Below are 72089 nucleotides of genomic sequence, written 5' to 3'. Positions count from 1 at the left end.
GGCAATATGAACTAGGGTTTAGGGAGAAAAAGTCAACCGAGGCGATTTGGATCTGAGATCTGCACGTGGATCGAGGTTTGTCGCCGAAGTCGCCGGAGCTGGCCGGAGTTGGAGGAGAGGTGGCCGGCGAGGCGGGGGTCGCCGGATCTGGCCGGGGCGACGCGGGTCGCCGGCGGGGGCGCGGACTCCGACGCGGCGGAGCTGCCAGAATGGCGAGGTGGCCGGGCGGTTGGTGGCGACGCGGGTCGCCGGAGTAGGTGGCGGCAATGGCGTGTGGCGGTCGGTGCGGTGGCGGCGGGCGGCGGAGACGAGGCGCTGGCGGCGGGGTCGGGCGCGGGGCGCCTGGGAGGCAACTGGCCTCGGGGGCCCATCCTGGGCTTCCCGGGCCGGCGGTGGAGAGAGTGGCGGCGTGCCACGTGGCGCCACACGATTGGCGCGGAGGCAGCGGCGCGAAGTGTCCGGCGCGAACCGGACGTGTTTCGGGGAAGGAGATCTGGATTTCGGGGGGTCTATTTATAGGCATAGGGAGAGCTAGGAGAGTCCAAATGAGGTGCGGTTTTCGGCCACGCGATCGAGATCGAACGCTCTAGACGATGGAGAGGGTTTTGGTGGGTTTGGGGCCAAAATGGAGGGGTGTTTGGCTGCAACACACGAGGCCTTTTCGGTTCCTCGGTTAACCGTTGGAGTATCAAACGAAGTCCAAATGATACGAAACTTGACAGGCGGTCTACCGGTAGTAAACCAAGGCCGCTTGGCAAGTCTCGGTCCAATCCGGAAATGTTTAATCCCCACACACGAAAGAAAGGTAGAGATGACCGCCGGAGGAGAACGAAGCACCGGAATGCAAAACGGACAACGGGGAAAATGCTCAAATGCATGAGATGAACTCGTATGCAAATGCAATGCACATGATGACATGATATGAGTTGCATGACAACGACAACAACACACGGAGACAAAAACCCCAACCCAAGAAAATAAAATAACTTAAGGCCAGAAACGGCAAGAGTTGGAATACATATTGGGAAAGTCATTTCCGGGGTGTTACAAGCGAATCTCAAATTCTTACCAGTTCTTACCAAGCAGCAGGTGGTCATCTGCAACCATTGTAGTCAAAACTCTCAAAGCTTGGATAGAGCAATTACCAGGGAGAGTCAAATGCACAATGTAGATGTATGTGGAGCTGGGAAGGCTTATAATATGGTAGCAAAAAGGGTCAGCAATAATCAATTCAGAGATGCCAAGTTGAATAAACGCTCAACGAAGATACTGTGTTGGTCCTAGGCTAGACCGTACTAGAGACACGAGCCTAGAACACTAACAAAAACACGGTGTTGCACGTAAACAAGGGAGGAGCACACTCTATTTTTTTCACTTCTTTCTCTTTTTTTTGCTCCACAACAATTTTTTTCGAAAAAGTCTACAAATGTCCTAAAAACTGCCTAGCCAGAATTTTCCAGGCTTAGTTTTTTTTGAGTTTGGAACTAATTTACTTCTACGGATGGCTCAAAAGTTGGGGAGTCCTACCCTGTCATGACTCGAAGTATCACGTGATCTGGAAATCAGAAACAAAGCAACAATTACTAGACTCAGACTAGGACTGGTGGCGGAGATGAATCTGGTGGAAACTCGGACTGGTGGCGGAGATGAATCTGATGGAACTCAGACTGGTGGCGTATATATGTTGCAGGTGTACTCGGATTGGCGTGAATATGTGGTGGTGATATATGGCAGCAATGATGAAGTTGGTGTGGTGGTGGTATATGGCAGCAACGATGATGATGATGTGGTGGTGATATATGGCAGCGACGACATGACAACCTGTGAACAGAACTCGAAACTCTAAAAGACTAGACGCTAAGACCAGCAACTTGACACGACGATGCAACCGCAAATTCAACAAAGCCAATACAGAAAATATTATGCAAAGTCTCAGATTGGTTCGGATAGGATGAACTAACCTTAATTTGTTTGGCTTTTTCGTGGACTATAGGTATGAAGAACAGACTCGATCTAAACTACGAAAAATTGTAATATCTCACCAAGCAACCTGGAAATCTAATACCACTTGATAAGGGCAAAGGTGTCCCCATGTTTCGATGAGACGTATGTCGTTTTCTGTGGAAGTCGACTTTGACGATCCGACTACGAACGTGCAAAGATGTCGTGCCTTAGCAATCGCTAAACCGACTTCCGAGGGTTATTGACCATGCTGGAGCACGATCAACCTGACCACGAGGGTCTATTTCCTGCGAGCAAACGAAGAACAAGCAAGAAACTGAGATTGCAATCTGGATATTGCGAATAAAAGAGAAAAGCTTTATTAAGGAAGGTGGGGTTCTGTGACGTCTTGGTCTGGTCGTTGGACACAAATGAAGTACTCGAAGTTGCAGCTATGGCGAACTTTTAATCTAAACAAAACCCAAAGTCTAAACGATGCCCTAAGGGCTGTATATATGGAGGAAGAGGGGTAATTTCGTGGCCCCTGGAGGAGGGGTCCGAAACCAACCATAAATCTTGTTTCCCCACACATATGGACTCTAAAAACAGCTTATACTTAAGTATTTCGAAAATACATGGGACTGGCCCAATAATAAGGTGACGCAGCACCTAGAATAGCCTTTGGACGAAATTTATGAAATGGCATCTTGTATATTTTGTCCAAGGCTTCATGCACTCCTTATGGTGGCTTCAAAGTCCTGAAATCATCACTTGTAACTCCGTTTTTGATCCCCTTGCACATGCCATCATCTCCATGCTTGGTCTTGCTCCAGTGCTCATCCCTCTTATCCATGCCAGGCCCTACATTTGTAAGCAAAACAAATGTATCCAATTTAGGCAGCATCATATTCTCATGAACATTAGAATCATTACCAAGAAACGAAAGTACTTGGTAATTTAATTGGCGTGCGCGATCTCTAGTAATTGGTCCAGTATGTATAGCAGCAGGGGCTGTGGGTATAACAATGGTATTGATGTCCTCATAACCCCTTGACAGGAAGAACCTCAAGACCTCCTTTCAGAGAAGACCGGCTACCATTGTACCGTCCATTGTTGACTTTGGATCTTGTATCTCCTATCGTGTTTCGAGGATCTAGCACTTGTGTGATCATTCTTGTTGGTTTGAGTGTCTCTCTTGTGTTTCCCCCGTGTTTACCCTCATTTCCCTCCTTGTGTTCTTCGTGTTCATCGCGGGATCTGCTCCTTCCATGAAAGATCGGTCGGTTAGGGTTCCTACCCTACATCACCTTCTAGCTAGGGTTAGCAAAGGATTAGCTTATATTTCGTGTGAGAGCTTTGCTCATCCACTTGGTTACCTTCTCCTTGGAGATAGCGCCTCCTCGGAGAAGATCCCCCAAGCGGATTCAAGACCCCTTTATGGGAAGAACCTCAAGACCTCCTCTCGGAGAAGACCGGCTACCTTTGTATCGTCCCTAGTAGATCGTGTACCGTGTGAACACTTATGTACTCGAGGATCTAGCACATGTGTGACTTTTTCTTGTTGGTTTAGTGTTTCTCTTGTATCCCCCCGTGTTTTCCCTCATTTCCCTCCTCGTGTTCTTCGTGTTCTTCATGGGATCTGCCCCTTTCGTGAAAGATCGACCAATTAGGGTTCCTACCCTACATCATCTTGGTATCTAGAGCCACGTCGATCATGATTTCGGAGCCTCCCCGTTGTGTTGCTAGCCTAGTTTTTGTTGATTTTGTCCCTAATTCGAAATTTCCCCACAAAAATAGCCCCAATTTTTTTTGTGATTTGTTGGTGTGTTGAAATTTTGTTGGATTTGATCCGTGGTTTTGCTTTGCCTTGAGTGGATCTACCTTTCCCCCTTGTCTCCACCCTTTCCATCCACGAAATCGCACGGATTCGACGATTTTCTCCCCATCCACCCCGCCCACGTGACGTTAATCCCGTGCCCGAATTTCGCCCAGGCGCCAGACGTCCGACTCCTATCGGACGTCCGACGATCAGACGACCGGCCCAGCCCGGACGTCCGACGAACCCTGATGAAAATGTTTTTTAGTTTAGTCACCACCACCGCCCCACAATTCCGCCTACGCACTCCTACCACCTATACACCATCACCACTTCCGCATACTACCACCATTGCTAACTCGTTTCGCACTGCGACATGTGTTGCCACTTCAAGCTTTGAGAATTTGAGTTGCGGTTCTGATGCAGGGTGGAACCCTAGATGGCCGATCTTTCACGAAAGGGGCGGATCCGGCGACGAACACGAAGAACACGAGGAGGGAAATGAGGGGAACACAATAGAACACTCAAACCAACAAGAATGATCACACATGCGCTGGATCCATGAACACAAAGGGAGATACAAGATCCAAAGTTACGGCACGATGAACAGGGCAATATGAACTAGGGTTTCGGGAGAAAAAGGCAACCGAGGCGATTTGGATCTGAGATCTGCACGCGGATCGAGGTTCGTCGCCGAAGTCGCCGGAGCTCACCGGAGTTGGAGGAGAGGTGGCCGGCGAGCCGGGGGTCGCCGGATCTGTCCGGGGCGACGCGGGTCACCGACGGGGGCGTGGCCTCTGGCGCGGCAGAGCCGCCGGAACGGCGAGGTGGCCGGGCAGTTGGTGGCGACGCGGGTCGCCGGAGTAGGTGGCGGCAATGGTGCGCGGCGGCCAGTGCGGTGGCGGCGGGTGGCGGAGACGACGCGCTGGCGGCGGGATTGGGCGCGGGGCGCCGCGGGAGGCAACGGGCCTCGGGGGCCCCTCCTGGGCTTCCCGGGCCGGCGGTGGAGAGAGTGGCGGCGCACCACGTGGCGCCACACGATTGGCGCGGAGGGCGCGCCACGTGGCGCCACACAATTGGCGCGGAGGCAGCGGCGCGAAGTGTCCGGCATGGACCGGACGTGTCCGGCGCGCGGATGGAGCAGGGCTAGGGTTTCCGGGAAGAAGGAGATCCGGATTTCGGGGGGGTTTATTTATAGGCATAGGGGGAGCTAGGATAGTCCAAATGAGGTGCGGTTTTTGGCCACGCGATCGTGATCGAACGCTCTAGACTATGGAGAGGGTTCTGGTGGGTTTTGGGCCAAAATGGAGGGGTGTTGGGCTGCAACACACACGAGGCCTTTTCAGTTCCTCGGTTAACCGTTGGAGTATCAAACGAAGTCCAAATGATACGAAACTTGACAGGCGGTCTACCGGTAGTAAACCAAGGCCGCTTGGCAAGTCTCGGTCCAATCCAGAAATGTTAAATCCCCACACACGAAAGAAAGGTAGAGATGACCACCGGAGGAGAACGAAGCGCCGGAATGCAAAACGGACAACGGGGAAAATGCTCGAATGCATGAGATGAACACGTATGGAAATGCAATGCACATGATGACATGATATTAGATGCATGACAACCACAACAACACATGGAGACAAAAACCCGAACCCGAGAAAATAAAATAACTTAAGGCCAGAAATGGCAAGAGTTGGAATACATATTGGGAAAGTCATATCCGGGGTGTTACAACACTCCACCACTACGAAAGGATCTCGTCCCGAGATCTAGGACTGAAAGAACGACGGGTACTCAGAACAGAGGTGATCCTCGCGTTCCCAGGTAGCCTCACGGTCGGAATGGTGTGACCACTTGACTTTGAGGAATTTGATTGACTTGTTGCGATTCTTGCATTCAGTCTCTTCAAGAATAGCAAGTGGGTGCTCACAATAGGAGAGATCTTCTTGGAGCTCAATGTCCTCGAAGTTGACGGTGCGGTCAGGAGTCTTGAAGCACTTTCGGAGCTGAGAGACATGGAACACGTCATGAACATTTGCAAAGTTTGAAGGAAGCTTGAGTTGATAGGCGAGATCGCCTCTCTTGCTGACAATCTTGAAAGGTCCCACGTATCTAGGGGCAAGCTTCCCTTTGATACTGAAGCGACGAGTACCTTTCATTGGAGAGATGCGGAGGTAAACATGATCTCCGATCTCGAAAGCCAAATCACGGTGCTTACTATCACAGTAGCTCTTCTGGCGGGATTGGGCTGCTTTGAGGTTATCTCGAATGACTTTGCACATCTCCTCTGCCTCTGTGATTAAGTCATTACCCAAAAGCTGACGTTCACCGGTTTCGGACCAGTTGAGAGGGGTACGGCACTTCCTGCCATACAGAATTTCAAATGGGGCCTTGCCCGAACTTGCTTGAAAACTGTTGTTGTAGGAGAATTCAGCATAAGGAAGACAATCCTCCCACTTCATGCCGAAGGAGATCACACAAACCCTGAGCATATCTTCAAGAATCTGGTTGACACGCTTGACTTGACCGCTAGTTTGAGGATGGAAAGTTGTGCTGAAGCGGATGTTGGTGCCCATGGCCTTCTGAAAAGAATCCCAAAACTTGGAGGTAAAGATGCTGCCACGGTCTGAAGAGATCACTTGTGGAATACCGTGCAGAGAGACAATTCGAGAGGTATAGAGTTCCGCCAATTGAGCTGCAGTGATTGACTCTTTGATAGGCAGAAAGTGAGCCACTTTAGTGAGTTTTTCGATGACAACGATTATAGCATCATTGCCACGCTTGGACTTTGGAAACCTAGTCATGAAGTCCATCTCAATGTGGTCAAACTTCCATTCTGGAATGGCAAGAGGTTGGAGGAGACCTGCTGGCCTTTGGTGTTCTGCCTTCACTCTTCTGCAGACATCACACTCATTCACGAATTGAGCAATCTCACGCTTCATTCGAGTCCACCAATAAGCCTGCTTGAGGTCCTGATACATCTTCATGCTCCCGGGGTGGATGGAGAGGAGAGAATCGTGAGCCTCGTTCATGATCACTTTACGAAGTTCACCTTTGGGTACAACAATACGGTCCTCGAAGAAGAGAGTGTCCTTGTCATCAAGGCCGTAGCACTTGTACTTGGGTTGCCTCTTGGCAATCCCAATCTTCACCTTTTTCACCATAGCATCAAGAAGCTGGGCTTGGCGAATCTGGTCTTCCAAGGTAGGAGAGACTTGAAGGTTGGTGAGGAAACCTTGAGGAACAACTTGCAGATTAAGTTTGCGGAAAGCTTCACAAAGCACGGGTTGATAAGGCTTGAGAATAAGACTGTTGCAATAAGTCTTCCTGCTCAATGCGTCAGTAATCACATTGGCCTTGCCTGGAGTATACTCGATACTCGGATTATACTCTTGAATCATTTAGACCCATCGAGTTTGCCTGAGGTTGAGATTAGGCTGAGTGAAGATGTACTTGAGACTCTTGTGATCAGTGAAAATGTCCACTTTTCTTCCCAATAAGAGATGTCTCCAAGTTAAAAGAGCATGCACAACTGCCGCCAACTCGAGATCATGAGTGGGGTAGTTCTTCTCATTAGGCTTCAACTGGCGAGAGGTATAAGCAACAACTTTCTTCTCTTGCATCAACACTGCGCCAAGACCTTGGAGAGAGGCATCACAAAAGACCTCGTACGGCTTGGATTCATCAGGCGGAGTCAGAACTGGAGCAGTGATCAATTTCTCTTTCAAAGTGTTGAAAGCAATGTCACACTCCGGAGACCAAACGTACTTGACGTGCTTCTGAAGAAGATTTGAGAGAGGCTTCGCGATCTTAGAAAAGTTTTCAATGAATCTTCGACAATAGCTTGCGAGACCGAGGAAGCTACGGAGTTGCTTCATGTTCTGAGGAGGTTCCCAATTCACAATTGCAGACACCTTCTCAGGATTCATGGCAATGCCCTTGCCAGAGATGATATGACCAAGATAAAGAACCTCATCGAGACAAAATTCACACTTGGAGAACTTGGCGTAGAACTGGTGTTCCCTCAGCTTATCGAGTACCAAACGCAAGTGCTTGGCATGATCTTCCTTGTTCTTCGAGAAAACCAGAATGTCGTCGAGATAGACCAAAACAAAGTCATTGGTGTAGGCGTTGAAGATGAAGTTCATCATGCGAGAGAAAGTCGGAGGAGCATTGACGAGGCCAAAAGACATGACAGTGTATTCATATGAACCATAGCTTGTCCTGAAGGCCGTCTTGGGAATATCTTGCTCACGGATTCGAATCTGATGATAACCCATATGGAGATCAAGCTTGGAGAATACTTGGGCACCTTTGAGTTGTTTGAACAGCTCATTGATGTTGGGAAGTGGGTATTTGTTCTTGATGGTCTTCTTGTTCAATGGATGGTAATCAACACAAAGTCAGTCCATTCCATCCTTCTTCTTCACAAAAAGAACACCACAACCCCACGGAGAAGAACTAGGCCGGATGAGACCCATTCTCTCTTGAATATCGAGTTGCTTCTTCAGCTCCTTCAACTCTTCTGGTCTGAGCTTGTAAGGACGCTTGCACACTGGTTCCGTACCAAGCTCAAGATCAATAACGAATTCAACTGGCCGGTGCAGGCGGAGGCATTCCTGGAAGCTCTTTTGGAAAGACGTCTTGATATTCGCAAACGACTGGAATTTGCGAGATAGCATCCAGTTCACCCTTCTCATTGAGAGAAAATAGATGGATGGTATCATCACGAGCGGTAAAGACAATTACATCCTCGGACGAATGAGTCAATTGAATCTGCCTAGCTGCACAATCAAGCTGAGCCTTGTGCTTAGAAAGCCAATCCATTCTGAGAATAAGATCAATATCCGAGTCACCAAGAACCGTAGGAGAAGATAGAAACTTGTAGTCTCCCAAAGTGATAGTAACATCCAGAGCAATGGAGTTAGCATGCATGCGCCTACCGGGAGAGACAACTGCTAATGGACTAGGCAAAATTTGCAAAGCCAAACCATGCTTAGATCAAAACGGTCTCGAGATGAAACAATGCGATGCACCCGTGTCAAAAAGAACTTTTGCAGGAATATCGTTAACTGGAAGGTTACCCATGATGACATCTGACGAGTCCTCTGCCCGAGCTGCATTCATCAAGTTGACCTTGGCGTGCTTGGGGTTTAGTGACCACAGCTGTACTTGCCGATCTCACAGGAGGAGGAGGAGGAAGACGCCTCTGGTTGAAGCATTTGTTGGCATAGTGACCCTTCTGTTGGCACTTGTTACACGTGACCTCTGAAAGCGGACGGTGATACGGAGCACTCGATCTTGGAGCTTCAGACGAAGTCTTGTTCTGAAAGTCAGGGTTGGGTGGGTGGGAAGATCCACTGCCACCTTTGCTCTTCTTCTGATATGGCTGACGGAACGGAGGAGGAGGAAGCCAATACTTCTGCTACTTGGCCACTTGAGTAGAGGAAGAAGGAGTAGCATCTCTGACTCGCTTCTTAGAAGCATCACACCTCAGTTGAGCGGCCTCTTTCTTCAATGCCATGTTGTAGAACTCATCGTACCTCAAGGGCTCAAAGAGAACAAGAGCTAGCTGAATTTCTTCTCTAAGACCACCCCTGAACTGGTATATCATGCTCTTCTCATCAGGTACGTCCTGCTTGGCAAAGCGGGCGAGCTTCTAGAACAACTTGTTGTAGTCATAGACATACAAAGAGCCTTGCTTCAGGTTGCGGAATTCCTCACGCTTGCTTTCAACCACGCTCTGAGGGTTATGATGAGCTTTGAAGTCTTGACAGAATTCATCCAAGGTAATAACACGACCACCTCTGGAATCCTTGTACTGCTGGCACCATTCTGCAGCTTGATCTTTGAGTTGGAAGGAAGCGAACTTGACGAAGTCCTCAGGCCTGACGTTACTGCACTCGAAATGCTTGCACAGATCCACGATCCAATCGTCAGCATCGGTTGCCTCAACACAATTGCTGAAAGTTTTTGGCCCGTTAGCAAGGAACTGGTTGAGTGTAGCAAAGTGATTCTGATTGTTGCCTTGGTTCCCTTGGTTGCCTTGATTGCGCTCTTGAAGAATGTGCATGATCAACTGTGTGTTTGCATTGGTTGCGGCCATCACAGCTTGCCATGCCTCCGGAGGAGGTGGAGGTGGTGGCGGATCTTGATTCTGATTCTGATTGGTGCTCTTAGCGGGAGCCATCCTGAAGATGTTGACCACCGTTAGCACATAGACAGATAAAAGAAGCTGAATCCAACGGAATGAAAATTGCAACATAAGTCTTCACATCCGAACAAAATGAACGAATGCATTCCTCTTGAAATGGTCACATATCCATAAATTGAGAAGCCACTTAGAATTTAGGTAGAGAAATAAATCAACAAGGTACGGATCAAGAACGAATACTCGGTAAGAAATCCCAATCTCAAACCAAATATCCGTGGAAGAAGAACTAGAGCTACGAGAATTCACATCTATGAAACTCCCGAACCTTTCCGGTTATGCAATCAGGTGTTGGGGATACAGGGGAAGCATAATATCTCACCCAAATCTAGCAAATCCTACATCCAGCTATATCCATCCTTCAACACATAACCGAGAAAAACTTCGGAAACCATCTACCTCAACCTTCGAAAAGCATCCGTTATACAAGTTATGGCGATACTCCCAAACTCCCGCCACAGTACTGGGTGACGTCGAGGTTATCTCACCAACGAACTGCATAAAAGAGATTTTCGATGTTGGCGTACTAGACTCAGGTATTCTAGAACTGCAACGATAAAATTATGACGATAACACCTCAGAGCTCAACTCCCCGGGACACTTCCACAAAACCCCTGACAGGAGGCACCAAGACAATGTTCTCGTCATAAAACCATCGGAACGATTCCAAGATACCCGCGTGATCCTAAAAAAAATTTAGTGAAATTTGAGAAGAGAATAGTCAAAACTCTATGTCAGGATGCCTTACCAGAGCGATGAGGAGACTGGGAAGTAAAAAGAATTCCTAAACTCTCCGATATATAATTCCTAAATGACTCAAAACATTTTTCTAGACACAACTCGGCCACTAAAAATGATCAAGCAATGGGGCTCCTAAGGTCGGGGAAGGCTCTGATTACCAACTTGTAACACCCTCGATATGACTATATCACCCACGTGTCGAGGCACGACTTAGAGGCATAATCGGATTGAAGGCATATGTCGCAACTTAGGCAATCTTCACAACATCCCATGTAATATAAATAATAAAGGGGAGATACATAGTTGGCTTACACTCGCCACGTCAATCAAGTACATAAATAACATTACATCATTCAAACACTCATGGCCCAACTACGGCGCCAAAATAAAAGATAACCTAACATGCGACACGGTCCCGATCACCCCCAACTGGACACCACTACTGATCATCAGGAAAGGAAACATAGTAACGTTGAGAGTCCTCGTCGAACTCCCACTTGAGCTCAAGCGCGTCACCTGGAGTGGAATCATCAGGCCCTGCATCTGGTGTAATAGTAATCTATGAGCCACAGGGACTCAGCAATCTCTAACCCTCATGATCAAGACTATTTAAGCTTATAGGTAAGGCAAGGTAAATATGGTGGAGCTGCAGCAAGCGACTTGCATATATGGTGGCTATCCTGTTCGCAAAAGAGGGAGAGAAGAGGAGGCAAAGCACGAGCGAGAAACTAGAGGGCAACCTGCGCAAGCATTACTCCAACACCGTGTCCACTTCCCGGACTCCGCCGAGAAGAGGCCATCACGGTAACACACTCAGTTGATTCATTTTAATTAAGTTAAGGTTCAAGTTATCTACAACCGGACATTAACAAATTCCCATCTGCCCATAACCACGGGCACGGCTTTCGAAAGTTCAAATCCCTGTAGGGGAGTCCCAACTTAGCCCATGACAAGCTCTCACGGTCAACGAAGGAATAGACCTCCTCCCGAGACGTTCCGATCAGACTCAGTACCTCGGTTCTTCATGACACTTCAACAGGTTAAAACAAGACCGGCAACACCGCCCGAATGTGCCGACAAATCCCGATAGGAGCTGCACATATCTTGTTCTCAGGGCACACTCAGATTGTCTTAGGTATGGGTAGGCCAGCCCAGAGTTGCCCCTGGTAGCCACCGGCAGCTGACAGGTGGACCAACACTCAGAGGAGCACTGGCCCGGGGGGGTTTAAAATAAGATGACCCTTGGGCTCCGGAAACCAACGGGAAAAAGAGGCTAGGTGGCAAATGGTAAAACCAAGGTTGGGCATTGCTGGAAAAGCTTTAATTAAGGCGAACTATCAAGGGGTTCCCATTATAACCCAACCGCGTCAGGAACGCAAAATCCGGGAACATAACACCGATATGACGGAAACTAGGGCGGCAAGAGTGGAACAAAACAGTAGGCGAGAGGCCGAGCCTTCCACCCTTTACCAAGTATATAGATGCATTAAGATAACATGGCAATATAATGATATCCCAACAAGCAAATAATGTTCCAACAAGGAACGGTCTCCAATCTTCACCTGCAACTAGCAACGCTATAGGAGGAGCTGAGCAAAGCGGTAACATAGCCAATCAACGGTTTGCTAGGACATGGTGGGTTAGAGGCTGAACATGGCAATTTGGGAGGCTTGAAAGCAAGTGGTAGGCATTGTAGCATTGGCATAGCAAAAGAGCGAGCATCTAGCAAAGCAAAGATAGTAGTGATTTCGAGGGTATGATCATCTTGTCTGCAAAGTTGTCAGAGTTGACTGGATCCTCGAAAGCAAACTCAAGGGGCTCCTCGCTAGTGAACTCATCTCCCGGCTCTACCCAAACAAGACAAACAAGCAATAAGGACAACAATCAACCACATGCAAGGATCAAACAATATGATGCAAGGATGGTATTCTATGCGGGATGCGATGCGGGATGCATATGCAAGATTTGACAAGGGATGCAAGAATCTGGCCTCGACTTGTAAATCCAAGTGTGCCACTGGAAAGATGAGATGAAATCGCTTGAAAACGATATAAAGAACGCCGGAATTGGAGTTACGGTTTGGAAATGGCAAGCAATTCAAATATGATCATGTTCTACGATTTACAGTAAGTAGCCATCTAAATGCAATGAGATGAACATGCTACAGCATTCAAACATGGCATCAAAATACATGGCAGGGATGCATTCATGATGCTTAACAAAAGTCCAGCACTGAGCTACGGCCAATTCATCCATTAACAGGTTCAAACAAGCATGGCAAAAATGCATATGGTAAACAGATCTCAAACTTGGTGAAATTAACACTTGTCTGGAATTTCAGATCAGGTAGCACACTTCGGAGCAACAAAACTATATGCTACAGGACGAGAACATGGCAAACGAAAGCATGGCATGGAGCTACTCAAAGAGTTTAACAAAAGTCCCTTAGTGATCTTGAGCCAAAAGGGATCAGAAAATACAATTGCAAGCATGTGAACATAGCAAAAGCATAATCGGTTTTCAGACTTTGTGAAAACTGACACATGCTGAAAACAGATATCAAGTAGGCATGTTTACGAGCTCGATGCACTCACTACAGAGCAAGTCATGACAATATAAGCATACACCCAACAACAATACACAAAATGCAAGCTAGACATGGCAAGAACAATAGCATAGCATGCACGGATCAACTACAACATCCTTGACAAAATCGCTAACAAGTAGACAATCTGCCCAGATTCACGAAGTAGCAAAAGTAGAGCTCGATTGCCTCAAGCTAGGGTGCTCCATAATTGCAAACAAAGACATGGATGGATAGAGCACTTCAAAATTAACAAAACATGCTTACTGATCATCCTCAAAAGAGGCATGGATCACTAGGAAACAACATGAACATATGGCCATATGAGATAAACAGATCAAGGACTGTGGAAATGCTAAGTCCCTGAAATCAGCATTACCAAGTGCCTCACTTTGCAAGCTTGTGCTAGTCACCACACACATCACAAAAATACACGGGTTGCACCTCTGGAAAGATGGAAAAACCCTTAACAAAACATATGTAGAGCTCATGGGCATATCATGCACAAAATAATCATGGAAAAAATGACAAATAACTAAATGGAGCAGCACATCTGACAATTATCTCAAGTAGCCCTCTTCTAACAGCATTTCGGGCATCAAGATGAACTCAAATGAAAATGATGCAATGAGATGAAATGATGTGCTCTCTGAGACGAACATTTTGATATGCTAGAAGCCCAAAACGGAGCTACAGATGCAAAGTTACGGCATGATGAACAGGGCAATATGAACTAGGGTTTCGGGAGAAAAAGTCAACCGAGGCGATTTGGATCTGAGATCTGCACGCGGATCGGGGTTCGTCGCCGAAGTCGCCGGAGCTCGCCGGAGTTGGAGGAGAGGTGGCCGGCGAGGCGGGGGTCGCCGGATCTGGCCGGGGCGACGCGGGTCGCCGGCAGGGGCGCGGACTCCGGCGCGGCGGAGCCGCCGGAATGGCGAGGTGGCCGGGCGATTGGTGGCGACGCGGGTCGCCAGAGTAGGTGGCAGCAATGGTGCGCGGCAGCCGGTGCGGTGGCGGCGGGCGGCGGGGACGAGGCGCTGGCAGCGGGGTCGGGCGCGGGGCACCGCGGGAGGCAACGGGCCTCGGGGGCCCATCCTGGGCTTCTCGGGCCGGCGGTGGAGAGAGTGGCGGCGCGCCACGTGGCGCCGCGCCACGTGGCGCCACACGATTGGCGCGGAGTCGGCGGCGCGAAGTGTCCGGCGCGCGCATGGAGCAGGGCTAGGGTTTCGGGGAAGAAGGAGATCCGGATTTTCGGGGGGTCTATTTATAGGGTTAGGGGGAGCTAGGAGAGTCCAAATGAGGTGCGGTTTTCGGCCATGCGATCATGATCGAACGCCCTAGATGATGGAGAGGGTTTTGGTAGGTGTTGTGCCAAAATGGAGGGGTGTTGGGACGCAACACACAAGAGGCCTTTTCGGTTCCTCGGTTAACCGTTGGAGTATCAAACGAAGTCCAAATGATACGAAACTTGACAGGCGGTCTACCGGTAGTAAACCAAGGCCGCTTGGCAAGTCTCGGTCCAATCCGGAAATGTTTAATCCCCACACACGAAAGAAAGGTAGAGATGACCACCGGAGGAGAACGAAGCGCCGGAATGCAAAACGGACAACGGGGAAAATGCTCGAATGCATGAGATGAACACGTATGCAAATGCAATGCACATGATGACATGATATGAGATGCATGACAACGACAACAACACACGGAGACAAAAAACCGAACCTGAGAAAATAAAAGAACTTAAGGCCAGAAACGGCAAGAGTTGGAATACATATTGGGAAAGTCATATCCGGGGTGTTACAAGCGAATCTCAAATTCTTACAAGTTCTTACCAAGCAGCAGGTGGTCATCTACAACCGTTGTAGTCAAAACTCTCAAAGCTTGGATAGAGCGATTACCAGGGAGAGTCAAACGCACAATGTAGATGTATGTGGAGCTGGGAAGGCTTATAATATGGTAGCAAAAAGGGTCAGCAATAATCAATTCAGAGATGCAAAGTTGAATAAACGCTCAACGAAGATACTGTGTTGGTCCTAGGCTAGACCGTACTAGAGACGCGAGCCTGGAACACTAACAATAACACGGCGCTGCACGTAAGCAAGGGAGGAGCACACTCTATTTTTTCACTTTTTTCTGTTTTTTTTGCTCCACAACAAATTTTTTCGAAAAAGTCTACAAATGTCCTAAAAACTGCCTAGCCAGAATTTTCCAGGCTTAGTTTTTTTGAGTTTGGAACTAATTTACTTCTACGGATGGCTCAAAAGTTGGGGAGTCCTACCCTGTCATGACTCGGAGTATCACGTGATCTAGAAATCAAAAACAAAGCAACAATTACTAGACTCAGACTAGGACTGGTGGCGGAGATGAATCTGGTCGAAACTCGGACTGGTGGCAGAGATGAATCTGGTGGAACTCATACTGGTGGCGGATATATGTTGCAGGTGGACTGGGATTGGCGTGAATATGTGGTGGTGATATATGGCAGCAGTGATGAAGTTGGTGCAGTGGTGGTATATGGCAGCAACGATGATGATGATGTGGTGGTGATATATGGCAGCGACGACATGACAACCTGTGAATAGAACTCGAAACTCTAAAAGACTAGGTGCTAAGACCAGCAACTTGACACGACGGTGCAACCGCAAATTCAACAAAGCCAATACAGAAAATATTATGCAAAGTCTCAGATTGGTTCGGATAGGATGAACTAACCTTAATTTTGTTTGGCTTTTTCGTGGACTATAGGTATGAAGAACAGACTCGATCTAAACTACGAAAAACTGTAATATCTCACTGAGCAACCTAGAAATCTGATACCACTTGATAATGGCAAAGGTGTCCTGATGTTTCGATGAGATAGATATCGTTTTCTGTGGAAGTCGACTTTGACGATCCGACTACGAACGTGCGAAGACGTCGTGCCTTAGCAATCGCTAAACCAACTTCCGAGGGTTATTGACCATGCTGGAGCACGATCAACCTGACCACGAGGGTCTATTTCTTGCGAGCAAACAAAGAACAAGCAAGAAACTGAGATTGCAATCTGGATATTGCGAATAAAAGAGAAAAGCTTTATTAATGAAGGTGGGGTTCTGTGATGTCTTGGTCTGGTCGTTGGACACAAACGAAGTACTCGAAGTTGCAGCTATGGCGAACTTTTAATCTAAACAAAACCCAAAGTCTAAACGATGCCCTAAGGGCTGTATATATGGAGGAAGAGGGGTAATTTCGTGGCCCCTGGAGGAGGGGTCCGAAACCAACTATAACTCTTGTTTCCCCACACATATGGACTCTAAAAACAGCTTATACTTAAGTATTTCGAAAATACATGGGACTGGCCCAATAATAAGGTGACGCAGTACCTAGAATAGCCTTTGGACGAAATTTATGAAGTGGCATCTTGTATATTTTGTCCAAGGCTTCATGCACTCCTTATGGTGGCTTCAAAGTCCTGAAATCATCACTTGTAACTCCTTTTTTGATCCCCTTGCACATGCCATCATCTCCATGCTTGGTCTTGCTCCAGTGCTCATCCCTCTTATCCATGCCAGGCCCTACATTTCTAAGCAAAACAAATGTATCCAATTTAGGAAGCATCATATTCTCATGAACAATAGAATCATTACCAAGAAACGAAAGTACTTGGTAATTTAATTGGCGTGCGCGAGCTCTAGTAATTGGTCCAGTATGTATAGCAGTAGGGGCTGTGGGTATAACAATGATATTGATGTCCTCATCACCCCTTTACGGGAAGAACCTCAAGACCTCCTTTCAGAGAAGACCGGCTACCGTTGTACCGTCCATTGTTGACTTTGGATCTTGTATCTCCTATCGTGTTTCGAGGATCTAGCACTTGTGTGATCATTCTTGTTGGTTTGAGTGTCTCTCTTGTGTTTCCCCCGTGTTTACCCTCATTTCCCTCCTCGTGTTCTTTGTGTTCATCGCGGGATCCGCTCCTTCCATGAAAGATCGGCCGGTTAGGGTTCCTACCCTACATCACCTTCTAGCTAGTGTTAGCAAAGGATTAGCTTATATTTCGTGTGAGAGCTTTGCTCATCCACTTGGTTACCTTCTCCTTGGAGATAGCGCCTCCTCGGAGAAGATCCCCCAAGCGGATTCAAGACCCCTTTATGGGAAGAACCTCAAGACCTCCTCTCGGAGAAGACCAGCTACCTTTGTATCGTCCCTAGTAGATCGTGTACCGTGTGAACACTTATGTACTCGAGGATCTAGCACATGTGTGACTATTTCTTGTTGGTTTAGTGTTTCTCTTGTATCTCCCTATGTTTTCCCTATCTTGGTATCTAGAGCCATGTCGATCATGATTTCGGAGCCTCCCCGTTGTGTTGCTAGCCTAGTTTTTGTTGATTTTGTCCCTAATTCAAAATTTCCTCACAAAAATAGCCCCAATTTTTTTTTGTGATTTGTTGGTGTGTTGAAATTTTGTTGGATTTGATCCGTGGATTTGCTTTTCCTTGAGTGGATCTACCTTTCCCCCTTGTCTCCACCCTTTCCATCCACGAAATCGCCCGGATTCGACGATTTTCTCCCCATCCACCCCGCCCACGTGACGTTCATCCTGTTCCCGAATTTCGCCCAGGCGCCGGACGTCCGACGACCAGACGACCGGCCCAGCCCGGACGTCCGACGAACCCTAACGAAAATGTTTTTTTAGTTTAGTCACCACCACCGCCCCACAATTCCGCCTACACACTCCTACCACCTATACACCATCACCACTTCCGCATACTACCACCATTGCTGACTCGTTTCCCACTCCGACATGTGTTGCCACTTCAAGCTTTGAGAATTTGAGTTGCGGTTCTGATGCAGGGTGGAACCCTAGATGGCCGATCTTTCACGAAAGGGGCGGATCCCGCGATGAACACGAAGAACACGAGGAGGGAAACGAGGGGAACACAATAGAACACTCAAACCAACTAGAATGATCACACATGCGATGGATCCATGAACACAAGGGGAGATACAAGATCCAAAGTCAACAACGGACGATACAAGAGGTAACTGGTCTTCTCCGTGAGGAGGTCTTGAAGTTCTTCTCCGCAAGGAGGTCTTGAATCCAAAGGGATCTTCTCCGTAGAGGCCGCGGTCTCTCTCGTGGAGTAGATCCGATGTGGATGAGCAATGCTCTTTCTCTAAATATTAGCTAAACCAATGCTAACCCTAACTAGGAGGAGGGGGAGTAGTATATATAGTCTAAGCCACAAAGGGGTAAGTGGGAAAGGGGATACAAGGGCCTCAGGCCCTGTCCATGTGCGCAGGTAGGCGCCGGATGTCCGGGCTGGGGCCCAGATGTCCGGCCATTCGCGGGGCGCCGGATGTCCGGGGCACTCGCCGGATGTCCGGCCTGGCGGTGGCCGAGACTGTTTCTCTCTGGATTGCTGCTACCCGGATTTCCGGGGTTGGGCGCCGGATGTCCGGCCGCTGATGCTGTTGGCTGTCTGTTGGGGCAGCTCCTGCACGGCTGCCCAGGCGCTGGATGTCCGGCCTCTGGCCCGGATGTCCGGCCGTTGTAGCGTCAGCGGCTCCGCCTTCTTCCATCGTTGCTTCCAGGCTTCCCTCGCGGATGGTGTAGTTGTTCCTTGATGCTTGCACTCCTCCTCGTCGTCCGTAGTGTTCCGACAATACCTATGCATGCACACGAGTGGAGTGTCAAGTAGTATACCATCCTCGAAAGGGTCAAGTGGGCACGTGTAAAGGAGATGATTCACCTTTGTGTATGTGAAGTAGATGTCGCACGTGTCACTCGGCGAACGGACTCTTGACATGGTGACGTTCATAGGATGCTCCGCATCAGGTTCCGTATCCTTTTGTGTTTCGGCTATCTAGGTACGGTTCGACATCAACATCACCGCCACTCATCTTCGCCATGGACACGTCATCAACAGCGACCACCTCGACTACATCTTGGTATTCGTGCCACCATCTTGACACCATACGGTAAGTAAGAACGGTAACCTCGTCTTGGTATTGGACATATCACTCTTGTCATTACATTGATAGCCATCATAGCCTTACTCCTTTGCATCGCTTACCCTTCGAAACTAGCCTTTGAGTATTGCTGGCAACGAGGCTTGTGCACATTATGATCATACTTCCCATAGCATACATACATCATTGTTGCATATCTTGGTATCATCTCTTGTGTCACAAGGTTGTCATCGCATACACAATTGCTATCTTGGTTCGTGAAGCATTGCATGAGAAAAGAGTTCAAACATCAAAGAGCCAAACAAGCTTTTAAGCAAAAGGGAAAGATAAGAAAAGAGCTTTTAAGCAAGAACCATAGCATCATACAACATTAATATTGTCATATTAGCTCATCTTGGATCATATCATAGAAACACCTTGCATAGAGCATACTTGGGATAGAAGTCGTTGCATTTTTGCTTAGTAGGTTGTGCACAAGTCTTGGTATCCGCCTATTGTGCAATCGTGCTAGCATCTCTCTAGTGTTGTGAAACAAGAGCATTTTTGTGGATTCCACATTTTGGCTCGCCCTTGGTTGCACGACCCCACTTATCTTTTTGCGTGTGTGTTTCCGTGTACATTCTATTGCTTGGTCTACTTGTTGCATTGCAATCTTGCGAATCTTTTCCAACATTATTGAAGCTCACTTACAATTGCATCAAATTTTGTGCCACCATCCTAACCAAGCTCCACCATAAGCTTTTACTTGTGTAGGTGTGAGAAACCAACAAGAATTGGTACCAATTGTGCTATTTCATTGTCCACATTGGAGTGATCATTGATCCACTTTCAACTTCGGTCAAGGTACATTTGGTATTCGTTCTTCTCTTTCTACCACTCACATTTTTCTCTTGGAATGATGGATAGGCCAAGTACTTCTACCAACCCACTCTTCATTGAGCACGACGACGACATGAACTCCTACGTCACCAAGAGCCACCTCTTTGGTGCACAACATGCTTTGCATCAAGAGCAACAAGCAATGAGTGAACGCATCAACAACCTCGCCACCGACTTGCGACTCTCCGAGAAACATACAAGGGACTACTTTTACCACAAGCTCGATGATCACAAGCAAGAGAATGACGCAAGGATGGACGAGATTCACGGTTTGTTGCTCAACCGCTCTTCTTCCACTTCGTCTTCATCAAAAAGGAGCCGCTCAAGTCAACACTCCGACTTCACCCTCTCCGGCTCAAGTACACCGACATCGGACACTCTTTGACATGCCGCGTGCAACGATCATCAAGCAAGCCTCAATCATCTACGTGACACCAACTCTCAAGAGCACCAACAACATCAAACCCAAGAGGCTTTTGCGCTAGCACGAGAACGGCAACGACAACGCCAACATGCAGAGGAAGAGCGCGCGCGTCTACACCAAGATGCACAAGATGCCGAGGCACAACGCCAAGAACAACTACCTCGTGAAGCTTGAGCACTTGCGGTGCAATGTGCCATTCAAGATTCAAGTCATGCCGTCGCCACACGTAACCGCCATCGGCGTGAACAAGAGGAAGCACTTCACGAAGAAGTTCAAGAGAGGATTTACCAATCACGTGTACATCGTCAAGTTCCTCAAGTTCATCCTCGAGCTCGACAAGCCCCTTCACAAGCTCCTCAAGAACCCCAAGGAAATCAAGTTCACCAAGAGCATGAAGACATTGGGAATCCTCCACGACAAGACCAACATGAGGTCAACAACCCTCCTGGCCAAGAGCAACATGAGTTGGACAATCATCAACAACATGGGCGTCATCATCCCCGAACCCAACACAATGAAGAGCAACGCTACGGCAAGCTCAAGTTCACCATGCCCAAGTTCAACGGACTGTAGGATCGGTGGGCCTCGAGCCGTCGAATAAATGGGTCTACATGGGCCGTAAACGGGCGTAATTGGTATCGACCCAGCACAGTAACGGGCGGTTAACAGGCCGGAGGACAGCAAAGGCTTAATTCTATCACAACATAATGGGTCGTCGATGGGCCAGAATATAGGACAGGCTGGAAACGACGCAACAGGTTAACAGGCCACAAACGGGCCGACTCTGGCCACGGGCTGAATTTGGCCCATTAGGGGAACATGCCAGTCATAGGCCGAAAGTAATCGAGGGTCAGAAAGGAGCCCAAGAACGTATGGGCCATCGGTAGGCCGAAAGCTAATACTGGCTGGAAATAGCCCGTGTGAATCATGGGCCATTAATGGGTATAAAGAAATTTACTGTTCATTATGGGCTAAGAGTCACCGCGGGCCTTTAAAGGGCCTAAAGATACGAAAAGCCTCATATGGGCCGAAAGATGTCATCGGCCATACGTGGGATGAAAGTGAAATGGGCTTGTGTTATATTCGATGGCCCACATGACATTGTTGGGCCAGTTTCGGGTAGGCCCTAACGGGCCGTGAGTTACCGGGTCGTAAAATAGGCTATTTGCGAAGAGACCGTTGACAGGCTTTTCATGGGCTAGCCCGCGAACTTTTGACCAAGTCAAACGGGTTGGCCTTTATAAGCTAAATGGGCCAGTGGTGGGCCGTCACACGTGTCGACATATCATAGGCGCCTATCTGACCCACTAACGAGCTGACACGTGTTTCCTCCGGCCAATCATAATTTTACACGTGGAAAATTCCCATTGGTTCGGGCTGTTAACGGGTTATCGGATCCAAAACCGGACCCGATAGCTTAATGGCGACCCGTTACGGTGGATGCCACGTGTCGGTCACCCTTGATGAAAGCACTTCTATGACGCATGGTTTATCGTCATGGAAGTGGACACTTCCGTGATGATAATTTTGGTAATGTCATGGAACACTTCTACAACTGCACAGGTATGACTATCTTGATTCTGTCATAAAATCGTCATGGATGTACATGCATGATAGAAAACGTGACCTACTGTGACAAACACGTATCATCATGGAAGTGTATTTTTTTGTAGTGATAGTCAAGGAACTTGCTATAACTCAGAAGATTGTTGAGCTGAAAACAAAATTGACTATGAGAAGGCCCAGTTCAAGAAGAATATGGCTAAGCTTAGTATCGTTGATGTTCAAAACTTCAAGCAAATGATGATTGACCTCAAGGCTGAGTTCTAGAAGAAATGTGATGAAGCTAAAGGCTCACATGAGCGCATGAAGTACTATGCCAAGAAATGCGTCCAGGCTCAAAATGAGGCTGTGAAGAGAAAGGCTCTTGGGAGTCCAGGCATTGACCCCAAGCTGGCTGCCAAGAAGAAGAAGAAGCCTGCTGATGCTGAACCCGAAGCCCCACGGCAGGAAAGACCAAGCATTGTCTTCCCTACCAGCATGACTGCCGAAGCCAAAGGTCGCCTCAGCAACTTCTGAGCAGAAGAAGACTAAGCTGGCTGAGGCTGAAGCCAAGAAGAGGAAGCATCAAGACACTTCTGATGCTGCTCCATCCCAGAAGAAGCTGAAGACAAAGTCTTCAAAGTCTTCTCGCAGAGAACGTGCTGCTCCCCAAGAACCATTGCTCGTTGAGCCTATTTTTGTTGCATTGCCTGCTTCCACCAACCGTGAACATCGCCTCATCGTGCATGATCCTGCTACCACAGAGGCTCATGAGATTGAAGACATTCCAGCTGCTGACTCCATCGCAGCTGGAGACATTGGTCATGATGACAATGTTGAAGATGATGTAGTCCTTCCTTAGCTCATGCCCAATCTGGTATCATCGCCTGCTCCTCCGAGCAGTGAACAGATCAACATTGGCGGTCCCACGATGCCAATCACACAATATGAGTTCTGGGAAGAGCACCACCCCAACTCCCCATTACATGAAGTCATTCATCACACTCTACCTGCTCATGTCACCACTCTGGTGCTTGATACCCCGCAAGAGACTCTAGAAGACATGGAGAAGACCACTTGTTCACCAAAGGTGTCGCCCTCTTTTCGAAGGCTTCGCAGAGGCCCTAGGCCCACGGTCTCCATGTCCAGCATACCTAAAGAGGATGTGCACACCACAAGCTCAGTTGCACGCCAAGTGTTTCCTAAAGCCATCCCTTTAGTTACTGCTCATGAGTCTGAAGCCAAAGAGGCTGAAGATATTCTAGATGCATCAGCCGATGACAATGAAGAAGAAGATTGTGAAGTTATTCCCCCTACCGCTGATCCAGTTGTTCAAGAAGAAGTGATTGTGCCTGACCCGCTAATTGTTTAGACCACTGAAGCTCCTGAGCCTGATGATGCTAATGATGCTGCCACTGAAGCCAATGACATTGTCATGGCTAAAGATAATGTGCAGCCTGAAGCCAATGATGTTGCTGAAGACACTATGCAACCATCCACCTCGGATGTTGCTAATGCTCCACCTGTCCCACACATGATGGCAACGGCCTTCAACCATGAGGGCGAGATAGTCAGCATCAAATGGCCAATTATGACGCCTCCAGTTGCTAATGGTCCCCAATATGATTACCATGTTGAGCAAAGGCCTCAGACCCAGAAGCCGAAGCCAAGACTACCAAGGCTTCCAAGTGCTGTTACAAATCAGGGTGCCTTCAGTGTCTTGAGCTTCAGAGAGCACAATACCTTCTTCGACTCTGCCAAGAATCCATACAAGAAGCCAAAGATCTCCTCTATAGGTTCTGGAGCCACCAGCAAAGGAGCTACTATTCATGCGTTCTGTACAATCAAGACAGAATCTTTCCCCACAAGCATCTCAACGGTGATGCCTTTGCTGGGTTTCCATGCCTTGAAGAGGCTCTTGACTACTTCCGCGAAGTTGGTCTGCTCCCGTTTGTCGTTGACAAGGAGCACTGGAATGAAGAGCTACTATTGCAATTCTTTGCCACTCTCCACATATCAGTCTACAACACGGATCTGAAGACATGGGTCCTTGAGTGGATGACAGGGGATGTCCATCATGAAGCTAAAGCTCAAGATATCATCGAGCTCACTTCCTTGCCCACTCTCGGTGATCTGTATGAGCCAGGTTGTCAGCTGCATGAGCAAGAACTGCAGAGTGTCTTCTAGAAGCCTGAGCCCAATATGAGTCAAATGCTCAGCATGATGAAGCCTTTGCCAATTGATGCTGAATACCCTAAGGAATTCAATGTCCAAGACCTCGAGTACCTGCCTCGTACTTGTTGGAAATATGCTCTAGAGGAAATAATAAATTAGTTATTATTATTATATTTCATTGTTCATGATAATCGTTTATTGTCCACGCTATAATTGTATTGATAGGAAACTCAAATACATGTGTGGATACATAGACAACACCATGTCCCTAGTAAGCCTCTAGTTGACTAGCTCATTGATCAATAGATGGTTACGGTTTCCTGGCCATGGACATTGGATGTCACTGATAACGGGATCACATCACTAGGAGAATGATGTGATGGATAAGACCCAATCCTAAGCCTAGCACAAGATCGTGTAGTTCATTTGCTAAAGCTTTTCTAATGTCAAGTGTCATTTCCTTAGACCATGAGATTGTGCAACTCCCGGATACCGTAGGAGTGCTTTGGGTGTGCCAAACGTCACAACGTAACTGGGTGGCTATAAAGGTACACTACAGGTATCTACGAAAGTATCTGTTGGGTTGGCATGAATCGAGACTGGGATTTGTCACTCCGTGTAAACGGAGAGGTATCTCTGGGCCCAGTCGGTAGGACATCATCATAATGTGCACAATGTGACCAAGGAGTTGATCACGGGATGATGTGTTACGGAACGAGTAAAGAGACTTGCCGGTAAGGAGATTGAACAAGGTATCGGGATACCGATGATCGAATCTCGGGCAAGTATCGTACCGATAGACAAAGGGAATTGAATGCGGGATTGATTGAATCCTTGACATCGTGGTTCATCCGATGAGATCATCGTGGAGCATGTGGGAGCCAACATGGGTATCCAGATCCCGCTGTTGGTTATTGACCGGAGAGTTGTCTCGGTCATGTCTGCATGACTCCCGAACCCGTAGGGTCTACACACTTAAGGTTCGATGATGCTAGGGTTATAGGGAAAGTATGTATGCGGTTACCAAATGTTGTTCGGAGCCCCGGATGAGATCCCGGACATCACGAGGAGTTCCGGAATGGTCCGGAGGGTAAAGATTGATATATAGGAAGTATGGTTTTGGCCACCGAAAGTGTTCCGGGCATCACCGGTAGTGTACCAGGACCACCGGAGGGGTCCGGGGGGGCACCAGGTGGGGCCACCAGCCCCGGAAGCATACATGGGCCAATAGTTGGAAGGGACCAGCCCCTAGGTGGGCTGGGGCGCCTCCCCACCAAGGCCCATGCGCCTCAAGAGGAGAGGGGGCAAACCCTAGGCGCAGATGGGCCCTAAGGCCCACCCTAGGTGTGCCCCCCCTCTCTCTCCCCCTTGGCCGCCTCCCAGATGGGATCTGGGGGCTGCCGCCGCCTCTAGAGAGGGAACCCTTGGTGGGGGTGCATCCTCTCCCCTCCCCCTATATATACTTGAGGTTTGGAACTGCCCAAGACATGTGATTCAATCTCCCTGTTGGCGCAGCCCTACCCCTCTCCCTCCTCGTCTCTCGTAGTGCTTGGCAAAGCCCTGCTGGAGTCCCGTGCTCCTCCACCACCACCACACCGTCGTGCTGCTGCTGGATGGAGTCTTCCCCAATCTCTCCTTCTCCCCTTGCTGGATCAAGGCGTAGGAGACGTCACCGGGCTGTACGTGTGTTGAACGCGGAGGTGCCGTCCGTTCGGCACTAGGATCATCGGTGATTTGGATCACGGCGAGTACGACTCCATCAACCCCGTTCACTTGAACGCTTCCGCTTAGCGATCTACAAGGGTATGTAGATACACTCTCCTTCCCTCGTTGCTAGATTACTCCATAGATTGATCTTGGTGATGCGTAGAAAATTTTGAATTTCTGCTACGTTCCCCAACAATGGCATCATGAGCTAGGTCTATGCGTAGTTTCTATGCACGAGTAGAACACAAAGTAGTTGTGGGCATCGATTTTGTCAATTTACTTGTCGTTACTAGTATTATCTTGATTCGGCGGCATTGTGGGATGAAGCGGCCCGGACCAACCTTACACGTACGCTTACGTGAGACCGGTTCCACCGACTGACATGCACTAGTTGCATAAGGTGGCTGGCGGGTGTCTGTCTCTCCCACTTTAGTCGGATCGGATTCGATGAACAGGGTCCTTATGAAGGGTAAATAGAAATTGGCAATTCACATTGTGGTTTTGGCGTAGGCAAGAAACGTTCTTGCTAGCAACCTATAGCAGCCACGTAAAAACTTGCAACAACAATTAGAGGACATCTAACTTGTTTTTACAGCAAGTGTTTTGTGATGTGATATGGCCAAAGGATGTGATGAATGATATATGTGATGTATGAGATGATCATGTTCTTGTAATAGGAATCACGACTTGCATGTCGATGAGTGTGACAACCGGCAGGAGCCATAGGAGTTGTCTTAATTTATTTATGACCTGCGTGTCAACATAAACGTCATGTAATTACTTTACTTTATTGCTAACCGTTAGCTGTAGTAGTAGAAGTAGTAGTTGGCGAGACAACTTCATGAAGACACGATGATGGAGATCATGGTGTCATGCCGGTGACGATGATGATCATGGAGCCCCGAAGATGGAGATCAAAAAGGAGCAAAGTGATGATGGCCATATCATGTCACTATTTGATTGCATGTGATGTTTATCATGTTTTGGCATCTTATTTGCTTAGAACGACGGTAGTAAATAAGATGATCCCTCATTAAAATTTCAAGAAAGTGTTCCCCCTAACTGTGTACCGTTACGAAAGTTCGTCGTTTCGAAGCACCACGTGATGATCGGGTGTGATAGATTCTAACGTTCACATACAACGGGTGTAAGACAGATTTACACACGCGAAACACTTAGGTTGACTTGACAAGCCTAGCATGTATAGACATGGCCTCGGAACACAAGAGATCGAAAGGTCGAGCATGAGTCGTATGGTAGATACGATCAACATGAAGATGTTCACCGATGATGACTAGTCCGTTTCACATGATGATTGGACACGGCCTAGTTGACTCGGATCATGTAATCACTTAATGATTAGAGGGATGTCTATCTGAGTGGGAGTTCATAAGATGAACTTAATTATCCTGAACATAGTCAAAAGGTCTTCGCAAATTATGTCGTAGCTCGCACTTCAGTTCTACTGTTTAGATATGTTCCTAGAGAAAATTTAGTTGAAAGATATTGTAAGCAATGATGCGGACTAGGTCCGTAGTCCGAGGAGTGTCCTCACTGCTACACAGAAGGCTTACGTCTTTGATGCACTGCTCGATGTGAAAACCCCTACAATGTCGTCTGTGGATGTTGTGAACACCTGACAGACACATCCTGATGACTACTTGATAGTTTAGTGCACCATACTTCACGACTTAGAATCGGGATTCCAATGACGTTTTGAACGCCATAGAACATATGAGATGTTCCGAGAGCTGAAATTGGGATTTCAGGCTCATGCCCGTGTTGAGAGGTGTGAGACCTCTGACAAGTTCTTTTGCCAACAAGATGGAGCAGAATAGCTCAGCTAGTGAGCATGTGCTCAGAATGTCTGGGTGCTACAATCACTTAAATCAAGTGGGAGTTAAACTTCCAGATAAGATAGTGATTGATAGAGTTCTCTAGCCACTATCACTAAGCTACTAGATCTTCGTGATGAACTATGACATGCAAGGGATGGAATTGATCCCGGAGCTATTCGCGGTGCTTAAGACCGCAAAAGGTAGAAATCAAGAAGGAGCATCAAGTGTTGATGGTTTATCAAGACCACTGGTTTCAAGAAGGGCAAGGGCTAGAAGGGAAACTTCATGGATGGCAAACCAGTTGCCGCTCCAATGAAGGAACCCAAGGTTCAACCCAAACCCGAGACTAAGTGCTTCTATTGTAAAGGGAACGGTCACTGGTAGCGGAATTACCCCAAATGCATGCTAGTAAGAAGGCTGGCAACTTCAACAAAGTATATATGTATTATTAATGTGTACCTCGCTAGTACTCCTGGTAGCACCTGGGTAGTGGATACCGGTTCAGTTGCTATTATTGGTGAATTTAAGCAAAAGCTATGGACTAAACAGAGACTGGCTAAGGGCGAGGTGACGATGTGTGTTGGAAGTGTTTCCAAAGTTGATGAGATCACCATCGCACGCTCCATCTGCCTTCGGGATTAGTATTGAACCTAGATAAATGTTATCAGGTGTCTACATTGAGCATGAATATGATTAGATCATGTTCATTGCAATACGGTTATTCATTTAAGTTAAAGAACAATGGTTATTCTGTTTACATGAATAATACCTTTCATGGTCATGCACCCTATCTGAATGGTTTAGTGAATCTCGGTCGTAGTAATACACATGTTCACGCCAAAACATGTAGAGTTAATAATGAAAGTACCACTTTCTTGTGGCACTGCCGCTTAGGTCATATTGGCGTAAGATGCATGAAGAAACTCCATGTCGATGGATGTTTGGAGTCACTCGATTTTGAATCACTTGACACATGTGAGCCATGCCTCATGGGCAGGATGACTAAGACCCCGTTTTCAGGTACAATGAAACGGGTAAGTGACTTGTTGGAAATCATGCATGCTGATATGTGTGATCCAATGAGAATTGAAGCGTGCGGTGGATATCACTATTTTCTCATCTTCACTGACGATTTGGGTAGATATAGGTATATCTACTTAATGAAGCACAAGTCCGAAACGTTTGAAAAGTTCAAGCGATTTCAGAGTGAAGTTAAGAACCATCATAACAAGAAGATCAAATTCCTACAATCTGATCAATGAGAATTTCTGAGTTATGAGTTTGGCAATCACTTAAGACATTGTGGAATTGTTTCACAGTTGAAGCCACCTGGAACACCGCAAGGTAATGGTGTGTCCAGACATTGTAATTGAACACTATGAGATATGGTGCGATCTATGATGTCTCTTATCAATCTACCGCTATTATTTTGAGGTTATGCATTAGAGACAGCTGCATTCACTTTAGATAGGACACGATATAAGTCCGTTGAGACGACATCATATGAACATTGGTTTGGCAAGAAACCAAAGTTGTCGTTTCTTAATGTTTGGGGCTGCGATGCTGTAACACCCTCGATGCGACTATAGCTCCCACGTGTCGAGGCACGACTTAGAGACATAATCGCATTGAAGGCATATGTCGCAAGTTAGGCAATCTTCACAACATCCCAAGTAATATAAATAATAAAGGGAAGATAACATAGTTGGCTTACACTTGTCACGTCAATCAAGTACATAAATAACATTACATCATCCAAACACTCATGGCCCGACTATAGCGCCAAAATAAAAGAGAACCCAACAAGCGACAACGGTCCCAATCACCCCCAACTGGGCACCACTACTGATCATCGGGAAAGGAAACATAGTAACGTTGAGAGTCTTCGTCGAACTCCCACTTGAGCTCATGCGCGTCTGCTGGAGCGGAATCATCAGGCCCTGCATCTGGTGTAATAGTAATCTGTCAGTCACAGGGACTCAGCAATCTCGCACCCTCGTGATCAAGACTATTTAAGCTTATAGGTATGGCAAGGTAAATATAAGTGGAGCTGCAGCAAGCGACTAGCAAAATATGGTGGCTAACTTATTCGCAAAAGAGAGTGAGAAGAGGAGGCAAAGCATGAACGAGAAACTAGAGAGAAACCTGTGCAAACATTCCTCCAACACCGTGTCCACTTCCCGGACTCCGCCGAGAAGAGGCCATCACGGTAACACACTTGGTTGATTCATTTTAATTAAAATAAGGTTCAAGTTATCTACAACCGGACATTAACAAATTCCCATCTGCCCATAACCGCGGGCACGGCTTTCGAAAGTTCAAATCCCTGCAGGGGAGTCCCAACTTAGCCCATGACAAGCTCTCACGGTCAACGAAGGAATAGACCTCCTCCCAAGACGTTTCGATCAGACTCGGTATCTCGGTAACTCAAGACACTTCGAGTGGTTAAAACAAGACCAGCAACACCGCCCGAATGTGCCGACAAATCCCGATAGGAGCTGCACATATCTCTTTCTCAGGGCACACTCAGATGAGCGCTCCATACAACTATAACCAAACCTCGAGTTTCCCCGAGGGGGCGCTACACAGGACTCTAGTTTGGACCAACACTCAGAGGAGCACTGGCCCGGGGGGGGGGGGGGGGGGGGTTTAAATACGATGACCCTCGGGCTCCGAAAACCCAAGGGAAAAGAAGCTAGGTGGCAAATGGTAAGACCAATGTTGGGCATTGCTGGAAAAGCTTTAATCAAGGCGAAATATCAAGGGGTTCCCATTATAACCCAACCGCGTTAGGAACGCAAAATCCGGGAACATAACACCGATATGACGGAAACTAGGGCAGCAAGAGTGGAACAAAACACTAGGCGAGAGGCCGAGCCTTCCACCCTTTACCAAGTATATAGATGCATTAAGATAACATGGCAATATAATGATATCCCAACAAGTAAATAAATGATGTTCCAACAAGGAACGGCCTCCAATCTTCACCTGCAACTAGCAACGCTATAAGAGGGGCTGAGCAAAGCGGTAACATAGCCAATCAACGGTTTGCTAGGACAATGGTGGGTTAGAGGTTTGACATGGAAATTTGGGAGGCTTGAAAGCAAGTGGTAGGCATCGTAGCATTCGCATAGCAAAAGAGCGAGCAAACTAGCATAGCAAAGATAGTAGTGATTTCGAGGGTATGATCATCTTGCCTGCATAGTTGTCAAAATTGACTGGATCCTCGAAAGCAAACTCAACGGGCTCCTCGTTAGTGAACTCGTCTCCCGGATCTACGCAAACAAGACAAACAAGCAACAAGGATACAATCAACCACGTGCAAGACCAAGCAATATGATGAAATGATGATATGCTATGCGGGATGCGATGCGGGATGCAAAATGCAAGATATGAAAGGAAATGCATGAACCTGGCCTCAACTTGAAAATCCAAGTGTGCCACTGAAAAGATGAGATGAAATCGCTTGAAAATGATATAAAGAACGCCGGAATCGGAGTTACGGTTTGGAAATGGCAAGCGATTCAAATATGGCACCGGTCTGCGATTTACAGCAAGTAGCCAACTAAATGCCATGAGATGAACATGCTAAAGCAACCAAACGTGACAACAAAATACATGGCAGGGATGCACACAAGATGCTTAACAAAAGTCTAGCACTGAGCTACGGCCAATTCATCCATTAACAGGTTCAAACAAGCATGGCAAAAATGCATATGAGAAACAGATCTCAGACTTAGTGAAATTAACACTTGTCTGGAATTTCAGATCAGGTAGCACTCTTCGGAGCCACAAAACTACATGCTACAGGACCTGAACATGGCAAAGTAAAGGATGGCATGGAGCTACTCAAAGAGCTTAACAAAAGTCCCTTTACCTTGAGCCAAAAGGGATCAGAAAATACAATTGCAAGCATGTGAACATAGCAAAAACATAATCAGTTCTCAGACTTAGTGAAAACTCACACATGCTGAAATATAACTCAAGTAGGCATGTTTACGAGCTCGATGCACTCACTATGGTGCAAGTCATGGCAAGACAAGCATACATCCATCAAGAAGGCACAAAATGCAATCTAGACATGGCAAGAACAATAACATAGCATGCATGGATCAACTACAACATCATCGGCAAAATTGCAAACAAGTTGACAATCTGCCCAGATTCACAAAGTAGCAAAAGTAGAACTCGATTGGCTCAAGCTAGGGTGCTCCATAATTTCAAACAAAGACATGGATGGATAGAGCACTACAAGGTTAACAAAACATCCTTACTGATCATCCTCAAAAGAGGCACGGATCACTAGGAAACAACATGAACATATGGCATCATGAGATAAACAGGTCCAGGACTTGGTGAAATTACTAAGTCCCTGAAAACAGAATTAGCAAGTGCACCACTTTGCAAGCTTGCACTAATCACCACACACATCACAAAAATACATGGGTTGCACCTCTGGAAAGATGAAAGTCCCCTAAACAAAACACATGTAGAGCATCAGGGCATATCATGCACACATTAATCATGGCAAAAATAACAATCCTAAATGGAGTAGCAGATCTGGCAATTATCTCAAGTAGCCCTCTTCTAACACCATTTCGGGCATCAAGATGAACTCAAATGAAAACGATGCAATGGAATAAAATGGTGTACTCTCTGAGATGAACATTTTGATATGCTATATGCATGAATCGGAGCTACGGATGTGAAGTTACGGAGTTACGAACATGAGCACTTGGATCAGAATTTCTGGGACTTAGAGAAAAAAAACGCCTCCGAGATCTAGGGTTTGCATGGATTACGAGGACGGCCGGATCTTCGCCGAAACAGTGCTCGGGGCCGCCAGAGAGGTCGAGGTGGCCAGAGTTGGAGATGGACGGGGCGGCGGCTGGAGCGCGGCGGCGTGGCGCGCGGAGGCGGCGGCAGCGGCGTGCGCCGGCGGCTGCGGCTCAGAGGAGAGGGAGGTGGCGGCGCGGCGGCTCGGGCCGCGGGGGCCGGCTCCGGGCTCCCCGGGCCGTGGAGGCGGCGAGGTGGCGGGTGCCACGTGGCAGGAGGCGGTTGGCTGGCGGCGGTGTGTCCGCCTCGGGCGGACAATGTCCGACGGCGTGCGGTGGAAAATTAGGGTTTCGGAGGTAGGAGGAGATCCGAAAATCGGGGGGTGTTTAAATAGGCATAGAGGGAGCTAGGAGAGTCCAAATGAGGTGCGGTTTTCGGCCACGCGGTCGTGATCGAACGCTCTAGATGATGGAGCAGATTTTGGTGGGTTTTGGGCCAAATTGGAGGGGTATTGGGCTGCAACACACACACGAGGCCTTTTCGGTCCATCGGTTAACCGTTGGAGTATCAAACGAAGTCCAAATGATACGAAACTTGACAGGTGGTCTACCGGTAGTAAACCAAGGCCACTTGGCAAGTCTCGGTCCAATCCGGAAATGTTTAATCCCCACACACGAAAGAAAGCTAGAAATGACCATCGGAGGAGAACGAAGCGCTGGAATGCAAAACGGACAGCGGGGAAAATGCTCGAATGCATGACACGAACACGTATGCAAATGCAATGCACATGATGACATGATATGAGATGCATGACAACGACAACAACACACGGATACAAAACCCGAACCCAAGGAAATAAATATAACTTAACGCCGGAAATGGCAAGAGTTAGAGTACAAATAGGGAAAGTTACATCCGGGGTGTTACAACACTCCACCACTACGAAAGGATCTCGTCCCGAGATCTAGGACTGAAAGAACGCCGGGTACTCAGAACGGAGGTGATCCTCGCATTCCCAGGTAGCTTCACGGTCGGAATGGTGTGACCACTTGACTTTGAGAAATTTGATTGACTTGTTGCGAGTCTTGCGTTCAGTCTCTTCGAGAATAGCAACTGGGTGCTCACGATAAGAGAGATCTTCTTGGAGCTCAATGTCCTCGAAGTTGACTGTGCGGTCATGAGTCTTGAAGCACTTTCGAAGCTGAGAGACATGGAACACGTCATGAACATTTGCAAAGTTTGAAGGAAACTTGAGTTGATAGGCGAGGTCGCCTCTCTTGTTGACAATCTTGAAAGGTCCCACGTATCTGGGGGCAAGCTTCCCTTTGATACCGAAGCGACGAGTACCTTTCATAGGAGAGACGCGGAGGTAAACATGATCTCCGATCTCGAAAGCCAAATCACAGTGCTTACTATCATAGTAGCTCTTCTGGCGGGATTGGGCTGCTTTGAGGTTATCTCGAATGACTTTGCACATTTCTTCTGCCTCTGTGATTAAGTCATTACCCAAAAGCTGACGTTCACCGGTTTCAGACCAGTTGAGAGGGGTACGGCACTTCCTGCCATACAGAATTTCAAATGGGGCCTTGCCCGAACTTGCTTGAAAACTGTTGTTGTAGAAGAATTCAGCATAAGGAAGACAATCCTCCCACTTCATGCCGAAGGAGATCACACAAGCCCTAAGCATATCTTCAAGAATATGGTTGACACACTCGACTTGACCGCTTGTTTGAGGATGGAAAGCTGTGTTGAAGCGGATGTTGGTGCCCATGGACTTCTGAAAAGAATCCCAAAACTTCGAGGTAAAGATGCTGCCACGGTCTGAAGAGATCACTTGAGGAATACCGTGCAGAGAGACAATTCGAGAGGTATAGAGTTCGGCCAATTGCGCTGCAGTGATCGACTCTTTGATAGGCAGAAAATGAGCCACTTGGACTTTGGAAACCCAGTCACGAAGTCCGTTTCAATGTGGTCAAACTTCCATTCTGGAATGGCAAGAGGTTGGAGGAGACCTGCTGGCCTTTGGTGTTCTGCCTTCACTCTTCTGCAGACATCACATTCATTCACGAATTGAGTGATCTCGCGCTTCATTCGAGTCCACCAATAAGCCTGCTTGAGGTCCTGATACATCTTCGTGCTCCCAGGGTGGATGGAGAGGAGAGAATTGTGAGCCTCGTTCATGATCACTTTACGGAGGTCACCTTTGGGTACAACAATACGATCCTTGAAGAAGAGAGTGTCCTTGTCATCAAGGCGGTAGCACTTGTATTTGGACTGATTCTTGGCAATCCCAATCTTCACCTTTTTCACCATAGCATCAAGAAGCTGGGCTTGCCGAATCTGGTCTTCCAAGGTAGGAGAGACTTGAAGGTTGGCGAGGAAACCTTGAGGAACAACTTGCAGATTAAGTTTGCGGAAAGCTTCACAAAGCTCGGGTTGATAAGGCTTAAGAATCATATTGTTGCAGTAAGCCTTTCTGCTCAAAGCGTCAGTAATCACATTGGCTTTGCCTGGAGTATACTCGATACTCGGATTATACTCTTGAATCAGTTCGACCCATCGAGTTTGCCTGAGGTTGAGATTAGGCTGAGTGAAGATGTACTTCAGACTCTTGTGATCAGTGAAAATGTCCACTTTTCTTCCCAATAGAAGATGTCTCCAAGCCAAAAGATCATGCATAACTGCCGCCAACTCGAGATCATGAGTGGGGTAGTTCTTCTCATTAGGCTTCAACTGGCGAGATGTATAAGCAACAACTTTCTTCTCTTGCATCAAAACTGCACCAAGACCTTGGAGAGAGGCATCACAAAAGACCTCGTACGGCTTGGATTCATCACGCGGAGTCAGAACTGGAGCAGTGATCAATTTCTCTTTCAAAGTGTTGAAAGCAATGTCACACTCCGGAGACCAAACGTACTTGACGTGCTTCTGAAGAAGATTTGAGAGAGGCTTCGCAATCTTAGAAAAGTTTTCAACGAATCTTCGGCAATAGCTTGCGAGGCCGAGAAAACTGCGGAGTTGCTTCTGTTGGGGAACGTAGCGGAAATTCAAAATTTTCCTACGTGTCACCAAGATCTATCTATGGAGAGACCAGCAACGAGTAGAAGGAGAGTGCATCTACATACCCTTGTAGATCGCTAAGTGGAAGCATTCAAGTGAACGGGGTTGATGGAGTCGTACTCGTCGTGATTCAGATCACCGATGATCAAGTGCCGAACGCACGGCACCTCCGCGTTCAACACACGTACAGCCCGGTGACGTCTCCCACGCCTTGATCCAGCAAGGAGAGAGGGAGAGGTTGAGGAAGACTCCATCCAGCAGCAGCACAACGGCGTGGTGGTGATGGAGGAGCGTGACAATCCAGCAGGGCTTCGCCAAGCACCATGGGAGAGGAGGAGTAGGGAGAGAGGTAGGGCTGCACCAAGAGGGAGAGAACTCATGTGTATGGCAGCCCCAAACCTCAACTATATATAGGGGGAAGGGGGGGCTGCGCCCCCTTTAGGGTTTCCCACCCCCAAGGGGTGCGGCCAGCCCTAGATGGCAAAGGGGGTGGCGGCCAAGAGGGGAGAGGAGAGGGAGGCGCACCAATATGGGCCTTAAGGCCCATTTGGACTAGGGTTTGCCCCCTCCCACTCTCCCTTGCGCCTTGGCCCCTTGTGGGGGCGCACCAGCCCTCCTAGGGGCTGGTCCCCTCCCACACTTGGCCCTCGCAACCTTCTGGGGCAGGTGGCCCCACTTGGTGGACCCCCGGGACCCTCCCGGTGGTCCCGGTACAATACCGATATCGCCCGAAACTTTTCCGGTGACCAAAACAGGACTTCCCATATATAAATCTTTACCTCCGGACCATTCCGGAACTCCTCGTGACGTCCGGGATCTCATCCGGGACTCCGAACAACATTCGGTAACCACATACAAGCTTCCTTTATAACCCTAGCGTCATCGAACCTTAAGTGTGTAGACCCTACGGGTTCGGGGGACATGTAGACATGACCGAGACGTTCTCCGGTCAATAACCAACAGCGGGATCTGGATACCCATGATGGCTCCCACATGTTCCACGATGATCTCATCGGATGAACCACGATGTCAAGGACTTAATCAATCCCGTATTCAATTCCCTTTGTCTAGCGGTATTTTACTTGCCCGAGATTCGATCGTCGGTATACCGATACCTTGTTCAATCTCGTTACCGGCAAGTCTCTTTACTCGTTCCGTAACACATCATCCCGTAATCAACCCCTTGGTCACATTGTGCACATTATGATGATGTCCTACCGAGTGGGCCCAGAGATACCTCTCCGCTTACACGGAGTGACAAATCCCAGTCTCGATTCGTGCCAACCCAACAGACACTTTCGGAGATACCTGTAATGCACCTTTATAGCCACCCAGTTACGTTGTGACGTTTGGTACACCCAAAGCATTCCTACGGTATCCGGGAGTTGCACAATCTCATGGTCAAAGGAAGAGATACTTGACATTGGCAAAGCTCTAGCAAACGAACTACACGATCTTTTGTGCTAGGCTTAGGATTGGGTCTTGTCCATCACATCATTCTCCTAATGATGTGATCCCGTTATCAACGACATCCAATGTCCATAGCCAGGAAACCATGACTATCTGTTGATCACAGCGAGCTAGTCAACTAGAGGCTCACTAGGGACATATTGTGGTCTATGTATTCACACGTGTATTACGATTTCCGGATAATACAGTTATAGCATGAATAAAAGACAATTATCATGAACAAGGAAATATAATAATAACACTTTTATTATTGCCTCTAGGGCATATTTCCAACAGTCTCCCACTTGCACTAGAGTCAATAATCTAGTTCACATCGCCATGTGATTAACACTCACAGGTCACATCGCCATGTGACTAATACCCAAGAGTTTACTAGAGTCAGTAGTCTAGTTCACATCACTATGTGATTAACACTCAATGAGTTTTATGTTTAATCATGTTGCTTGTGAGAGAGGTTTTATTCAACGGGTCTGAACCTTTCAGATCCGTGTGTGCTTTACAAATCTCTATGTCATCTCCTAGATGTAGCTCCCACGTTCTATTTGGAGCTATTCCAAATAACTGTTATACTTGGAGCTATTCTAAATTGTTGCTCCATTATACGTATCCGGTATCTCTACTCTGAGCTATCCGGATAGGTGTTAAGCTTGCATCGACGTAACCCTTTACGACGAACTCTTTTACCACCTCCATAATCGAGAAAATTCCTTAGTCCACTAGTTACTAAGGATAACTTTGACCGCTGTCCTGTGATCCATTCATGGATCACTCTTGTACCCCTTGACTGACTCATGGCAAGGCACACTTCAGGTGCGGTACACAGCATAGCATACTGAAGAGCCTACGTCTTAAGCATAGGGGACGACCTTCGTCCTTTCTCTCTATTCTGCCGTGGTCGAGCTTTAAGTCTTAACTTCGTACCTTACAACTCAGGCAAGAACTTCTTCTTTGACTGATCCTATCTTGAATACCTTCAAGATCATGTCAAGGTATGTGCTCATTTGAAAGTATTATTAAGTATTTTGATCTATCCTTATAGATCTCGATGCTCAATGTTCAAGTAGCTTAATCCAGGTTTTCTATTGAAAAACACCTTTCAAATAACCCTATATGCTTTCTAGAAATTCTACATCATTTCTGATCAACATATACTCATCAGAAATTCTATAGTGCTCCCACTCACTTCTTTGGAAATACAAGTTTTTCATAAAACTTTGTACAAACCCAAAATCTTTGATCATCTCATCAAAGTGTACATTCCAACTCCGAGATGCTTACTCCAGTCCTTAGAAGGATTGCTGGAGCTTTGCATACTTATTAGCATCTTTCGGGATTGACAAAACCTTCCGGTTGTATCACATACAACCTTTCCTCAATAAAATCGTCGAGGAAACAATGTTTTGACATCCTATCTGCAAGATTTCATAAATAATGCAGTAATCGCTAATATAATTCCAACAGACTCTTAGCATCGCTACGAGTGAGAAAATCTCATCGTAGTCAACTCCTTGAACTTGTCGGAAAACATCTTAACGACAAGTCGAGCTTTCTTAATGGTGACATTTACCATCATTGTCCGTCTTCCTTTTGAAATCCATCTGTACTCATTAGCCTTACGACCATCGAGCCGTTCTGCCAAAGTCTACACTCTGTTTTCATACATGGATCCTCTCTCGGATTTTATGGCCTCAAGCCATTTATCGGAATCCGGGCCCACCATCGCTTCTCCATAGCTCGTAGGTTCATTGTTGTCTAGCAACATGACCTTCAAGACAGGATTACGTACCACTCTGAAGTAGTACGCATCCTTGTCATCCTACGAGGTACGGTAGTGACTTGATCCGAAGTTTCATGATCACTATCATAAGCTTCTACTTCAATTGGTGTAGGTGCCATAGGAACAACTTCCTGTGCCCTAATACACACTGGTTGAAGTGATGGTTCAATAACCATATCAAGTCTCCACCATCCTCCCATTCAATTCTTTCGAGAGAAACCTTTCCTCGAGAAAGGACCCGATTCAAGAAACAATCCATATTGCTTTCGGATCTGAATTAGGAGGTATACCCAACTGTTTTGGGTGTCCTATGAAGATGCATTTTATCCGCTTTGGGTTCGAGCTTATCAACCTGAAACTTTTTCACATAAGCGTCGCAGCCCCAAACCTTTAAGAAACGACAACTTAGGTTTCTCTAAACCATAATTCATATGGTGTCATCTCAACGGAATTACGTGGTGCCCTATTTAAAGTGAATGTGGTTGTCTTTAATGCCTAACCCATAAATTATAGTGGTAATTCTATAAGAGACATCAAGGTACGCACCATATCCAATAGGGTGCTACTATGATGTTCGGACACACCATCACACTATGGTGTTCCAGGCGGTGTTAATTGCGAAACAATTTCCATAATGTCTTAATTGTGTGCCAAAACTCGTAACTCAGATATTCATCTCTATGATCATATCATAGACATTTTATCCTCTTGTCACAATGATCTGCTACTTCACTCTAAAATTACTTGAACCATTCAATAATTCAGACTTGTGTTTCATCAAGTAAATATTCTCAACATCTACTCGAATCATCTGTGAAGTAAGAACATAACGATATTCACTGCATACCTCAGCACTCATTGGACTGGACATATCAAAATGTGTTACTTCCAACAAGTTGCTATCTTGTTCCATCTTACTGAAAACGAGGCTTTTCAGTCATCTTGCCCATGTGGTATGATTTGCATATCTCAAGTGGTTCAAAATCAAGTGAGTCCAAATGATCCATCTATATGGAGTTTCTTCATGCGTATACACCAATGGACATGGTTTGCATGTCTCAAACTTTTCAAAAATGAGTGAGTCCAAAGATCCATCAACATGGAGCTTCTTCATGCGTTTTACACCAATATGACTTACATGGCAGTGCCACAAGTAAGTGGTACTATCATTACTATCTTATATCTTTTGGCATGAAAATGTGTATCACTACGATCGAGATTCAATAAACCATTTATTTAGGTGCAAGACCATCGAAGGTATTATTCAAATAAATAGAGTAACCATTATTCTCCTTAAATGAATAACCGTATTGCGATAGACATAATCCAATCATGTCTATGCTCAATGCAAACACCAATCTCGGTGGTAGAGGGAGCGTGCGATGCTTGATCACATCAACCTTGGAAACACTTCCAACACATATCGTCAGCTCACCTTTAGCTAGTCTCCTTTTATTTCGTAGCCTTTTTTTATTTCGAGTTACTAACACTTAGCAACTGAACCGGTATCTTAATACCCTGGTGCTACTAGGAGTACTAGTAAAGTACACATTAACATAATGTATATCCAATATACTTCTATCGACCTTGCCAGCCTTCTCATCCACCAAGTATCTAGGGTAATCTTGCTCCAGTGGTTGTTCCCCTTATTACAGAAGCACTTAGTCTCGGGTTTGGGTTTAACCTCGGGTTTCTTCATTAGAGCAGCAGCTGATTTGCCGTTTCATGAAGTATCCCTTCTTGCCCTTGCCCTTCTTGAAACTAGTGGTTTTACTAACCATCAACGATTGATGCTCCCTTTTGATTTCTACTTTCGCGGAGTCAAACATCGCAAATATCTTAAGGATCATCATATATGTCCTTGATATATTATAGTTCATCACGAAGCTCTAGCAGCTTGGTGGTAATGACTTCGGAGGAACTATCACTATTTCATCTGGAAGTTCAACTCCCACTTGATTCAAGTGATTGTTGCACTCAGACAATCTGAGCACAAGCTCAACAATTGAGCTTCTCTCCTTAGTTTGCAGGCTAAGAAAATCGTCGGAGGTCTTATACCTCTTGACGTGGGCACGAGCCTGAAATCCCAATTTCAGCCCTCAAAACATCTCATATGTTTCGCGATGTTTCAAAAAACACCTTTGGTGCCTCAATTCTAAACTGTTTAACTGAACTATCACGTAGTTATCAAAACGTGTGTGTCCGATGTTCGCAACATCCACAAACGACGTTTGGGGTTCAGCATACTGAGCGGTGCATTAAGGACATAAGCTTTCTACTGATCGCATAATCGCTACTATCAACTTTCAACTATAATTTTCTCTAGGAACATATCTAAACAGTAGAACTATAGCGCGAGCTACGACATAATTTGCAAAAGGTCTTTTGACTATGTTCAGGATAATTAAGTTCATCTTATGAACTCCCACTCAGATAGACATCCCTCTAGTCATCTAAGTGATTACATGATCCGAGTCAACTAGGCCGTGTCCGATCATCACGTGAGACGGACTAGTCATCATCGGTGAACATCTTCATGTTGATCGTATCTGCTATACGACTCATGCTCGACCTTTCGGTCTCCGTGTTCCGAGGCCATGTCTGCACATGCTAGGCTCATCAAGTTAACCCTAAGTGTTTTCGCTATGTAAAACTGTCTTACACCCGTTGTATGTGAACGTAAGAATCCATCACACCCGATCATCACGTGGTGCTTAGAAGCGACGAACTGTAGCAACGGTGCACAGTTAGGGGAGAACACTTCTTGAAATTTTGTAAGGGATCATCTTATTTACTACCGTCGTCCTAAGTAAACAAGATGCATAAACATGATAAACATCACATGCAATCAAATAGTGACATGATATGGCCAATATCATTTTGCTCCTTTTGATCTCCATCTTCGGGGCTCCATGATCATCATCGTCACCGGCATGACACCATGATCTCCATCATCATGATCTCCATCATCGTGTCTTCATGAAGTTGTCACGCCAACGACTACTTCTACTTCTATGACTAACGCGTTTAGCAATAAAGTAAAGTAGTTTACATGGCGTTCTTCAATGACACGCAGGTCATACAATAAATAAAGACAACTCCTATGGCTCCTGTCGGTTGTCATACTCATCGACATGCAAGTCGTGAATCCTATTACAAGAACATGATCAATCTCATACATCACATATCATTCATCACATTCTTCTTGGCCATATCACATCACAAAGCATACCCTGCAAAAACAAGTTAGACGTCCTCTAATTGTTGTTGCATGTTTTACGTGGCTGCTATGGGTTTCTAGCAAGAACGTTTCTTACCTACGCAAGACCACAACGTGATATGCCAATTGATATTTACCCTTCATAAGGACCCTTTTCATCGAATCCGTTCCGACTAAAGTGGGAGAGACTGGCACCCGCTAGCCACCTTATGCACCAAGTGCATGTCAATCGGTGGAACCTGTCTCACGTAAGAGTACGTGTAAGGTCGGTCCGGGCCGCTTCATCCCACAATACCGTCGAAACAAGATTGGACTAGTAACGGTAAGCATATTGAACAACATCAACGCCCACAACTACCTTGTGTTCTACTCGTGCAAAGAATCTACGCAATAGACCTAGCTCATGATGCCACTGTTGGGGAACGTAGCAGAAATTCAAAAAATTTCCTACGTGTCACCAAGATCTATCTATGGAGAAACCAGCTACGAGTAGAAGGAGAGTGCATCTACATACCCTTGTAGATCGCTAAGCGGAAGCGTTCAAGTGAACGGGGTTGATGGAGTCGTACTCGTCGTGATTCAGATCACCGATGATCAAGTGCCGAACGCACGGCACCTCCGCGTTCAACACACGTACAGCCCGGTGACGTCTCCCACGCCTTGATCCAGCAAGGAGAGAGGGAGAGGTTGAGGAAGACTCCATCCAGCAGCAGCACAACGGCGTGGTGGTGATGGAGGAGCGTGACAATCCAGCAGGGCTTCGCCAAGCACCATGGGAGAGGAGGAGTAGGGAGAGAGGTAGGGCTGCACCAAGAGGGAGAGAACTCATGTGTATGGCAGCCCCAAACCTGAACTATATATAGGGGGAAGGGGGGGCTGCGCCCCCTTTAGGGTTTCCCACCCCCAAGGGGTGCGGCCAGCCCTAGATGGCAAAGGGGGTGGCGGCCAAGAGGGGAGAGGAGAGGGAGGCGCACCAATATGGGCCTTAAGGCCCATCTGGACTAGGGTTTGCCTCCTCCCACTCTCCCTTGCGCCTTGGCCCCTTGTGGGGGGCGCACCAGCCCTCCTAGGGGCTGGTCCCCTCCCACACTTGGCCCTCGCAACCTTCTGGGGCAGGTGGCCCCACTTGGTGGACCCTCGGGACCCTCCCGGTGGTCCCGGTACAATACCGATATCGCCCGAAACTTTTCCGGTGACCAAAACAGGACTTCTCATATATAAATCTTTACCTCCGGACCATTCCGGAACTCCTCGTGACGTCCGGGATCTCATCCGGGACTCCGAACAACATTCGGTAACCACATACAAGCTTCCTTTATAACCCTAGCGTCATCGAACCTTAAGTGTGTAGACCCTACAGGTTCGGGGGACATGTAGACATGACCGAGACGTTCTCCGGTCAATAACCAACAGCGGGATCTGGATACCCATGATGGCTCCCACATGTTCCACGATGATCTCATCGGATGAACCACGATGTCAAGGACTTAATCAATCCCGTATTCAATTCCCTTTGTCTAGCGGTATTTTACTTGCCCGAGATTCGATCGTCGGTATACCGATACCTTGTTCAATCTCGTTACCGGCAAGTCTCTTTACTCGTTCCATAACACATCATCCCATGATCAACCCCTTGGTCACATTGTGCACATTATGATGATGTCCTACCGAGTGGGCCCAGAGATACCTCTCCGCTTACACGGAGTGACAAATCCCAGTCTCGATTCGTGCCAACCCAACAGACACTTTCGGAGATACCTGTAATGCACCTTTATAGCCACCCAATTACGTTGTGACGTTTGGTACACCCAAAGCATTCCTACGATATTCGGGAGTTGCACAATCTCATGGTCAAAGGAAGAGATACTTGACATTGGCAAAGCTCTAGCAAACGAACTACACGATCTTTTGTGCTAGGCTTAGGATTGGGTCTTGTCCATCACATCATTCTCCTAATGATGTGATCCCGTTATCATCGACATCCAATGTCCATAGCCAGGAAACCATGACTATCTGTTGATCACAGTGAGCTAGTCAACTAGAGGCTCACTAGGGACATATTGTGGTCTATGTATTCACACGTGTATTACGATTTCCGGATAATACAGTTATAGCATGAATAAAAGACAATTATCATGAACAAGGAAATATAATAATAACACTTTTATTATTGCCTCTAGGGCATATTTCCAACAGCTTCACGTTCTGAGGAGGTTCCGAATTCACAATTGCAGACACCTTCTCAGGATTCACGGCAATGCCCTTGGCAGAGATGATATGACCAAGATAAAGCACTTCATCAAGCCAAAATTCACACTTGGAGAACTTGGCGTAGAACTGATGTTCCCTGAGCTTATCAAGAACCAAACGCAAGTGCTTGGCATGATCTTCCTTGTTCTTGGAGAAAACCAGAATGTCATCGAGATAGACCAAAACGAAATCATTGGTGTGGGCGTTGAAGATGAAATTCATCATGCGAGAGAACGTCGGAGGAGCGTTGACGAGGCCAAAAGACATGACAGTGTATTCATATGAACCAAAGCTTGTCCTGGAAGCCGTCTTGGGAATATCTTGCTCACGGATTCGAATCTGATGATAACCCATATGGAGATCAAGCTTGGAGAATACTCGAGCACCTTTGAGTTGTTCGAACAGCTGATTGATGTTGGGAAGTGGATATTTGTTCTTTATGGTCTTCTTGTTCACTGGACGGTAATCAACACAAACTCGGTCCGTTCCATCCTTCTTCTTCACAAAAAAAATACCACAACCCCACGGAGAAGAACTAGGCCGGATGAGACCCATTTTCTCTTGAATATCGAGTTGCTTCTTCAGCTCCTTCAACTCTTCAGGTCCGAGCTTGTAAGGACGCTTGCACACAGGTTCCGTGCCAGGCTCAAGATCAATAACGAATTCAACTGGCCGGTGCGGAGGCATTCCTGGAAGCTCTTCTGGAAAGACGTCTTGATATTCGCAAATGACTGGAATTTGAGAGATAGCATCCAATTCACCCTTCTCATTGAGAGAAAACAGACGAATGGTATTATCCCGAGCGGCAAAGATAATTACATCCTCAGACGAATGAGTCAATTGAATCTGCCTGGCTGCACAATCAAGCTGACCCTTGTGCTTAGAAAGCCAATCCATTCCGATAATAAGATCAATATCCGAGTTACCAAGAACAATTGGGGAAGAAAGGAACTTATAGTCACCCAATGTGATAGTAACCTCCGGGACGCAGGTGTTAGCTATCATCTGCTTGCCCGGTGACACAATTTGCAAGGAACTTTGTAGATACTGATAATCACACTCATACTTTGATGCAAAAGGTTTGGAAATGAAGCAATGCGATGCACCCGTGTCAAAAAGAACTTTTGTAGGAATATCATTAACAGGAAGGTTACCCATGATGACATCTGGTGAGTCCTCTGCCTGAGCTGCATTCACCATATTGACCTTGGCGAACTTGGGGTTATACTTGACCACAACTGTACTTGCCGATCTGACAGGAGGAGGAGGAGGAAGACGCCTCTGGTTGAAACACTTGTTGGCATAGTGACCCTTCTGTTGGCACTTGTTGCATGTGACCTCTGAAAGCGGACGATGATACGGAGCACTCGATCTTGGAGCTTGAGACGAAGTCTTGTTCTGAAAGTCAGGGTTGGGTGGGTGGGAAGAACCACTGCCACCTTTGCTCTTCTGCTGATACGGCTGACGGAACGGAGGAGGAGGAAGCCAATACTTCTGCTGCTTGGCCACTTGAGTGGAGGAAGAAGGAGTAACATCTCTGACTCGCTTCTCGGAAGCATCACACCTCAACTGAGCAGCCTCTTGCTTCAGTGCCATGTTGTAGAACTCATCGTATCTCAAGGGCTCAAAGAGAACAAGAGCTAGCTGAATATCTTCTCTGAGACCACCCCTGAACTGGTATATCATGCTCTTCTCATCAGGGACGTCCTGCTTAGCAAAGCGGGCGAGCTTCTGGAACAACTTGTCATAGTCATAGACAGACAAAGAGCCTTGCTTCAGGTTGCGGAATTCCTCACGCTTGCTTTCAACCACGCTCTGCGGAATATGATGAGCTCGGAAATCTCGACGGAAATCATCCCAAGTGCTAACACGTCCACCTCTGGAATTCTTGTACTGCTGGAACCATTCTGTAGCTTGATCTTTGAGTTGGAAGGAAGCGAACTTAACAAAGTCCTCAGGCCTGACGTTACTGCACTCGAAATGCTTGCATAGATCCACAAGCCAATCGTCAGCATCGGTTGCCTCAACACAATTGCTGAAAGTCTTTGGCCCGTTAGCAAGGAACTGGTTGAGTGTAGCAAAGTGATTCTGATTGCTGCCTTGATTCCCTTGGTTGCCTTGATTGTGCTCTTGAAGAATTTGCATGATCAACTGTGTGTTTGCATTGGTTGCAGCCATCACAGCTTGCCATGCCTCCGGAGGAGGTGGAGGTGGTGGCGGATCAGGATTCGGAGTCGTGCGCGTTGGAGGAGCCATCCTGAAGAGGTTGACCACCATTAGCACATTGACAGACAAATATTGAACCTGAATCGAACGGAATGAAAATTGCAACATATAGTCTTCACATCCGAACAAAAAGAACGAATGCATTCCTCTTGAAATGGTCACATATCCATAAATTGAGAAGCCACGTAGAATTAAGGTAGAGAAATAAATCAACAAGGTATGGATCAAGAACGAATAATCGGTAAGAAATCCCAATCTCAAACCAATATTCGTGGAAGAAGAACTAGAGCTACAAGAATTCCCACCTATGAAACTCCCGAACCTTTCCGGTTATGCAATCAGGTGTTGGGGATACAGGGGAAGCATAATATCTCACCCAAATCTAGCAATTCCTACATCCAGTTGTATCCATCCTTCAACACATACCAAGAAACCTTCGGAAACCATCTACCTCAACCTTCGAAAAGCATCCGTTATACAAGTTATGGCGATACTCCCGAACTCCCGCCCCAGTACTGGGTGGCGTCGAGGTTATCTCACCAACGAACTGCATAAAAGAGATTTTCAATGTCGGCGTACTAAACTCAGGTATTCCAGAACTGCAACGATAAAATTATGATGACAACACCTCAGAGGTCAACTCCCCCGGACACTTCCACTAAACCCCTGACAGGAGGCACCAAGACAATGTTCTCATCATAAAACCATCGGAACGATTCCAAGATACTCGCGTGATCCTAAAAATTTTTTAGTGAAATTTGAGAAGAGAAGAGTCAAAACTCTACGTCAGGATGCCTTACCAGAGCGATGAGTAGACTGGGAAGTAAAAATAATTCCTAAACTCTCTGATATATAATTCCTAAATGACTCAAAACATTTTTCTAGACACAACACGACCACTAAAAACGATCAAGCAATGGGCCTCCTAAGGTCGGGGAAGGCTCTGATTACCAACTTGTAACACCCTCGATGCGACTATAGCTCCCACGTGTCGAGGCACGACTTAGAGACATAATCGCATTGAAGGCATATGTCGCAAGTTAGGAAATCTTCACAACATCCCATGTAATATAAATAATAAAGGGAAAATAACATAGTTGGCTTACACTCGCCATGTCAATCAAGTACATAAATAACATTACATCATCCAAACACTCATGGCCCGACTACGGCGCCAAAATAAAAGAGAACCCAACAAGCGACAACGGTCCCAGTCACCCCCAACTGGGCACCACTACTGATCATCAGGAAAGGAAACATAGTAACATTGAGAGTCTTCGTCGAACTCCCACTTGAGCTCATACGCGTCTGCTGGAGCGGAATCATCAGGCCCTGCATCTGGTGTAATAGTAATCTGTGAGTCACAGGGACTCAGCAATCACGCACCCTCGCGATCAAGACTATTTAAGCTTATAGGTATGGCAAGGTAAATATAAGTGGAGCTGCAGCAAGCGACTAGCAAAATATGGTGGCTAACTTATTCGCAAAAGAGAGCGAGAAGAGGAGGCAAAGCACGAGCGAGAAACTAGAGAGCAACCTGCGCAAACATTACTCCAACACCGTGTCCACTTCCCGGACTCCGCCGAGAAGAGGCCATCACGGTAACACACTCGGTTGATTCATTTTAATTAAAATAAGGTTCAAGTTATCTACAACCGGACATTAACAAATTCCCATCTGCCCATAACTGCGGGCACGGCTTTCGAAAGTTCAAATCCCTGCAGGGGAGTCCCAACTTAGCCCATGACAAGCTCTCACGGTCAACGAAGGAATAGACCTCCTCCCAAGACGTTCCGATCAGACTCGGTATCCCGGTAACTCAAGACACTTCGACAGGTTAAAACAAGACCAGCAACACCGCCCGAATGTACCGACAAATCCCGATAGGAGCTGCACATATCTCTTTCTCAGGGCACACTCAGATGAGCGCTCCATACAACTATAACCAAACCTCGAGTTTCCCCGAGGGCGCGCTGCACAGGACTCTAGTTTGGACCAACACTCAGAGGAGCACTGGCCCGGGGGAGTTTAAATATGATGACCCTCGGGCTCCGGAAACCCTAGGGAAAAGAGGCTAGGTGGCAAATGGTAAGACCAATGTTGGGCATTACTGGAAAAGCTTTAATCAAGGCGAAATATCAAGGGGTTCCCATTATAACCCAACCGCGTTAGGAAGCAAAATCCGGGAACATAACATCGATATGACGAAAACTAGGGCGGCAAGAGTGGAACAAAACACTAGGCGAGAGGCCGAGCCTTCCACCCTTTACCAAGTATATAGTTGCATTAAGATAACATGGCAATATAATGATATCCCAACAAGTAAATAAATGATGTTCCAACAAGGAACGGCCTCTAATCTTCACCTGCAACTAGCAACGCTATAAGAGGGGCTAAGCAAAGCGGTAACATAGCCAATCAACGGTTTGGTAGGACAATGGTGGGTTAGAGGTTTGACATGGCAATTTGGGAGGCTTGAAAGCAAGTGGTAGGCATCGTAGCATTGGCATAGCAAAAGAGCGAGCAAACTAGCATAGCAAAGATAGTAGTGATTTCGAGGGTATGATCATCTTGCCTGCATAGTTGTCAAAGTTGACTAGATCCTTGAAAGCAAACTCAACGGGCTCCTCGTTAGCGAACTCGTCTCCCGTCTCTACCCAAACAAGACAAACAAGCAACAAGGATACAATCAACCACGTGCAAGACCAAGCAATATGATGAAATGATGATATGCTATGCGGGATGCGATGCGGGATGCAAAATGCAAGATATGACAGTAAATGCATGAACCTGGCCTCAACTTGGAAATCCAAGTGTGCCACTGGAGAGATGAGATGAAATCGCTTGAAAACGATATAAAGAACGCCGGAATCGGAGTTACGGTTTAGAAATGGCAAGCGATTCAAATATGGCACCGGTCTGCGATTTACAGCAAGTAGCCAACTAAATGTCATGAGATGAACATGCTGCAGCAACCAAACATGACAACAAAATACATGGCAGGGATGCACACAAGATGCTTAACAAAAGTCTAGCACTTAACAAAAATGCATATGACAAATAGATCTCAGACTTAGTGAAATTAACACTTGTCTGGAATTTCAGATCAGGTAGCACTCTTCGGAGCCACAAAACTACATGCTACAAGACCTGAACATGGCAAAGTAAAGCATGGCATGGAGCTACTCAAAGAGCTTAACAAAAGTCCCTTAGTGACCTTGAGCCAAAAGGGATCAGAAAATACAATTGCAAGCATGTGAACATAGCAAAAGCATAATCAGTTTTCACACTTAGTGAAAACTGACACATGCTGAAATATAACTCAAGTAGGCATGTTTACGAGCTCGATGCACTCACTACGGTGCAAGTCATGGCAAGACAAGCATACATCCATCAAGAAGGCACAAAATTCAATCTAGACATGGCAAGAACACTAACATAGCATGCACGGATCAACTACAACATCATCGACAAAATTGCAAACAAGTTGACAATCTGCCCAGATTCACAAAGTAGCAAACGTAGAGCTTGATTGACTCAAGCTAGGATGCTCCATAATTGCAAACAAAGAAATGGATGGATAGAGCACTACAAGGTTAACAAAACATCCTTACTGATCATCCTCAAAAGAGGCACGGATCACTAGGAAACAACATGAACATATGGCATCATGAGATAAACAGGTCCAGGACTTAGTGAAATTACTAAGTCCCTGAAAACAGAATTAGCAAGTGCACCACTTTGCAAGCTTGCACTAGTCACCACACACATCACAAAAATACATGGGTTGCACCTCTGGAAAGATGAAAATCCCCTAAACAAAACACATGTAGAGCATCAGGGCATATCATGCACACATTAATCATGGCAAAAATGACAAAATCCTAAATGGAGTAGCAGATCTGGCAATTATCTCAAGTAGCCCTCTTCTAACACCATTTAGGGCATCAAGATGAACTCAAATGAAAACGATGCAATGGAATTAAATGATGTACTCTCTGAGATGAACATTTTGATATGCTATATGCATGAATCGGAGCTACGGATGCGAAGTTACGGAGCTACGAACATGAGCACTTGGATCGGAATTTCTGGGACTTAGAGAAAAAACGCCTCCGAGATCTAGGGTTTGCACGGATTACGAGGACGGCCGGATCTTCGCCGGAACAGTGCTCGGGGCCGCCGGAGAGGTCGAGGTGGCTGGAGTTGGAGATGGACGGGGCGGCGGCCGAAGCCCGGCGGCGCGGCGCGCGGAGGCGGCGGCGGCGGCGCGCGCCGGCAGCTGCGGCTCAGAGGAGAGGGAGGTGGCGGCGCGGCGGCTCGGGCCACGGGGGCCGGCTTCGGGCTCCCCGGGCCGCGGCCGCGGCGAGGTGGCGGGTGCCATGTGGCAGGAGGCGGTTGGCTGGTGGCGGTGTGTCCGCCCCGGGCGGACAATGTCCGGCGGCGCGCGGTGGAAAATTAGGGTTTCGGAGGTAGGAGGAGATCCGAAAATCGGGGGGTGTTTAAATAGGCATAGAGGGAGCTAGGAGAGTCCAAATGAGGTGCGGTTTTCAGCCACGCGATCGTGATTGAACGCTATAGATGATGGAGCAGAGTTTGGTGGATTTTGGGCCAAATTGGAGGGGTGTTGGGCTGCAACACACACGAGGCCTTTTCGGTCCATCGGTTAACCGTTGGAGTATCAAACGAAGTCCAAATGATACAAAACTTGACAGGCGGTCTACCGGTAGTAAACCAAGGCCACTTGGCAAGTCTCGGTCCAATCCGGAAATGTTTAATCCCCACACACGAAAGAAAGCTAGAAATGACCACCGGAGGAGAACGAAGCGCCGGAATGCAAAACGGACAACGGGGAAATGCTTGAATGCATGAGATGAACACGTATGCAAATGCAATGCACATGATGACATGATATGATATGCATGACAATGACAACAACACACGGAGACAAAACCCGAACCCGAGGAAATAAATATAACTTAACGCCGGAAACGGCAAGAGTTAGAGTACAAATAGGGAAAGTTACATCTGGGGTGTTACAGATGCTTAAGGCTTCAGCCGGAGAAGCTCGAACCCAAAGCGGACAAACACATCTTCATAGGATACCCAAAGGTGAAAGTGGGGTATACCTTCTATCTCAGTTCCGAGGGCAAATTGTTTGTCGCTAAGAACGGGTCCTTTCTCGAGAAGGAGTTTCTCTTGAAAGAATTGAGTGGGAGGAAGATAGAACTTGATGAGGTTGTCGAACCTTTACTTCAACCAGAGAGTGATGCAACACAGAAAGATGTTTTCTATGGCGCCTACGTCTGTTGAAGAGGAAGTTAATGATAGTGATCATGAAGCTTCGGATCAAGTTGCTATCGAACCTCGAAGGTCGACAAGGATATGTACTACTCTTGAGTGGTACGGTAATCCTATCTTAGATATCATGTTGTTAGACAACAATGAACCTACGAGCTATGGAGAAGCGATGCGTATTCCGACAAATGGTTAGAAGCCATGAAATCCGTGATAGGATCCATATATCAGAACAAAGTATGGACTTTGGTGGACTTGCCCGATGATCGGCAAGCCATTGAGATAAATGGGTCTTTAAGAAGAAGACGGACGTGGGCGGAAATGTTACCGTCTATGAAGCTGGACTTATGGGAACGAATCTTTTCATAAGTTCAAGGAGTTGACTACGATGAGAATTTCTCACCTATAGCGATGCTTAAGTCCGTCGGAATCATGTTATCATTAGCTATATTTTTCGATTATGAAATCTGACAGATGGATGTCAAAAACAAGTTTTCTTACCAAGTTTTCGTAAGAAAGAGTTGTATGTGATACAATCAAGGTTTTGACAATCCTAAGGATGCTAAAAGGTATGCTGGCTCTAGCAATCCTTCTATGGACTAGAGCAAGCATCTCGGAATCGGAATATGTGTTTTGATGGAGTGATCAAAGCTTTTAGGTTTATAAAATGTTTGCTAGAAACTTGTATTTACAAGAAAGTGAGTGGGAGCACTACAACATTTCTGATAAGTATATGTGGATGACATATTGTTGATCCGAAATAATTTCTGAAAAGCATAAATGGTTTGTTTGAAGAGTGATTTTCAAAGGAAGACCTGGATAAAGCTGCTTACATACTGGGCATCAAGATCTATAGAGATAGATCAAGACGCCTGATGATACTTTCAAAAACGCACACCTTGACATGTTTTTGAAGGAGTTCAAAATAGATCAGTCAAAGAAGGGGTTCTTACCTGAGTTGTAAGGTGTGAAGTTGAGTAAGACTCAAAGCTTGACCACGGCAGAAGAAAGAGGAAGGACAAAGGTCGTCCCCTATGCTCTTGTCATAGGCTCTATACGGTATGGCATGCTGAGTACCGCACCTGATGTGTGCCTTGCCACATGTCTGGCAAGAGGGTACAAAGGTGATCTAGGACTGGACCACCAGATAGCGGTCAAAATTATCCTTAGAGAAATAAGGAAATGTTTCTCGGTTATGGAGGTGATAAAGAGTTCGACGTAAAGAGTTATGTCGATGCAAGCTTAACACCTATCCGGATAGCTCTGAGTAGAGATATCGGATACGTATAATGGAGCAATAATTTGGAATAGCTCCAAGTGGAACGTGGTAGCAGCATCTGTGATATAAAGTTTTGCGAAATACATAGGGATCTAAATATGGCAAGACCGGTTGATTACAACCTCTCTCACAAGCATAACATGATCTAACCCAGAACTCATTGAGTGTTAATCACATAGTGATGTGAACTAGATTATTGAACTCTAGTAAACTCTTTGGATGTTGGTCACATGGCGATGTGACCTATGAATGTTAATCACATGGCGATGTGAACTAGATTATTGACTCTAGTGCAAGTGTTAGACTGTTGGAAATATGCCCTAGAGGCAATAATAAATTAGTTATTATTATTATATTTCATTGTCCATGATAATCGTTTATTGTCCATGCTATAATTGTATTGATAGGAAACTCAGTTACATGCGTGGATACATAGACAACACCATGTCCCTAGTAAGCCTCTAGTTGACTAGCTCGTTGATCAATAGATGGTTACGGTTTCCTGACCATGGACATTGGATGTCATTGATAACGGGATCACATCATTAGGAGAATGATGTGATGGACAAGACCCAATCCTATGCCTAGCACAAGATCGTGTAGTTCGTTTGCTAAAGCTTTTCTAATGTCAAGTGTCATTTCCTTAGACCATGAGATTGTGCAACTCCCAGATACCGTAGGAGTGCTTTGGGTGTTCCAAACGTCACAACGTAACTGGGTGGCTATAAAGGTACACTACAGGTATCTCCGAAAGTATCTGTTGGGTTGGCACGAATCGAGACTGGGATTTGTCACTCCGTGTAAACGGAGAGGTATCTCTGGGCCCACTCAGTAGGACATCATCATAATGTGCACAATGTGACCAAGGAGTTGATCACGGGATGATGTGTTACGGAACGAGTAAAGAGACTTGCCGGTAACGAGATTGAACAAGGTAGCGGGATACCGACGATCGAATCTCGGGCAAGTATCGTACCGATAGACAAAGGGAATTGAATATGGGATTGATTGTATCCTCGACATCGTGGTTCATCCAATGAGATCATCGTGGAGCATGTGGGAGCCAACATGGGTATCCAGATCCCGCTGTTGGTTATTGAACGGAGAGTTGTCTCGGTCATGTCTGCATGACTCCCGAACCCGTAGGGTCTACACACTTAAGGTTCGATGACGCTAGGGTTATAGGGAAAGTATGTACGCGGTTACCGAATGTTGTTCGGAGTCCCGGATGAGATTTCGGACGTCATGAGGAGTTCCAGAATGGTCCGGAGGTAAAGGTTGATATATAGGAAGTATGGTTTTGGCCACCGGAAGTGTTCCGGGCATCACCGGTAGTGTACCGGGACCACCGGAGGGGTCCGGGGGGCCACCAGGTGGGGCCACCAGCCCCGGAGGCATACATGGGCCAATAGTGGGAAGGGACCAGCCCCTAGGTGGGCTGGGGCGCCTCCCCACCAAGGCCCATGCGCCTCAAGAGGAGAGGGGGCAAACCCTAGGCGTAGATGGGCCCTAAGGCCCACCCTAGGTGCGCCCCCTCTCTCTCCCCCTTGGCCGCCTCCCAGATGGGATATGGGGGCTGCCGCCGCCCCTAGGAAGGGAACCCTTGGTGGGGGCGCAACCCCTCCCCTCCCCCTATATATACTTGAGGTTTGGGGCTGCCCAAGACATGTGATTCAATCTTCGTGTTGGCGCAGCCCTACCCCTCTCCCTCCTCGTCTCTCGTAGTGCTTGGCGAAGCCCTGCTAGAGTCCTGCGCTCCTCCACCACCACCACACCATCGTGCTGCTGTTGGATGGAGTCTTCCCCAACCTCTCCTTCTCCCCTTGCTGGATCAAGGCGTAGGAGACGTCACCGGGCTGTACGTGTGTTGAACGCGGAGGTGCCGTCCGTTCGGCACTAGGATCATCGGTGATTTGGATCACGGCGAGTACGACTCCATCAACCCCGTTCACTTGAACGCTTCCGCTTAGCGATCTACAAGGGTATGTAGATACACTCTCCTTCCCTCGTTGCTAGATTACTCCATAGATTGATCTTGGTGATGCGTAGAAAATTTTGAATTTCTGCTACGTTCCCCAACAGTACTATATATATCACATCTTGAGGCATACTTTGTGGCCAATCAAGGGTCATTCTCCTCACGCCAAAATTGAGGGCACCATGAAGACAATTGTCTTCTGTATCATCAATCACATCAGATTCAACACTGAAAACTTCTTCATCCGCTAGTTGGCTACTTCAGGAATTGATCTGTTTGGCCTCAAGTTTTATGCTCTGTGGGTTATGCGGCTCATTAAGCTTCACTCCACAATCAACTATCAAGCTTCACCACGCAACCATGTCGTATTTCTACCTGAAGTTGACATGTCACATAAAACCATATACCCAGAGCCCGCAAAGGAGCCTGTTCGTGAAGACAATGTTGCCTTCCAAAGCTTCACTCAACCTATTGAAGGAGTTCATGTGCCTAATCCTCCTACTTCGGCTGGTCCTCTTACTAATCAACTTCGTCTATCACATCATGCAAACATTGATGCCACAACCAGCACGGTAGCTCAAAGGCCTCAGAAGCGTGCCCGTGTCCTGAATGACATAGAGCTTCTTGTATCACTTCACCCGAAGCAGGATAGGCATCATGACTGGATGAAGCGCCAGATGCAGAGTCTTCTCATTGATGTCAATCGCATTCACAACCTTGCAACCAAGAACTCATTTGTTGCACATGAAGCATGTCGGCGGTCCTGGAAGAGCCTCACAATGCTCTGTTCTGAAGACGATCTTCGAGAAGATGGCTTCACTTAACGTTTCAAGTTTGACTCTAGGCCTCCCCAATCAGCAAGTTGGCATCCAAATCCTTCCCTTGAAGATTCTGAATATTCATCTTCGACTCCAACTGTTGTTGCATGAGTCATAGATGAAAAGGACGACGCCACTTCACCAGCGATGGCTTCACTTCACCATGATTCAACATCAGGCCCCTCTGCACCACCCAACTCCAGCGTCGACCCTGCTGCCCCAACATTTTCACCGCCTGGGAATGAGTAGACACTCTATGTCTTCAAACCTTTTTGGTCATTACTGACAAGAGGGGGAGAAGCATATGAGTTGATAGTCTTCAAGCGGGTCCATATGGGTCGGGTGCTTATTTTTTGCCTAAGTCTTTACAACTCTCGTTCTTGAACTGTTGGCTTTTGAGTTGTAACACTTAAACTTGATGGTCGTCTGCCACTTTTGCTGCTACCTTAGGATGCGATGATAAATCCCGCATGAAGTCATTATGCATACACCCATTTCTCATTATGCATTTCATTATCTTCATCACATTTGTGTATGCATGATGAATTGTCTTCATGTGTTGAAGAAGATCTCCACAAAGCAAAACCTGCCATGTGCATTTGCATTCAAAGGCAAAACATTTATATGCACATCTTCAGGGGGAGCCTCTTTCAACCTATGAAGACAATGCCCATGTACTTTAACTTTCACATATTTTTTTCCTCGTTGAAAACTTCAACCAGCTTGTCATTAATCACCAAAAAGGGGAGATTGTAAGTGCATCTAGTGCCACCCCTAGTTGGTTTTGGAGTATTGACGACAAACATGGTTGAGGGACTACTGTGTTTGTGAGAATTGCAGGATACCACAAGTAGTAGTCCCTCATTGATTCGGTTTACCTACCAGAGATGACCCCTAAAATGTATGAAGACATTGAAAACAATGGTGGTTCGTGAAGACATTCACGTTGAAGATAATGACGGTGAAGACATTCACTTGAAGACTATGGAGTGCGAAGACACAGTTTCTTTCGTAGTTTCCTTTTCTTCTTTATTGAGTCATAGGAACCACCGAACTGTTAAGTGGGGTCCAAGTGAACAAAGTTAGATGACTGATGTGATGCTCAACCAAAATCATATGTCTTCGAGCGAAGACAATGAGAGCAAATCTTATCCAGAGTTAGATGAGTCAGCTTTGCTTTTAGCCCAAGCCAAGCTGCTGCGTGTGTTTGAAACCCGACCGTTGAACACGTGTTGGTTTCTTAGCGACCCAGGGTCATTTCGGACAATCATGTCGGGTTGCCTCCTGGCTATAAATAGCCCACCCCTACGCCATAAATTGGTGGCTGCTCAGAGTTAGTGCATGGCTTTTGTCGTTTGAGAGCAACCCACCTCCAAAGCCTTTGAGAGAGAGATCCTTGCGAGGACAAAGCCCAAAACACCTAGAGCCAAAGAGTATTAGGCATCACTGAAGTATTTATGTCTGCGTGACCTGAAGACTTGTTACACTTGAGGACTGTGTATCCTTTAGCCGGTTAGGCGTCACGTTCTGAGGATCCAATAGTCATTGTGGATCGTCAGTGAACGGAGTCAGTGAAGGTTTGGAAGTCTACCTTGGAGACTTACCAGAGTGATTGGGAGAGGACTGGGTGTCCTTAGCTCAAGGGGAATAAGGTGAAGACACGTCTTCTGAGTTCAATCTCAGCCTCCCTAACCAGACGTATAGTTGTCATAGCAACTGGAACTGGTCTACCAAATCCTTGTCTTCACCAAGCTACTGGTTCTATCCCCTACCTTCTTTACATTATAGTTTGTTTTTGTGAAGTCATTGCTTGCTTGCCTGATCTGTTTGACTTCACTTTGCGAAGACTATTACTTGTTTGGCTTCATAATGTCTTCTATTCCGATCCATACTACATATCCGCTATTAGTCTTCGTGCTTTCACTATATTGCTTACTTGTCTATGGCATGTCTAGTGTAGTTCATCTTCCGCTACATATCATATAGGTTCATATTAATTATTTGTCTTCAAAGACCTCGTGTTTTGAAGACTTTCATAAAAATCGCCTATTCACCCCCCTCTAGTCGATAACTAGCAATTTCAAGTGGCTGTCGTTTTATTCCACCCGCCACTGGAATTTTTTCGAAATATCTATGGCGAGTTCTTGACATCGCTCGTCACTAATGTGATCCCACCAAAAAGCATTTTCACAGTAGCGCCTGACGGAGGTGCAGGCCTTATTGGACGCATGCGATGTTGCTGTCCCCAAGCCGTAGGATGGGGTGGTGGTGGAGGAGAAAGATGAAGAAGAGGAGGAGGAGCCGGACGTGCGCTGGAACCCGACGTTGGAGGGGCAAACCTAGACGTGGACGACGACAATGCCCTGCGCGTCAGAGATTGTGTCCGCGCTAACCGTGTGGGTGGGCGCGGAGACGTGATCACCAGAGAGGCAACTGGTGGTGTAGCAACAGCCTGAGCCGGAGTAGGTGCCGCTTGCTGTAGCAACACTGCACGCGCCGTCGCCACTTGCCCCATGGCAGCCACTGCCCTTCGTCTACCTCACTGCGGACGAGGTGAGGAGTAGATCCATGCCCTTTTTATCTTTTTAAGTTTAAATTTAAATGTTGAAATGTTGGGACTATGTTTAAGTTAAGTTTGTGTACTTTTGGTGTGAAATATTTTATGTTTCAAAATGTTGATTTATTAAATCATAAATGTTAAATAGGTCTGTTGTGTTGGGCGCCTTACAGTCCGACAGACAAAAAACATATGCTGGTGTCCGGTTGCTGATTCAAACAGATGAAAAATAATTGTGTGCGTTTGTGTTTGTGCGTTGGAGTTGGCCCAGGAGAACCTGCTCCTCGCAAGAGTGAAGAAAAAGAAAAATTGAAGTCTAGGAAGTTTCCTTGCAGCAGCAAAATCGAGTTGGAACTTTTTTTTATCTTTCCAACAATTACGGTGCGTACGGTGTTGGACAGCAACCAAGGGAAGGGAAGGGAGACCGCACGCATTGCCGGCGGCCGGTTACTCCACTTGCCTCCTCCTCCAATTCAATCGGCGGCGAGGACGGGGCGGATGCGCCTTCTCCGCCTCCGCCTCCCGCTGCCAGCGCTACCCCCAAGCCCAAATCCAACAACCAAATCCTTCTTCTCATTATCCTCTTCTTGGCCAGGAGTCACGCGCACCAGCCCCACCAGCCACCACAAGCAGATGTCGACGACCTCCTCCTCCGCGGCGGCCGTCGCCGAGGGCTCTGCCGCCCGCCGCTTCTGGATCGCCGCCTCCTCGCGGGAGGCCGCCTTCGCCACGTACACGCCCTTCCTCCTCTCCCTCGCCGCGGGGTCACTCCGCCTCGATTCCTTCCGCCACTACCTCGCGCAGGACGCCCACTTCCTCCACGCCTTCGCACGCGCGTAAGCCTTTCCCCTTCAATCTCGCCTTTACATTCTGATTACCCTGGATCTGATCCATTCCGTACCATCAGCTACGAGATGGCCGAGGAGTGCGCCGACGACGACGATGACAAGGCCACCATCACCGCCCTTCGGAAAGCCATCCTCCGCGAGCTCAACCTCCACTCTTCCGTACTCCAGGTCCTGATCCTACTCAACTGCCAACCCCATTCTTCACCCCACACACAACTGATTTCCTCGCCATTGATTCGGATTTACTTGTCCCTCTCGGAGGCTCTGCCTGCACCCACGACCCGATCTGACCCTCTTGCATATAATGATAAAAACGGATGTCCAGCATGCTACTAACGTTGATAGAAACCAATTTGTTCAGGATAGTATGATATGAAATACCTTATATAGTCGGATTCCACGTACAATTGCTATTATCTTATAGAGCCTCTTTTCATATATTTAAGATACAATGTAACAAACCTGTGCGTGCATTTAACAACCCAGCTATTGATTCTTATATTGAAGTTTGCTGTTGTTTCATTGGTGATGATTATTTAAGTCATACCTGATGATTTCAACTATATCAACTGTAAATCATATACATATTTCACTGGATTATGAAGTTTGAAATCTTACATCTACAAACAAAATGCTCGGCAGGTGCCATCTGGTTTCATTTTTAGGTCCTGCCAGAGAGATAAATCACAGTTTCACTGCACGCCGTGTGCTGCAGTTATATGTATGTATATAATAGTCCTTTGGACTGGATTATACTCTCGTATACTGATTGCTACTGTATTAATTAAATTTTCTTCCCCACAAGGATCTTCTTTTTAATACCAAGAGTTTTCATTACTCAGCTAGTTGCCTTGGCTATCCAATTTGCAGGAGTGGGGAGTTGATCCTACCAAAGAGATCCCTCCAAGCCCAGCAACAACCAAGTACACTGATTTCTTACTTGCAACTGCAGCTGGAAAAGTTGATGGTGGGAAAGGTTCTGATAAAATGGCCACACCATTCGAGAAGACAAAAATTGCTGCGTACACTGTTGGGGCGATGACTCCGTGCATGAGGCTTTATGCATATCTTGGCAAAGAACTCGGCGTTTTCCTGAAACAAGATGAAAATCACCCATACAAGAAATGGATTGATACGTATGCAGCCACTGACTTTGAGGTATAGAACATGTCATTCATTTATGTATTGATCCTACTTCTGCATGTAATACTGGCCTGCTTTAATAGAACCAGTGCATGCGTGTTTCCCCCTCCGCTGCAGAGTAATGCACTCCAAATAGAAGAGTTGCTTGATAAACTAAGTGTCTCTTTAACTGGTGAGGAGCTCGAGATTATTGGGAAGCTCTACCAACAAGCTATGAGACTGGAGGTTGAGTTTTTCTCTGCTCAGCTCCTCGAAGAACCTGTTGTAGCTCCACTTTCAAGATATCGTGATCCCAAAGACAAGCTCGTGATCTTTTCTGATTTTGATTTGACATGCACTGTTGTTGATTCGTCTGCCATTTTGGCGGAGATTGCGATTTTGTCACACCAAAAGGCTAGTCAGAGTGGGTCTGATAATGTCCTTGACCGTACAAAATCAGCAGACCTGAGAAATTCGTGGAATATGCTATCTAATCAGTACATGGAAGAGCATGAGCAATGCATACAAAAGTTACTTCCTCCAGAAGAAGGTCTGCATAATGCTCTCTCTGTTTGATTAATTTCTGATGAAAATTTGCAATTTACCAATAATGCATAACCATGCTTGCAATAACCAGCTGATGATTTGATTGCTTTTTGTTTAATTCCAGCAAAGTCAGTAGACTACGATCAACTATACAAAGGTCTTGAAGTGCTATCAGAATTTGAGAGACAGGCAAATTCTAGGGTTATTGATTCCGGTGTCTTGAGGGGAATGAACTTAGATGATATCAGAAAAGCTGGGGAGCGGCTTATTCTGCAAGATGGTTGTCGAAATTTCTTTAAGAAGATTGGAGAGACAAGGGAGAAGGTCAATTTAGATATCCATATTCTTTCGTACTGCTGGTGTGCAGAGCTTATTAGGTCAGCCTTTTCATCAGGTAATGCTGAAAACCCTTGGCCATTTTTTCTTCCATTTCTTTCTGATGATGGTCACTACATGTTTACAACTTGTTGCTTTACAGTTGAATTTTGCCCTTGGTGTACATTGATTATTTTGTTATCAGTATGACCTTGTGACTGACTATCATTTGAACTGTTCCTTGCAAAAAGAGGACTTGTCTTTTTTGAACAGTAGCAATAGCTTTATGAGTGCTGTTTACCATGATTACTGTATCATTTAGTTAGTACCAGTGTTTTGTTGTTGGTCTTTTTACTTATTATGTTGATCTGTGAGTGACTGCCAAGTAAGGGCCAACCAATATTTGACAGAACTTGGGGTTCATTTCTTTCGAACAAACAATGACCTTCATCTGGCAACTTGATCAAAACCAACGGTACTACAGAAATTAGCAAAAGTACCAGTGTTTTGTTGTTGGTCTTTTTACTTATTATGTTGATCTGTGAGGAACTGCCAAGTAAGGGTCAACCAATATTTGACAGAACTTGGGTTTATTTCTTTCGAACAAACAGTGATCTTCATCTGGCAACTTGATCAAAACTAACAGTACTACCGAGATTAGCAATTTTATATGTTTGCTAGTTATCCTTAATTCTGGGGGCAATGGTTGGTGTTCCCTGGACATGTCTGCTGCAGTGTTTTTATACCAAAAACTCGTATTTTTATGTTTAAGGTCAAAAGCCAAAACTCGTGTAATTTTTATGTGCTCATGCCCTCATGCAGTTGGTTGTCTTGACGGAGTAAACATACATTCCAACGAGTTTACCTTTGAGGGATCTGTTTCAACTGGTCACATCAACAGAAAGATAGAGTCTCCACTAGACAAAGTTGAGAAGTTCAAAATCATCAAAAGTGACCTGGATAGTATAACACCATCTTTGTCTGTTTATATTGGGGACTCAGTTGGAGATTTGCTTTGCTTGTTGGAAGCAGATGTTGGCATTGTTGTTGGATCAAGCACAACCTTGCGGAGAGTGGGCAAACAGTTTGGTGTTTCTTTTGTTCCGTTGCTTCCTGGTTTGGTAGAGAAGCAAAGGCGGCTCTGGAAGCAAGAAGCATCCATCTTCAAGGCGCGATCTGGAGTTCTTCATACGGTTTCTAGCTGGTCAGAGGTACAGGCCTTCATTCTGGGAAATGATTCCAGCTGATTGTTGCTGGCTGCCCTTATCACTCTCTTTTCCTTTGGCAACAAGACTGGTACCAGCTCATGCAAATCAGACGTGAAATCCCCGTTGTGGCCATTTTATGAAAGCCACATTGCTATTCACCTCCTATATGAGTACCCTGTGTCCTGAAATGGTTTAGTTTGTATGATCAATGTGTCATTGATTACACTTGAGTTGTCTTTCCATTTGGGATCATTTCTTATAATCGCGGGAGTGGTTCCTGTACTGGCATCGCTACAGAACAGAGTGGTATACTGTCTCCAGGTGTTTCCCAGGTGCAAGCGTAGAGCTGTTTTTGGCAATGAAATTTGAGATTGCTATATGTTTGTTTGTTTGACTACATATCCTTATCCTGGGACTGATCATAGCTGAGATGATTGGAGGCAGAACATTCAAGATGTAAAATCACATAGGATGATAAACAAAATACTCCCTCTGTTTCAAAGTAAATATAATTGATGTTTTGGCATCGGTCGGTTTTTCCAAAGTAATTATAATTGTTGTTTTGGCATCGGTCGGTTTTTCCAAAGTAATTATAATTGATGTTTTGGCATCGATCATGTTTTCCAAAATAACTGATGTCCTGGCTCAGCGTACTCAACGGGTTCCAGACTTCTCCGATTCTAACATCTTCGCAGACGAACATCAGCATACGTCATTGGCTAGGTGTGTGATATGCAAGACATGGGTGAGCTTTTGTAGACCCAAAACCCTACACCATCCAGAGGGACCCCGCCTATGGGCTACCCTAGGTTGGTCCAACCGCCTCGAGGATCGTTGCTCTCCAACATGAAGAACGAGAAAACAAGAACAAGGGAGAGATGTAACGGGTAGGAGAAAAAGTTGGCTCCCCGCCTATGGGCTACCCTAGGTTGGTCCAATCGCCTTGAGGATCGTTGCTCTCCAACATGAAGAACGAGAAAACAAGAACAAGGGAGAGATGTAACAGGTAGGAGAAAAAGTTGGCTCTGGTCGGCATTGCCCCGCCCGGGATGGTGCCCGTCCCCGTCATCGTCATTGCGAGGGTTGGGTTTGTTGGGGTTGTTGTTGTTCGTCATTGCAAGGGTTGGGTTTGTTGGGGTTGTTGTTGTTGAGCAGTGTGGCTTGCTTAATGACCCAACAATTTCGATTGGTGTGGAGCATGGTTGTTCAGCTATGAGTTGTTGAAACGCCCTCGATGCGGCTATATCTCCCACGTGTCGAAGCACGACTTAGAGGCATAACCGCATTGAAAGCAATGTCGCAAGTGAGGTAATCTTCACACAACCCATGTAATACATAAGGGAAAGAGTTACATAGTTTGCTTACAATCGCCACTTCACACAATACATGAATAAAGCATTACATCATCCAGATACAATCAAGGTCCGACTACGGAACCAAAATAAAAGAAGAACCCCAAATGCGACAAGGTCCTCGATCGACCCCAACTGGGCTCCACTACTGATCAACTAGAACGAAACCACACAAAGGACAAGATCTTCATTGAGCTCCTCCTGAGCTTGGTTGCGTCATCTGCACGGACTCATCGGCACCTGCAAGCTGGTTTTGGAAGTATCTATGAGCCACGGGGACTCCGCAATCTCGCACCCTCGCGATCAAGACTATTTAAGCTTATGGGTAAGGTAAAGGTATGAGGTGGAGCTGCAGCAAGCGACTAGCATATATGGTGGCTAAACATACGCAAATGAGAGCGAGAAGAGAAGGCAAAGCACGGTCGATAAAAGTATGATCAAGAAGTGATCCTAGAACAACCTACGTCAAGCATAACTCCAACACCGTGTTCACTTCCCGGACTCCGCTGGAAAGAGACCATCACGGTTATACACGCAGTTGATGTATTTTAAATAAGGTCAACTTCAGGTTTTCTACAACTGGACGTTAACAAATTCCCATCTGCCCATAACCGCGGGCACGGCTTTCGAAAGTTCAAATCCCTGCAGGGGAGTCCCAACTTAGCCCATGATAAGCTCTCACGGTCAACGAAGGAATAGACCTCCTCCCGGGACGTTTCGATCAGACTCGGTACCTCGGTTCTTCAAGACACTTCGACAGGTTAAAACAAATCCAGCAACACCACCCATATGTGCCGACAAATCCTGATAGGAGCTGCACATATCTCGTTCTCAGGGTGCACCGGATGAGCAAGACGTCGGGTAGGCCAACCCAGAGTTGCCCCTGGTAGCCCCAGACATCGCTCGGTTGGACCAACCCTCAGAGGAGCACTGGCCCGGGGGGGTTAAGATAATGATGACCCTCAGGAGAGCGACTCCCAAGGGAAAAGAAAAGGCTAGGTGGCAAATGGTAAAACCAATGTTGGGCATTGCTGGAGAAGTTTTAATCAAGGCGAACTATCAAGGGGTTCCCATTATAACCCAACCGCGTAAGGAACGCAAAATCCGGGAACATAACACCGATATGACGGAAACTAGGGCGGCAAGAGTGGAACAAAACACCAGGCATAAGGCCGAGCCTTCCACCCTTTACCAAGTATATAGATGCATTAATTAAATAAGATATATTGTGATATCCCAACAAGTAAAACATGTTCCAACAAGGAACAACATCTCCATGTTCCAACAAGGAACAAACTTCAATCTTCACCTGCAACTAACAATGCTATAAGAGGGGCTGAGCAAAGAGGTAACATAGCCAAACAACGGTTTGCTAGGACAAGGTGGGTCAGAGGCTTGGTTCAACAATATGGGAGGCATGATAAGCAAGTGATAGGTATCACAGCATAGGCATAGCAAAAGAGTGAGCAACTAGCAAGCAAAGATAGGAGTGATTTCGAGGGTATGGTCATCTTGCCTGAAATCTCGCAAGGAAGAAGAACGAGTCCATGAAGAAGACAAACGGACGTAGACGAACGGATCCTCACAAACGCGACGTTATCGGAACCAACCCGAGGAAGCAAACACCGGAAAGAGGCACACAACATAGTAAACAACCAACACATGAACATGGTATGATATGCGGGATGCGGTATGCGATGCATATGCATGAGTTGACAAGGAATGATTGAACCTGGCCTCAACTTGGAAATCCAAGTGTGCCCCTGGAAAGATGAGATGAAATCGCTTGAAAACGATATAAAGATCACCGGAATCGGAGTTACGGTTTGGAAATGGCAAGCAATTCAAATATGGACACGTTCTGCGATTTACAGCAAGTAGCCATCTAAATGCAACAAGATGAACATGTTACAGCACTCAAACATGGCAACAAAATACATGGCAGGGATCCATTCATGATGCTTGACAAAAGAGGAACACTGAGCTACGGCCAATTCATCCATTAACAGGTTCAAACAAGCATGGCAAAAGTGCAATTGGTAAACAGGTTTCAGACTTAGTGAAATTAACACAAGCCTGGAATTTCAGATCAGGTAGCTCACTTTGGAGCATGAAAACTATATGCTGCAGGACCTGAACATGGAAAGGTAAAGCATGGCATGGAGCTACTCAAAGAGCTTAACAAAAATCCCTTAGTGACCTTGAGCCAAAAGGGATCAGAAAATACATTTGAAAGCATGTGAACATGGCAAAAACATAAACAGATCACAGACTTAGTGAAAACTGGAGCATGCTGAAACAGATATCAAGTAGGCATGTTTACGAGCTCGATGCACTCACTACAGAGCAAGGCATGACAATCTAAGCATACACCCATCAAGAATACACATTATACAAGCTAGACATGGCAAGAACAATAACATAGCATGCACGGATCAACTACAACATCCTCGGCAAAATCACTAACAAGTAGACAATCTGCCCAAATTCACGAAATAGCAAAAGTAGAGCTCGATTGACTCAAGCTAGGGTGCTCCACAATTGCAAACAAACACATGGATGGATAGAGCACTACAAGATTAAAAAAACATCCTTACTGATCATCCTCAAAAGAGGCACGGATCACTAGGAAACAACATGAACATATGGCATAATGAAATAAACAGTCGAAGGAGTTAGTGGAAATGCTAAGTCCCTGAAATCAGCATTACCAAGTGCCTCACTTTGCAAGCTTGTGCTAGTCACCACACACATCACAAAAATACATGGGTTGCACCTCTGGAAAGATGGCAAAACCCTTAACAAAACATATGTAGAGATCATGGACATATCATGCACACAATAATCATGGCAAAAATGACAAATATCTAAATGGAGCAGCAGATCTGACAATTAACTTAGGTAGCCTTCTTCCAACAGCATTTCGGGCATCAAGATGAACTCAAATGAAAATGATGCAATGGAATGAAATGGTGTACTCTCTGAGACGAACATTTTGATATGCTATATGCATGAATCGGAGCTATGGATGCAAAGTTATGGCACGATGAACATGTGCATATGAAACATGGAAATCTCGGGGACTTAGAGAAATTAGACCTCGCGGGAAAAGTCAACCCGGGATGGAGACGTGCGGGACGAGCAGATCCGGGTCGGGCGCAGGCGCGTTTGGATGAAGGGACCGGTGGATCTTGTTCCGATCCACCGGACCTCGCCGGACACGACGGAGATGGCCGGAGGGTGGCCGGAGACGGCGTGCGGTCGCCGGGGCACGGCGCCGGTCGCCGGAGGCGGGCGCGCCGGCGAAGGGTGGCGCGCGGGTCGGGGCACGCAAGGCGGCGCAGCCGGATGGCGCGGAGGCGCGTCGGGCTATAGCAGCGGCGCAAACCGCGGCGAGGCTCGCCGGCGGAAGTGCTTGACGGCGGCGCGACGGGGATCTCGGGATCCGGCGACGACGAACCTAGGCGGCGGCACGTTCAGGCACTCGGGAGGCGCGGGGTCGGGCGGCTCGGGCCCGGAGGGCCAGATCCGGGTCCCGGCGGGCCGGGCGCGGTGCGGTGAGCGGCGGTGACAGCTGGCGCGAGGGGTGTGGACGAGGGCGGCGGCGCGATGACGTGGCAGCTCCGGACTGGGCGCGCGGACGAGGCGGACATGTCCGGGTGAGAGGGTGGACGTGTCCGTCGGCGGGAGGAGGAAGAAGCTAGGGTTCATCCGCGAAAATTTCGGGGATGGCCACATATATATAGGTAGAGGGAGCTAGGAGAGTCCAAATGAGGTGCGGTTTTCGGCCACGCGATCGTGATCGAACGACCGAGATGATGGAACAGGTTTAGGTGGGTTTTGGGCCAAAATGGAGGGGTGTTGGGCTGCAACACACACGAGGCCTTTTCGGTCCCTCGGTTAACCATTGGAGCATCAAACGAAGTCCAAATGGTATGAAACTTGACAGGCGGTCTACCGGTAGTAAACCAAGGACGCTTGGCAAGTCTCGGTCCAATCCGGAAATATTTAACCCCCACACATGAAAAGAAGGTAGAAATGACCACCGGAGGAGATAGGAGCGCCGGAATGCAAAACAGACAACAGGAAAAATGCTCGGATGCATGAGACGAACATGTATGCAAATGAAATGCACATGATGACATGATATGCAATGCATGACACAAAAGCAATGACATGGCAACAACAGCGAATAACCGGAAGACACGTGGCACACGGTCTCGGGGCGTTACAGTTGTAGCCGCCCTTCTTTCACCGGAACGCTTCTTCTTGGTGCCACCGCCCCAACACTGGTTGTCGGATCCGGCGTTGACCTCGTCGTCCTCAGCATCACTGCCATTGTTGTTCCATCGATTGCGCCGTGGTTTTCTGTTTTCATCGTGCACCTGGATGTTCCGGGTTCGTTTCTCTAGCCCTTTTTCTTGGCGAGCCAGTCATCTTCCCCAACGCAGAATTTGGTCATCATGACCGTGATAGTCTTCGACTTGTAGTGGTCGTAATCTCTAGAGGCCACTCGCTGTTGATGTTGTTTCAGAATGTAGTGAGAGCTTTGGTGTTGTTGCAGTCGACGATTTCATTCTTCTTTCTAAGGAACCGGGTCCAGAACTTGCATATGGACTGACCTGATCTCTGTTTTATGAGGGCTATAAATCATCGGCATCCGCTGATTTAACATATGTACTCTGGAAATTTGCCATGAACTCAGACTGCAGAGTTCCCAAAGTAGCGGGGTTGGCTTCTCGAGGGGATCCTAGTGGAAGGCCTGCGGGGCCCAGCGATACAAGGGAGCCCGAAGGGGAGGACAAGCACCTAGCGACCATCTTGACTCCCAAGCCAGGCACAACGGCGACCTAGATCACATCTCTCTCTCCCTCTCTCCCCCTCTGTCCCCCTTTCTTTCGCCCTCCCCCCTCTCCCTCCTCCTCTCTCCTCTAAAAACCCTAGGCTCCACCGTCTATATAAGGCTAGAGGGCTCTCCTTCCCACCCACTCCCATAGAAAGTGTTATGATGCAACTTAGTATTATTAGAAGGCCAAAGCCAGCATATATACACATACATGAGGATGTAAAAAGGCTATAAGAGGATGCCAAGAGACTAGAATGCAAAAGGACAAAAGACATCAGTAATATAACTCTAACACCCCCGTCAAATTCGGATCCACAACACTGAGTTTGGAGAGGTGGAATCCATGTTGCGCTCTAGTCTGGGCCTTCATGAAGAAGTCTCCAAGCTGTAACTCAGAAGGCACATGTTGAAGAGCAATAACATGATCCTGCACAGCAGCACGCACATAAGAAGCATCAACACTAATATTCTTGGTAAGCTCACGCTTCACGGGATCTCGCGCAATACTAATAGCACCCATACTATCTGACAAGAGGGTGGTAGGTGTAGTAACATAAACTCCAAAATCCTCTAGTAACCATCTTAACCAAGTGACCTCTGCCGTCAGAAGAGCCATAGCTCACAACTCAGCCTCTGCACTCGAAAGGGAAACTGCAATCTGTTTCTTCGTCTTCCAGGCAATGAGAGAACCACCAAGAAAAACACAGTAAGAAGAATGTGAACGGCGATGTGTAGGATCATAGCCCACATAGCATCTGAATAGGCCTGGAGCTGTAATGAGCTAGAACGGGGAAAAAGAGACGATGAGAGATCGTGCCATGAAGATATCATAGAACACGAATAAGATGACTATAGTGAACTGAAGTGGGAACATAAACAATCTGACTCAGAATATGGACAGGATAGGAGATATCTGGACGAGTGACAACAAGATAGACAAGACTCCAACAAGATGACGATAACACATTGGATCAGATATGGGCTCACCATCAGAAGCGCGAAGGTGAACATTGAACTTCATAGGAGTCTCAATGGTGCGATCACCACTAAGAGCTGCATGAGCAAGAAGATCTCGAATATACTTTTCTTGGGAAATAAAAATGCCATCAGAGGTGGAAGAAACCTTAATCCCAAGAAAGCAACAAAGATGACCAAGATCAGACATAAGAAACTGCTCACTGAGACGAGCCTTGACAAAGGCAATGTACTCAGAATCGTCACCGGTGATGATCATGTCATCAACATATAGAAGAAGAATAGTGCGGCCACGAGCAGAAAGGTGGACAAACAACGCCGGATCATGAGCGCTCGCTGAAAAGCCAGTGTCAGTCACCACAGAGGTGAAACGCTAGAACCATGCTTGAGGGGCTTGCTTAAGGCCATATAGAGAGCGACGAAGATGACAGACCATGCCATCAGGAACAGAATACTCATGTGGTGGCCGCATGTAAACCTCCTCACGTAGCTCACCATTAAGAAATGCATTCTTAACATCAAGCTGAGATACAGACCAGTGGTGTCGGGGATATACCCCATGGTATGACCTACCATGAGATACGACCCGGTGGATGGTTTGCGGCTCACAGATAACCCAGCCGACTAACTGAACGGACGACAAGGTCCAAAGGGCCTAAAGGCGGATCGTAAAAGGGCCGACTCATAATCTTATATTCGGTGGGCCGGCTCGAGAGGAAAGGCAAGGAAGGTCTCCTTGCTTGAAGAATAGGATAAGTAGGAAATAGACTAAGACATGGGTTGTATTGCGACTCGGAGTCTGTTGTAAATCCGAGACTCACCTGTTATATAAAGGGGGGCCCTAGGTCACGAAGGGCTAAGTCACAAGCTCTCGAGTACAAGGTTAGCCAAAGTCGTACCCTTGTAATCGAGATCTGAAGAAATAACCAATCAAGCAGGACGTAGGCTTTTACCTCCACTGCGAGGGGCTGAACCTGGGTAAACTCGCGTTTCTCGATTCCGATCAAATTCGTTCAAGCTACTACCTAGCTGCGATGGCCTCATGACTAAGTCATTTTTCAAGGACATCTGCCGTGATAGAACCACGTGAAGGAAATATGCCCTAGAGGCAATAATAAAGTTATTATTTATTTCCTTATATCATGATAAATGTTTATTATTCATGCTAGAATTGTATTAACCGAAAACATAATACATATGTGAATACATAGACAAACAGAGTGTCACTAGTATGCCTCTACTTGACTAGCTCGTTAATCGAAGATGGTTATGTTTCCTAACCATAGACATGAGTTGTCATTTGATTAATGGGATCACATCATTAGGAGAATGATGTGATTGACATGACCCATTCCATTAGCTTAGCACCCGATCGTTTAGTATGTTGCTATTGCTTTCTTCATGACTTATACATGTTCCTATGACTATGAGATTATGGAACTCCCATTTACCGGAGGAACACTTTGTGTGCTACCAAACGTCACAACGTAACTGGGTGATTATAAAGGTGCTCTACAGGTGTCTCCAAAGGTACATGTTGGGTTGGCGTATTTTGAGATTAGGATTTGTCACTCCGATTGTCGGAGAGGTATCTCTGGGCCCTCTCGGTAATGCACATCACTTAAGCCTTGCAAGCAATGCAACTAATAAGTTAGTTGCAAGATGATGTATTACAGAACGAGTAAAGAGACTTGCCGGTAACGAGGTTGAACTAGGTATTGAGATACCGACGATCGAATCTCGGGCAAGTAACATACCGATGACAAAGGGAACAAACGTATGTTGTTATGCGGCTGAACGATAAAGATCTTCGTAGAATATGTAGGAGCCAATATGAGCATCCAGGTTCCGCTATTGGTTATTGACCGGAGACATGTCTCGGTCATGTATATATTGTTCTCGAACCCATAGGGTCCACACGCTTAACGTTACGATGACAGTTTCATTATGAGTTTATATATTTTGATGTATCGAAGGTTGTTCGGAGTCCCGTATGTGATCACGGACTTGACGAGGAGTCTCGAAATGGTCGAGACATAAAGATCGATATATTGGACGACTATATTTGGACACCGGAAAGGTTCTGGGAGAGATTGGGACAATACCGGATCACCGGGAGGTTATCGGAACCCCCCGGGAGGTATATGGGCCTTATTGGGCCGTAGTGGAAAGGAGGGGAAAGGAGCAAGGGAGGGGGCGCCCCCAAGCCCAATCCAAATTGGGAGGGGGCCGCCCCCCCTTTCCTTCCTCCCTCCTTCCTCTTCCTTCCCTCTCCTACTCCTAATAGGAAAAAGGGGAGTCCTACTCCCTGTGGGAGTTGGACTCCCCCTTAGGGCGCGCCACCCTCCTTGGCCGGCCCCT

General features: G+C 46.8%; 1 protein-coding gene across 1 annotated transcript; it reads left to right on the top strand.

The window, feature by feature from the left end:
* Positions 1 to 58908: 58908 nt before the first annotated feature.
* LOC123154426 (bifunctional TH2 protein, mitochondrial) lies at positions 58909 to 63081 on the top strand. The gene is made up of 6 exons (XM_044573169.1): positions 58909 to 59352; positions 59424 to 59532; positions 60235 to 60522; positions 60625 to 61036; positions 61157 to 61426; positions 62170 to 63081. Exons 1-6 carry the CDS (start codon positions 59015 to 59017, stop codon positions 62592 to 62594), a joined length of 1842 nt encoding a protein of 613 aa, XP_044429104.1. The 5' UTR covers positions 58909 to 59014; the 3' UTR covers positions 62595 to 63081.
* Positions 63082 to 72089: the final 9008 nt, after the last annotated feature.

This window comes from Triticum aestivum, chromosome 7A (assembly GCF_018294505.1).
Source record: "Triticum aestivum cultivar Chinese Spring chromosome 7A, IWGSC CS RefSeq v2.1, whole genome shotgun sequence".
In the NCBI taxonomy this organism is placed as follows: domain Eukaryota; kingdom Viridiplantae; phylum Streptophyta; class Magnoliopsida; order Poales; family Poaceae; genus Triticum; species Triticum aestivum.
Note: the sequence above shows the minus strand (reverse complement) of the source record. Positions and strands in the feature narration are given on the sequence as shown.

Bases quoted from the DNA above. Each gene is read 5' to 3' on its own strand.
- LOC123154426 (XM_044573169.1), top strand. From the start codon at position 59,015: ATGCGCCTTCTCCGCCTCCGCCTCCCGCTGCCAGCGCTACCCCCAAGC. The intron at 60,523-60,624 runs GTATAGAACATG...CCTCCGCTGCAG, and splicing joins ATGCAGCCACTGACTTTGAG to AGTAATGCACTCCAAATAGA. The intron at 61,037-61,156 runs GTCTGCATAATG...GTTTAATTCCAG, and splicing joins GTTACTTCCTCCAGAAGAAG to CAAAGTCAGTAGACTACGAT.